This window comes from Uloborus diversus, chromosome 9 (assembly GCF_026930045.1).
Source record: "Uloborus diversus isolate 005 chromosome 9, Udiv.v.3.1, whole genome shotgun sequence".
Lineage (NCBI taxonomy): Eukaryota > Metazoa > Arthropoda > Arachnida > Araneae > Uloboridae > Uloborus > Uloborus diversus.
This window is the reverse complement of record NC_072739.1, coordinates 48484083-48547317: the sequence shown is the minus strand read 5'-3', so window position 1 is coordinate 48547317 and position 63235 is coordinate 48484083. Positions and strand designations below refer to the sequence as shown.

The following is a 63235-nucleotide window of genomic DNA, read 5'->3' as shown; positions in this document are numbered from 1 at the left end:
ACCAAATCCATTTTTTATCTGCAGTCTTACCAGGTGACTACTTTAGTGCATTGACGAATTATTTAAAACTTTTATGAAACTTTTAATTTCCTTTTTTCTTTTTTGTGTGTGTATTTTTAAGGGTTAATGATGCTAATTAGGATTTTGGGGATTAATGTCCCTATTATAATGGCGACAATGTAGAATATTGGTTTCTTTTTTTTTCTTTTATTTTGTTTTTTATCCTATGAGACCTGTACTGATGAAGATTTATGGAAATAATCATAACTGATATCATCAGAGGGAAATGTTATTTGCAAACGCTGATAGAGACTATTCTAATAGAGACTTTTGGGAATTTTTCTCTTTACGAAATGAGAAGTTTTTTGTGCTATTATCCTCATTTAAATGGGAACTTAAAAAAAAAAAACTGTTGTGCTTACTCTGATTTTAATGGTATTTTCACTCTGAACTTTTTCGTATTGTAATCAGGACTGTTTACGTTATTTAGAAACAGTTGATTTCCTTCTGGTGGGGATTTTAAAGGTTTGATGTTCTGACTCTAAAGGGACATTATTACAATCAGTTTTTGTAGTGATTGTTGACCCTATTTTAGGACGATTTCTACGGTAAGAAGTTATACATTATGCAATAATTTAGACTGCCAGTGTAGCGCTGGATATTATTTATTTGACGGAAATCGGGATTATAAGGGAACTGTTTCACTTTATTTAAGAATAGTTGACCTCACTCGAATTGGATTTTTTGAGAATTACCCAAACTAACTTCTTTACAACTCCTGAACGTTTTCGTGATTTATTTTTTGTGATTTTTGGGTGTCTTCTCAGTTTTGCCGACATTTCATTTACTCCCCTTCCCCCTAATTTTCAGTTTTAATCATACCTTTTGATACATTTAAGGGGGCAGGCAATTTGAAATGTCGGCGAAACTAGAGACAAACAATTTTTTGGTAACTATTTGACCTCTGCCTGTAATAACCATCAATTGGAAAAAACTGCATCAACGTGAGCGAAGCCGCGGTTAAAAGCTAGTTATTTATAAAACGAGTGCGAGGTAATATCTTAAAGTTAAGACAAGGGCACCCCGATGGGAAGCTGCAGTGAGTCATCGATGTATGTTTGCGGAAATCATATTTATATTACTCTGAAAATTTGAGATGCATTTGAATAAAAGTTTTGTTCAACAATGGTCTGTAAATTTCTAATTGAAGGCTCACCTAAATTTTGGCATGAAATTAGTTAAAAACAATTATATTTCATGTTCTAATTACCTTGGAACATTGAAACAAATTTTGTCTGATACAGAAAAATTAATGGTTTTTGTAGATATTTTTAAATAATTTTTGCGAGCATTTTTTGATGTATTTTTAAATTTTTTTCCTTTTTCACGTTGTTGGATTTATGCCAAAATATTGATTAAAATTAGAGGAAACTAACAATTAAAGGAGTTAATTAATTAATTTGATTATAGAATATTGCATTGTCATCGGGTCTGAGGTCACGTGCCAAATTTCAAAAGAATCCGATCGCAGGAAGTGGGCGAAATTTGAGCTGCAAGATTCCGTTACAAGATACATACATACATACATATATACAGGTGAAGCTAATAAAAGCGTGTTAATAAAAAGAAATTCCTTCGCCGTCTCGATTTTTTTAATATTTATTATCTCGTGTGTAAGTTAACTAGCTTTCCTCGGCGTTATTGCTTGAGCGAATGACTGAGCTTTTTTCGTCACTCTAGTAAGATTGAATAGATCGTTAGAACTTGTTTGGCTTTTAATTTGTCGAAAAACTTCACATTGAAAAAAAAAGTGCTTATTTATCATCTATACGGATGTTCAAATGTCGAATCATGGATATGTATACGGCTCTTGATTACAATTTTGAACGTTTATGAAACGATTTTATTCTTGCATGATTGCAATATAATTTAATACTTATGGTTATTCCTGTAAATGATTTACACGTACATCCGCTCTTCATTTTCGGTACGATCGTGCTGCAGTAAATGTCAATAACATATTAAAATTACTGAGCAATTTAAGTGGATGTACGAAAATTAGTGCACGAACAGACAAATTAAAGTGATGAACACTTCTAAACTATTTTAGAAAGTTGAAATGTGATCAAATGCCTAAAATTACAAGTTTTAATCATTTTCAGAGCTATTCAATGTGGAAAATGTGCCAAGACTTAGTTTTTTATAACTCAAAACAATAAATAATAATTTACACAATTGTATCCAAAAATGCACACAACATGGAAGGGGGGGGGGCAGGTCAGTAACAGGAAACAGAAAGGGTGCCAATGTTCTGCCAAACAGTTCCATTTTTCACCGTGGTGCACGCTATAGGGACTCTAGTGCATGCTAATTTGAGGGTGCCAGTTTTTCTCCCGTGTTAAGGGTGCACCGTATAGGGTGCCGCTGGTGATTGAACAAGCTTCTCACCCTTGAAAGGTGCCAAATGCAACCTGTAGTTTTAACAGTGCAGTTTTTGCTATGCGAAATACGATGCTTTAAATATATATTTATGTTTTTTTTACAATGTGAACATTTCTTCGAACATAGGACTCATAGGAGTGAGCCTTATACTCTGAATTTGTGCCAAAAACAAGTGCAACCGTTGTAAAACAAGACCCAAGAAAACAAAGATTGGTTTCATTGTTTTTTTTATATATTTATGGAATACCTCTCATGAGTCTCCCAACTCACTCCAAATGTTTATGCTTTTGAACTTTGCACCTCTCTTGTCCCTCAAAAGAGTGTTAATAGCTAATATAATGCTCCCTTTCAATCCAAATAAAAATAATGGCTATAAAACTGCCGAAAACTGGAAAAAAAAAGAAAAAAAACATAACAAAAACGAGCTGATGTGTGATAAAGTAGGAAATTAAAGAATTCCGTCTTTTTTGACAGAGCCTCATAAAAGGAACTTATTTCTCATAAATATGAAGTCTGGCAATAGACAGTATTCACGAGGAAAAGCTCCACCTATATTACGTAGAAAATTTTCTCTGTAGTTCAGTTTTATTCTCTCCATTTTAGGGGTAAGTGTAATATATCCTAAATATGGTTTAAATGGTCGATTTGAATAATTGTCAAAATTTTTTTAATAAGTTATGTTTTAAAAAGTTTCATAAGTTTTGAATTGCCTATTCTTTTGAATCGAATTAAGTAGAAAGTATAACTAATTCTTTTTTTTTCAATTTTAGGAACTTCACTGCAATAGTGCAGTTGACGCCATATCTGCTACTTTTATTTTATCGATAAATTGCGTAGATTCACAGTTTTATATGACGTCTTCATTTTGTTTGATCGGTGAGTATATATTTTTTAAAATTTGATTTGATATTAACACATTAAGTTTCAAGTTTTTTATGATTTGAAAAAGGAAAATGGCCGACTTGGCCTTGCTTTTCTTGATAGGGATAAATTTTGTGATGCCTCGCGGTGACACGTGGGCAACTTAATAAATTAAATTTCTGCAATTCACATTGAAAACAGAGTTCTGTATTTTGTCAATAGCATGATAATTGCTTTTGGTTATTTAAGAACAGTATTTTATTTATATTTACAATATATTAAGAGCGTCGATCTTAGCATATGCTAGAAATTCGCTTATCAGTAGTTGATAACTGATTTCTCTTCTCTTAAGCGCATATATCAAGTATTGATTGATAAACTTATTGGTTTATTTCTGTATTTGAAATATCGTTTCTGTTGATGTAATAGTAATTTTTTATTGCATCATTATTTGATTGTGTATACTAATGCTGTAATTAGTGTTATGATTGAATTTTGAAAACTTTTCATTTTACGTATTGCACGATTGTATTAAATTATTTTGCTCTAACTTTTAAGACTTCGTAACATTTCGTTTTTTAAAATTTCGGAGAAGTTGCTGTTGTGTGAATGTTAATTTTTTTAGGATGAAGTCTGGGAAAATTATTGATTACCTGCCTTTGTTTTAATAAAACTAAATGTTTCCTTGAGCCATCTTTTTGATTTTCAGATGTTACGTAATGTAATTTTTACTAAAACTGGAGTGTTTTCATTTCTATAACAAGTTCTGTCTGTATAAGACTTTTGATCTCATATTTATATTTGTTGATTTCTCTGGGAGGCAAAAGCAAACTAAAGTGACATGCACAAAGTTTGTCTAGTATAAAATTAGCATAAACCTTACAAGCATGGAAGTATGCGGATCGGCGATATTCTTCTATTTAAAAACAAAAATTTTGTAGATTTTTCTTTCATATTTTGTTAGAAATTTTTTTGCCTCCCCCCAAAAACCTGTTCCTCCAAACCAAAATTAAAATTCCTTAATTGAATTCTGATTTACTTTGAAAGATGGAAATGTATCTAATTTACTGTTTCTAAATCTACATAGTATAAAATGAAGTGTCCAAAAAGCGTCTGTGCGTTTGAACTCACAAAACTCGAACTACCCGGCCGATTTTGCTGAAATTTTCACTGAATGTTCCTTTTAGTTCTGAGAAGGTTTGCAGACCAGTTCGAAAACAATTCGATGAATACTTCTTTTTTTATTCCAATTTAGGCTCAATTTTCACAGAAATTCCCGAACATGGGGGTGAAAAATAAATTGCGAATAGTAATATTATGTATCGTTGGAAAGGGAAGAATTTTCCGCGTTCTACGCAATTTGTTCCAATGCTGTAAACTGCGGCGGGAGTTTTTTACATTTTTAGCTCTAATTTTTTTAGGCTTAGCTGAAATTTAGGCACTACTTTCTTCATTAAATCCATCAATAAAAAGTGAAGGAATTATCCCACAGTTTTCTTTTTAACAGCATCGGAAAGAGCTGCTTTTTTTACTCCAGATCTAACTCGACCTATGGTCGAAAGTTTTACCCTCTATCTCCATTAAAAAAAAGTTACAAGAGAATTAAATGAAGTTTAAAAATCTGTTCTCTATTCAAGTTTTTAACCATTTTGTTTTGTGTTTCCACGGTAACGCTTTTTGAATCCGTTGTTTATTTCTCATTTCCAATTCTTCAACCTATTTTATTTTGTTTCCATGGTTACTCCTTTTAAATCCATCTTTCTCATTTTATTTTAATTTCTTAAAAGTATTTTAGTGTTGGTCGTCATTGTTTGGCAAGAAAATTTTGCATGATGTTTTTTTTTCTTTCATTTAATCCTGGTTATTGAAGATACTTCACTTGACGCAATGGTTTTTTTCAAGGTAGACCGGGCAAAGCCGGGCAACGCAGCTAGTTTAAATGATAAATCTTTGAATTTCTGTTCAACGAAAGTGTCACATATGACTTGGAAATTACAAAACACCTTTTTTCCTGATCAGGGGTGCTTTGATCCCAAAAGTTTGGGTTGTTCCCAAAAACTTAGGGCTAACAATACATTCTAAAACTGAATAATTATTTAAAAAAAAAAACTTTCAAAATTTTTCATTATTAATAATTTTTGTATGCATATTCTCAGAGTATTTATCGAGGGGGGGGGGAGTCAAGCTTCCTTGTAGTTTCTAAAATTTTCATACGTTCTTCAGATAAATTTACTTGACTCTACTATTACCCCTGGCGCCAGGGGTGCACTCAGGATTGTTTCCTGGGAGGGGCTAGAAATTTCGTGAGAAATTACTATCAGTGAACAGGGGTCTGGCCTGAGGATATTTGGGTCCGTTAACGGACCCTTCACAAAAATCCGATCAACCAAAACGGACCTTTCACAAAATCCAGATCAAACAAAACGGACCCTTCACAAAATTCTGATAAACAAGATCGGATCTGTCAAATTGTTTATTGAAAGAGCAAATCTGAAAGCAAAATAACGCATATTTCTGTGTATAAGCATATTTCTGTGTATAAACCGATAATTTTTGGAACCTTTTTTTAAGTCAAATTAGAGGGATCAGCTTATACAAAATCTGCTAATTTTGAGAAAAAAAAAAAAAAAAAAAAATCGGCACTCTTGGGATGCTCCTGCAAGCAATAAATAATTGCTACTGCCAAATAAATATAATGGTTTTATCATAGCTAATTAGCAGCGGTGTTTTTGTAAACTTTTCTGAAAAGGCATTGGTAAGCACTTTTCTCCACTCATGATTTAATAAACAATAATAATATATATCTGCTTTAATAAACAATAATATATATCTGCAAAATGAACTTAGAACTGCAAATATGATCGCTTCAGATAGTGTTACCAACTTCAAAATTATCACCACTTAGCATCTGGCGTTCAACCTTTATAATGACTTGATTAGAAAATATTCTCATCATTTTGCCAGCTTGTCAATATTTGTGTTCCGAGGGTGTGGTGCTGTGGGATGTTTAATTGTTATTTTGGGAGAAAATTATATGAGTTTTGATTTTTCGATGCTAACAAGGATGATTAACTTTAAATAAACTCTTTTAATTACCGTTTTTTTTTCTTTAGATGTCTACATTTTGAAAAATGCAATCTTTTAACATCCGGTATGAGAATCATATTTTGTTCTTTTTTCAAGCTAACTGCTTTATTAGGATTCAAATAAATGAAAAGTCTCTTTATTTCTGTTAGAACTCTCATTTCAAGTTTTTAAAGCAAAATTCCATTTTCTGTTAGGAGTCAAAAATAAAAATGCTAAATAGATGGTTTATTGTATTTTATTTTTTGGGTCAACTGTGTCCACAGATATAAATGATATGTTTATCATAGGACTCTAAAATGCAATTCTAAAATAATTTTATCAAAAATATTTCTTTTACGAGCCATTTTTATACTTTTGATGCCTTCACTTTGAGAATTGCGATCTCTTTGCATCCGCTATGGGAATCAGATTTTTCGAATTTTTAATGATTATTACGCTTTGTTCAGAGGTAAACAATTGAAATATCTTTTTATTTTTGTTAAAATCACGGAATTTATAAGTTTTAAACGAAATTCTGTGCTTTTTAAGAGTGTCTTGGGTCAAAAAGTTGAATGCTGAACCCTATTCTGAATTTTATTTTATTTATTTATATTTTTGTTAGTTTTTTTAAGTACTGTACAGAAATATATCTAGTATAATTTAACATAATGTAGAATGGTAGATAAATATTGATACTTGAAAGAGCGATTCCCCCCCCCCTCTCCCCCCCGCCAAATATCGAAAAAAAAATCCAGAATGATTTTCTCGACGTAGAAGAGGAAAACACTCGACTTTAAGTTAAATTGATGCAGTTTCTGCCATCTCTAAATTCTTAAATTTTGTTTTAACAAAAAAGAATTTTTTTTTTTGCGAAATTTTTTGATTTTTCACAAAATTAATTCATTTTGCACAAAATTATTTGATTTTTCACAAAAAAACGGACCCTGTGAAAAATCCTGGAGAGACCCCTGGTGAAGTGAACCAATAAAGTTTCAAACGGCCCTCCCCCGAAAAAAAAATAAGTCTTTAATATATTGCAAAAAATGCAATTTTTAGGAATTTTTATTGACATCAGAATAGACGGAGGTGAGTGTTTCGGGATTACTGTCCCAAAAATGATTCTCAAGCCTTGAAAATGAAATTTTAGGGATGTTAATGGAAGACAGGAGGGGAATTTTAAGCCTTTCCCTCTAGAGAAATTTCTTAATTCTTTTCAAAATCTTAAGCCGATTTTTCATTAACTTTGATTCCTTAAAACGATTGGGATCTCCCCCTGAAAATTTCTGAAGTTGAGGTTTGAACATACAATTTTCGACTATCTTTAGCAATGCTAAGTGAATGGAGAGGCTCAGAACCCTCCCTGGAAATATTTTAGAAATAAGTTAGGAAAAAATCAATTGTAGGCTGTCGTTATTGATCTAAGCAAAGAGAAAGTTCAGATTACCTTTGAAAAATATTCCAAATTGAAGTCTTTAGAAACGTGCGGTTTTCAACCCTTTTTCATGACGTTAGGAACTCGGCAGTTCCGATAAGGTAATAAGTCCCCAAAACTCATTTTAGGCAATTTTTGGGCCAGTTAGACGAAGAGAGGCTAAGTGGCCCTATACTTCAAAAATTTTTCGATTTTAAAGAAATTGAAAAAAATTGAAGTTATCTTTGATGAAATTAGGATGGGGGTTGAGTGCTTGCTCTTGGTAAATTTCGAAAATTCAAGGCCAAAAAAAAACCCCGCCAATTTTAGGATTTTTTTGCTCAAGGGGGTTCATCTTCATGCTTCTGGGAGGGGCTTAAGCCACTTAGCTCCCCCCGTGGATGCGCCACTGTCTGGCGCGGATACAGTGTAGGGTCATGACCCCCTTCTCCCCAAACTATCAGTACAATCATACATCCATATTGGTTTCAAGCAATTTGTGAATGAAATAAAAACCATTACAATAATATTTTTTATTCATTAAAATTTTTAAAGTAAAAATTCAAATTATTACTTTTTATTGCATAGGAAATTAAGTAGTAACAATTTTGCCTATTTTGGTGCATTATTCCAGGCTGATTTGTCACTTTTTATTTACACCCGTGCAGTCAAAAAAGAAAAAAGAATTAGCACCTTAAACCGTAGGTTTATTTGCAGGAAAGGAAGGGAGGAGTTCATTCTTCAGCATTATCCCCCTAAAATGGTAATCTGTATTCTCCAATGATTTTGTCAGGTCTGTGGAGTTGACTAATTTTGGGGAAAATTAGTCTGTCCGAAGTCTGAGGTTTCAAATTCCTAGAGTTTTTGTAATCAGCAGGGCTCCCAAATGGTCCGCTTTTCCCGCCAAAGTCCGTTTTTTAGGGTAAAGTCCGCTTTAGACCGCTTTTTAACATTTTGGTCCGTTTAGTCCGCTTTTGTATTGTTTTTACTAAAAAATCAGATTTTAAAAATTTTCATTACATTAAAAGATACTGTGTGCGGACTTATGTTAAGCTCGAACACGTTGCCAGCGGCGCCGTTTTTCTATTGAACTTGACTTTCTGGTATTATTTTGCTTCAGATTTACGTCATTACTCCTCCTCCCACCGCTGTTACATGGAAATCTAGCAAATGGAGAAGTTTGGGGGAAGAGTTATGACGTGAAATCAAAACATTTTGCTACCGATATTTTTCACGGGTTCGTACGCACTTGAAAAAAATCAAGAATGTTTCATCAGTGCAATTTTCTGAACTTGTGTTCGATATGTAGCATCGCGAAAAATTACTTCCTGTGTTTGCGAGTTCAATCTTTTTGCATCTTGTTAATATTTTGATGTTTTTGACAATCAGAAGTTTCTTTAACATTCATTAACTTAGATTAGCTTATTTTATGTTTAATTACAATAGATAATAAACTTTTTTTCGGAACCATGATAACATCAAACTTTCTTACACTTCGCCGAAAATTGCTTGCTGGGTTTTGAGATTTCAATCTCTTTGCATCTTGTAAATATTTTAATATTTTTGGCAATCAGAAGTTATTTTGACACACTCCACCTTAGATTAGCTTATTTTTTGTTTAATTTTAATAGATAAGAGACTACTTTTTTTTTCGAAACCATGGCAACATTGAACAACTTACTCGCACCTCGCGATCTTTTTGCATCTTGTTAATGTTATGATATTTTTGGCAATCGGAAGTTATTTTGACATAACACCTCCTTAGATTAGCTTATTTTTTGGTTAATTTTAATAGACAATTTTTATATTTTTGGTACCATAGCAACATTGAACTTTCTTGTCGTGTTTGAGATTTCAATCTTTTTGCATCTTGTAAATAATTTGATTTTTTTGTCAATCAGAAGTTATTTTGACACTCCACCATAGATTAGCTTATTTTTTGCTTAATTTTAATAGATAAGAGACTACTTTTTTTTCAAAACCATGGCAACATTGAACTTACTCGCACTTAGCGGAAAATTGCTTGTCGTGTTTGAGATTTCAATCTTTTTGCATCTTGTTAATATTTTGATATTTTTGGCAATCGGAAGTTATTTTGGCATACGCCACCATAGATTAGCTTATTTTTTGTTTAATTTTAATAGGTAATAAACTTTTTTTTTCGAAACCATGGCAACATTGAACTTACTCGCACTTCGCGATCTTTTTGAATCTTGTTAATGTTATGATATTTTTGGCAATCGGAAGTTATTTTGACATACGCCATCATAGAATAGCTTATTTTTTGTTTAATTTTAATAGATAATAAACTTTCTTATTTTTGGAATCATAGCAGCATTGCACTTACTCGAACTTCGCGAGGAATTGCTTCTTGTCTTTTGAGATTTCAATCTTTTTGCATCTTGTACATATTTTTATATTTTGCGCGATCGAATGTTATTTTCACATATGCTATCCTAGACTAGCATATTTTATGTTCAGTTTTAGTCATGTTTAGTTTTAGAGAATTCGTTTTTTTTTTTTTTTTTTTTTTTTTTTTGAAACTATGCCAACGGTGAACATACTTCGCGAAAATTTGATTCTCTTGCGCAAGATTTCAATCCTTTTGCATCTTGTAATTATTTTGACATGTGCTACCTCAAATTTTTTTATTTAATTTAATTTTATTTTTAAAAACTAAAAAACTTCGTATCCTTATTTTTTTAAGTACTCATAATGAGTATTTTCAATTTGAAAATATAGCTCTATGAATCTAAACTTACACATTTATTTATTACATTAAGTTATCCAGTAAAAGCAGTATATCAAAATTAATTCTCTTTAAACTGGTTATGGGAAAAATTTTGTAAACTACTTTGTACTAAGGTGTTTACTGTAATAACTGTATCTAAAAGGTCTTTTATTAGGTATGCACTGATTGATCGGTCACTTGGGTGATTAGTTTTTACCTGTTAAGTAGTAGAAAATTTATTTTACAATTAAAGTTACTCTGTAAGATGGTCAGTCACATGTTTGCTTGTCATTCCCCCCCCCCCATCCAAATGTTTGTGAATAATATAATTCAATGGATAAGAAGTTCAGATGTACAGAAGGTGATAAGGATTTATCATTAAAAATCATTATTTTGGTTAATTAACGAATTATCTTCATGTATTCATTGCCAGGCAGCTAATTTGCCTTTTGGTGCTACCCTGGGTTTAACTGTGAATGGTGCTCCCAAGGTCCTCTTTTTAATCCTAACTGGTCCTCTTTGGTCCCCTTTTCGATTCAAAATGGTCCTCTTTTACCCTTTTCTATGGCTAAAATGTGTTGGGAGCCCTGAATCAGTAAAAAAAAAGAAAAAAAAATTATTTTCCAGGACCAGAGGGCAGAAAAGGAGCTGCTGTTGGAGTTAAGGGATGATAAAACGCCAGAACTAGCACAAAATGATCAGAAACAGCCTGCGCTAATGATGCTTTCACCTTTTTTCAGTGTGCAGACTTAATTAGAGAAAGAAAATTCTGTATATTCCCCAGGAGATATTTAAACAGACATCAATAAGAATGATAGGAAGACTGTGCACGTTTGCCACAAATCCATGATTAGGTTTGGCAAGTTTTTATGATCGGTAGAAAAACCAATGTGTTTGCCAGTTATTGCGAAGTGGGAAACATAGAATATCGACTCACAACTTATGGACTCTGTTTTTCATAATTTTTTTTCTTCAGCAAGTTGATAAGAACATTACATGAAATTTTAATTTTAGTTTATTTGTTTTCTAGTTTAAAATAAATGTAATATTTAAATTGCCTTTTAGTGAAATATTTCGAGATGCTTTATTTTTGAACAGAGGAACAATATTTGCAATTGCATTCAAGACGGGAAAATATTTTCTTGTAACGGGCCTGACCAGAGGATATTTGGGTCTGTTAACGGACCCTTCACAAAAATCCGACCAACCAAACAGCTGAAAATAAGTTTGGTTTTAAATAATTTATTTTATCACAGCTAATTAGCAGCAGTGTTGTTGTAAACTTTTCTGAAAAGGTGTTGGTTCATGATTTAAAACACAATAATATATATCAAGGAAATGAACTTCAGAACTGCAAACAGATAAGGGTGGGGAAAAAATATGATCGCTTCAGCTAAGGTTACAAACTTCAAAATTAATGCCATTTAGCTTCTGGTGTTAAACCTTTTTGATTAGAAAATATTCTTATCATTTTGCCAGCTTGTCAATATTTGCGTTTGTATGGTGTGGTATGATGTTTAACTTATTTTGGGAGAAAATTATTTGGGTTTGATTTTTGATGCTGACAAGGATGATGAACTTTTAATGAAACTCTTTTACTTGCCCTTTTTTTCTTTAGATGTCTATAATTTTGAAAAATGCAATCTTTTAACATCCAATATGATAATCATATTTTGTTCTTTTTTCAAGCTAACTTCGCTTTATTAGGATGCAAATAAATGAAAAGTCTCTATTTTTTTTTGTTAGAACTCTCCTTTCAAGTTTTTAAAGCAAAATTTCCTTTTATGAGTTAAAAATTAAAATGCTGAATCTATGGTTTATTATTTTTTGCTTCAACTGTGCCACAGATATTGTTATCTTTATCATAGGACTCTAAAATGCAATTTTAAAATTTTATCAAAAATATTTCTTTTATAAGCAGTTTTTATACTATTGATGCCTTCACTTTGAGGATTGCAATCTCTTTGCATCCGCTATGGGAATCCAATTTTTAAAATTTTTGATGTTTAGTACGCTTTTTTACGAGGTAAACAAATTTTTTTAATATTTTTGTTAAAATCACAGAATTTATAAGTTTTAAATGAAATTCTGTACTTTTTAAGAAAGTCTTGGGTTATAAAGTTAAATGCTGGACCCTTGTCTGAGTTTTATTTTATATTTTTTGTTACAATTATTTTAAATGCTGTACAGAAATATTTCTAGTATAATTTAACATAATGCAGAATGGTAGATAAATATTGCTGCTTGAGAGAGCAATGCCGCCCCCCTGCCAAATACTAGAAAAACACCCCGGAATAATATTCTCAACATACAAGAGGAAAACACTCAACTTAAAGTTTATATTATGCAGTTTGTGCCCTCTAAATTCTAAAGTTTCATTTTAACAAAAAAAATTTTTTTTTTTGCGAAATTATTTGATTTTTCACTAAATTAATTCATTTTTCACAAAAAGCGGACCTTGTGAAAAATCCTGGACAGACCCCTTTGTAATGTAAAGGTGGTTTTCTTGTAGAACTAAAGATATATTAGTAGCTTTAAATGTCCTTGATTACTTTCCTCCGATATTAATCCTCCGGTACAGGAGAAAAGTTGAATGAAAGAGAAACTTCTTTATTCAACTATTTTTATCAAAATTAAATATTTTAAATCCTAATGGAATCGGGAAAAATAAAAAATGTAAACAATTTTAATTATAAAATTTATAAATACTAAAAATTTGCTTCAATATTAAAAGTAGCATTTAATATGTTGTGGCAGAGTTTTAAAATCACTTGTAGGGTGCTGAGGAAAAAACCAGTCTGTTAAAAAATGTAAATTTTAAGAAAAAAAAGTTTGAATGTTTTTCATTCCATTATGGCTCGAGAAATGAGCAAAAAGAAGATAAGATTAAGTTTAACTTATATTTTTACTAATAAAATATTTAAACATTAACCTTGATAAAAGAAATATAATATTTTATTTTTTAATCTTTAATAAACTAATCGTATGTACTGCACAAAACCTTACGTGGACAACCAAAAAAAAATTTTTTTTAAATATTTAACAAAAGGAGTCCAAGAATTTTTAACAGCAGTTCAATGGCGACGACATCATACATTAAGCTTTCATTGAACTCTACATTCTGATTGTGTTGAAAATAATCATTTGGGCTTTGGTTCTGGTCACCTTACGATTGATCTGTATTTTGATGATTTAGTAAACTATGACCCATATTATACCAATGCTATCATTTCTGTATTTGTGTTTCTGTAAAAGATGAATCTTAATGTAATGAGAACTGGAATTCTAAGTTGAAAGAAAGTATATTGTTTCTATTAATAGCACATTAAAATTGAATTTTGTTTCAGAACATTTAGGACGTGGAAATCCAGCTCACTATCAGGAAGAGTCACTTGTGTCATCTAGTCCGACGATAATAGGCTTACAAAGGTTTATGCATTGCCGAAAGCAGTGGGACATCAATTGGCAAGCAGTAAGGTAAGGGAAATGATTCGACTTTCATCAGTTACAACAGTTGGTTTCTGATTACTTGGAAGAGTTGAATCGGATACTACATTTGAGGATACAATTTTGCTTCTTCTGAAAATAAGTTTGCTTTCATATGCATTGAATGATGGAAAACTAAATCTTAACTTTTTAAGTAATATAACGCATTATATTTGGAATGTCTATGGCATGCTTAACAATTAAGTTAATGTTTATTAATAACCAACTGATATGATCAAATATTAAATCATAGAATTATGCAATAAGAGAATATTTAATAAAATTTTAAGTTAATGAACTAATCTAGAATACATTTTGGGATTTTAATTATTCAGAGAAAATATATTTAAAATGTAGATCTAGGGTGGGTGTGCTGCTGCTGATTTCCTCATATTTTGATTAGCACAAAAAAAAAAAAAAAAATTATATGTAGTTTTAATTTTTGGATTGACAAGTATTTATATTACAATCCTACTTTACATTGTTAAAATCCTAGGTTATTATTGATTATGATATGAGATAATCAATCAGGGGTCTGGCCAGAAGATATTTGGGTCCGTTAACGGACCCTTCACAAAAATCCGATCAACCAAAACGGACCTTTCACAAAATTCCGATCAAACAAAACGGACCTTTCACAAAATCCCGATCAAACAAAACGGACCCTTCACAAAATTCTGATAAACAAGATCGGATCTGTCACAAATTGTTTATTGAAAGAGCAAATCTGAAAGCAAAATATCGCATATTTCTGTGTATAAACCGATAATTTTTGGAACCTTTTTTTAAAGTCAAATTAGAGGGATCAGCTTATACAAAATCGGCTAATTTTGAAAAAAAAAAAAAAAACGGCACTCTTGGGATGCTCCTGCAAGCGATAAATAATTGCTACTGCCAAATAAATATAATGGTTGTTTGTTTTATCACAGCTAATTAGCAGCGGTGTTGTTGTTAACTTTTCTAAAAAGGCATTGGTAAGCACTTTTCTCCCCTCATGATTTAATAAACAATAATAATATATATCTGCGAAATGAACTTAGAACTGCAAAGGGATAGTAAGGGTGAGGAAAAAATAGGATCGCTTCAGATAGGGTTACCAACTTCAAAATTATCACCACTTAGCTTCTGGCGTTGAACCTGTATAATGACTTGATTTCAAAATATTCTCATCATTTTGCCAGCTTGTCAATATTTGCGTTTTAGGATTAGGATGCGGTGCGATGTTTAATTGCTATTTTGGGAGAAAATTATATGGGTTTTGATTTTTTGATGCTAACAAGGATGATTAACTTTAAATAAACTCTTTTAATTACCTTTTTTTTCTTTAGATGTCTACATTTTGAAAAATGAAATCTTTTAACATCCGATATGAGAATCATATTTTGTTCTTTTTTCAAGCTAACTTAGCTTTATTAGGATTCAAATAAATGAAAAGTCTCTTAATTTTTGTTAGAACTCTCATTTCAAGTTTCTAAAGCAAAATTCCATTTTCTGTTATGAGTCAAAAATTAAAATGCTGAATAGATGGTTTATTTTATTTTATTTTTTGGGTCAACTGTGTCCACAGATATTAATGATATGTTTATCATAGGACTCTAAAATGCAATTTGAAAATAATTTTATCAAAAATATTTCTTTTACAAGCCCTTTTTATACTTTTGATGCCTTCACTTTAAGAATTGCGATCTCTTTGCATCCGCTATGGGAATCCGATTTTTCAAATTTTTGATTATTACGCTTTGTTAAGAGGTAAACAATTGAAATATCTTTTTATTTTTGTTAAAATAAAAAGTTTTAAACGAAATTCTGTGCTTTTTAAGAGTGTCTTGGGTCAAAATGTTGAATGCTGAACCCTATTCTGAATTTTATTACAACTACAATTTTTATTTTATTTACAATTATTTTAAGTACTGTACAGAAATATACCTAGTATAATTTAACATAATGTAGAATGGTAGATAAATATTGATACTTGAAAGAGCGATGCCCCCCCCCCCCCCCCCCCCGCCAAATATCAGAAAAAAAATCCAGAATGATTTTCTCGACGTAGAAGAGGAAAACACTCAGCTTTAGGTTTAATTGATGCAGTTTGTGCCATCTCTAAATTCTAAAAATTCGTTTTAACAAAAAGAAAAAAAAAAAAAATTTTTAACGATTTTTTTTTTTTTTTTTTTTTTTGCGAAGTTTTTTTATTTTTCACAAAATTAATTCATTTTTCACAAAATTATTCGATTTTCCACAAAAAACGGACCCTGTAAAAAATCCTGGACAGACCCCTGTCAATATTAACCTATGATAACGATGATGCTTGATTGATATGAGAGGTTGGATATTATTGGAGTTACTGAGACATGGGCTACCAAAAGTGATGATGATTTATTATCTATTGCTGGGTATAATTTGTTTAGACAAGATAGAGTAGGTAAAAGAGGTGGTGGGGTTTTATGTCAGAGACACTTTAATTTGCAATGAATTGGTAATCAATGATACACCTAATGAGATTGATATGATTTGGCTGGAGTTGATGAGCAATAAGGGAAATAAACTACGTTTAGGGAACATTTATACGCCACCCAACTTAAGCCAGGGTCAAGATGAACAGATGATTAGTATTATTAGTGACATTTCAAGCAAGGGGTCAGTCATTATAATGGGAGATTTTAATTTTCCAGGAATTGATTGGAATAATTTTTAACATAGTAATAGCAGAGAAGAATTTTTGAAAGTAATTGGTGACTGTTTTTTAGATCAAATTGTAACTCAGGGTACTCGACAGGACGTGATTTTGGGTCTAAGTTTTCTGTGATATGGAAGGTTAGGTTTGGGATTAAATTTGATACGCACAAAGTGAAGAATTTTAGGTTTGTGCCCAATTTCAGAAATACTGACTTTGTGGCACTTCGGCAGAGTTTGAAAGCAGTTTTTTCTTCTGGATTGGACAATAGCGATGTGAATCTTCAGTGGGCAGAGTTTAAGGAAAAGCTAGTGAAAACGGTTGGGGATCAGGTTCCTTTTAGGAGAAAGGGTGTCAACACTAAAATTTGGCCAATGTGGTTCTCCAGGGAAACTAAAGACGCTCTAAATTACAAGCAAGCTGCTTTTCATAGGTTTAGAGAAACTGGTCACAGTGCAGATAGGCTCCAATATTGTAAGGCAAGGCGTAAATTTAAGTATTTGGTACGGATTCAGAAAAGAGAGTTGGAGCAAAGACTGGCAGATAACATAAACAGGAATCCCAAGAGGTTTTTTGCATACGCTAATTCTGGGAAAGTTCGAAATAGTCATATCGGGCCACTGGTTGATGAGCACGGAATTTTAATTCAGGACGATAGTGATATTGCTAATGTTCTTAACTTTTTTCGAGTGTTTTTAACGATAACTGTATCTCAACAGTTGACACCAACAAGACACAAGCTATAGTACAGCTTGAAGACTTTGTATTTTCCAGGGATGACGTTTTACTTCATTTGAAAAAAATTTAGAGACTAAGGCTCCGGGACCTGATAATATTTATCCAAAAATTTTAGTTGAATGTGCGGAGGAATTAGCAGATGTAATCGTAAATATTTTTAATGCTTCTTATAACTCGGGGACCGTGCCAGAGGACTGGAAGCTGGCTAACATTACACCGCTCTTCAAGAAAGGGTCTAAAGGGAGTGCGGGAAATTATAGACCTGTGAGTCTAACTTCGGTGGTTTGCAAAAATTTTGAAACATTGATAAAAATTAAGATAGTAAATTTTCTAGAGACTAATAATCTATTGACTAGTTTTCAGTACGGTTTGAGGAAAGGCAAATCTTGTGCAACTAATTTATTACATTTCTATGACGAAGTTACCATGGCTTTGGACAATAAGAAGCCTGTAGATGTTGTTTACATTGATTTTCAAAAAGCTTTCGATAAGGTACCGCATGTTGCTCTACTTAGCAAATTAGCTGATATAGGAATAGGAGGGAAAACTTTCATTTGGGTAAAAAACTGGCTGACCGGAAGGAAACAAAGGGTAGTTGTAAGGGGAAATTACACTAATTGGAGTGAGGTTTTAAGTGGGGTTCCTCAAGGATCAGTGTTAGGGCCTGTTTTGTTCATTGTTTTTATGAACGATATTCACAAAAATATTTCTGGGAACATATATTGTTTTGCTGATGATGTCAAAGTTAATGGGGGACTGTAGATAATGAAGAACAAGCAAAACAGCTGCAAGAGGATCTAGATCATATTACAGAGTGGGCTGATAAATGAGGTATGGCTGTTAATGTTGGGGAAATGTCAAGTGCTACATTTAGGGCATAGAAATAAGTGTACAAGTTATTATTTGCAAGGTACAGTCATTAGTCAGGCAGACAAAGTTACTGATCTGGGGGTCTTAATAAGTCAGGATTTAAAGTTTAGCCAACAGTGCAGCATTGCGAGTAACAAGGCCAATAAGATGCTTGGGTTTATCAATAGATCTATTTCAAACAAATCTAAAGAAGTTCTTCTGCCCTTATATAGAAGTTTGGTAAGACCTCATTTGGAGTATGCTGTTCAGTTTTGGTCTCCTTATCTTAAAGACATTAATGTATTGGAAAGGGTTCAAAGGTGAGCTACAAGGCTAATAAATGGACTTTCTCACTTAGACTATGATACCAGGCTTAGAAGGCTCAAAATGTACAGTCTTGAGCAAAGAAGAAACCGAGAGGACATGATTCAGTTGTTTAAATTTATTAAAATGAAAGATGTTACGGGGCTGAAGTTTAGCACTGAAAACAGGACAAGGGGTCATTGTTTTAAGCTATTTAAATCCCAGGCTAACATAGATATTAGGAAAAATTATTATAGCAGGGTAGTGGAACCTTGGAACAGTTTACCGGAAGAGGTGGTAATGAGCAAGGGAGTACAGTAATTTCCGGAAGAAACGCCGCGGCGCATACGTGTTTAAAAGTAAAATTTTATTCAGCTGCGGCGCTTGTAGCGATGCGGCCTTTACGAGCGAAAACAAATTTTTCGAGCCGCGAGTCCGAACAAGCAAGCACGGGAGGGGAAAAAAAAAAAAGATTTCCTCCGTGCGAAGGGAAAAGGTTTCCTCCACTCTCCACTTTTAATGTTCTCCTCCAACTCATTCCGTGAAATAGACCTGTCCACACCCCACCTGTTCAACGAAATGGATTCATCCACACCTGTTTCGGCGGTGGCGTGCTAGGAGAAAGCGCGCGACGTCATTTGCATTCGTTCTTTCTCGTTACTTGTTGCGCTAAATCTTCGATCTTTCTTTGCTCTCGTTCGTTCGATTTTTTTTCTTAACGATGGCTCCTAAGCGAAATCGCAGCTACACTGCCGGCTTCAAATTGACAGTGATAAATAGAGCTACAGAAATTGGTAATCGGGCGGCTGGAAGAGAATTCGAAGTCGACGAAAGATGTGTTCGTCGCTGGCGTTCCGAAAAGGACAATTTGGAAAACATGCGTAAGACGAAGCATGCTAGACGAAGTGGCACGGTGAAATGGCCCCAGCTTGAGACCCAACTTGCAGCGTGGATAAAGGAACAGCGGGAAAAAGGCGTGCCAGTGTCCACCATTAAAATTCGGCTGCAAGCCAAGAAAATGGCTCAGTTGATGAGCTTTGACGACTTCAAAGGCGGGCCATGCTGGTGTTATCGCTTCATGGCCCGTCACAAAATCTCGGTTCGTTGCAAAACGACTATAAGCCAACAGTTGCCTAAGGACTGGGAAGAAAAAAAAACTGCCTTCCTGGACTTTGTTAAGGAAGCAATCGCGGCTGGGAAGTTCAACCATTCCCAAATCATCAACATGGATGAAACACCGCTCACCTTTGACTGCCCGGCAAACCGAACCGTGGACCAGACCGGCGTGAAAAGTGTATCCATCACCACGACCGGCCATGAGAAAACATCGTTCACCTGCGTGTTGGCTTGCGCCGCGGACGGAACGAAGCTAAATCCTCTGCTGATCTTCAAAAGAAAAACGCTTCCGAAAGGGAATTTCCCGAGTGACGTAATCATCTCCGCGAACGAGAAAGGATGGATGAACGAGGCGGTGATGATGGAGTGGCTAGAGACTGTTTGGCGGCGCCGGAAAGGAGCCTTTTTCCAGCCCAAAGGACTTCTTGTGATGGACAGTATGCGTTCCCACCTGCTAGATAGTGTGAAACTAAAGTGCAAAGCTCTATCGGCCACATTGGCCGTAATTCCTGGCGGCATGACAAAAGTTTTACAGCCGTTGGACTTATCCGTAAACAAGGCGTTCAAGGCGGAAATGAGACGACAGTGGGAGGAATGGATGACTGAGGGTCTGCATTCCTTCACCAAAGGAGGGAAAATACGCCGAGCCACGTACGAAGAAGTCGCTAAATGGGTGTCAACTGCGTGGAACTGTGTAACAAAAAAAACAATAGTGTCAGGATTCAAACAATCCGGCATTTGTTCCTATGAAAACGACTTCGTTGAGAACGACGAGGTTGATGATCTTGATGAGCCAGAACCTCGCATCACTTGCGTTGATGAGGACATGTTAAAATTGTTTACTTCAGACACTGAAGAATCTGATTTTGATGGATTTTAAGTTGGAATTTTTGCCGTAATATATTTTGTTCACGTATCAAAATTTGTTAAAATGTTATTTTCATCAAAATGTATATATTTGCTTGTATTGTGTTTTCTGTTTTTCTAAATATAATTTAATTCTTTCAATCCCTGCATTTTATTTACTTGATCATTTATGCTGTTTTTTTGCTTGTATAAAGGTAAGTCCATTGAAAATTCAATTTTTAGTATGCGGCGTTTACGATGATGCGGCGCTTCTGAGCATTTCTTTTTTTTTCGAAGCGATTTTTGCGGGGTGCGGCGCTTCCGGCGATGCGGCGTTTCTTCCGGAAATTACTGTAGATAGTTTTAAGAAGGCCAATGATCACTGGGGATTGTAAATTGACTAGGACCAGTCTAGCTGGGCCCAGAGCCTGTTGCTGGTTGTCACTTTTGTATTTGTATTATCTTGGAAAGTGAATACAAGATAAGTTAAAATATGTTGACAGATCAGTACATCTTAAAAAAGCTTAAATCTTTTAGCAATTATTAAATTAAATATAATTTTAAACTAATTACTTGAAGATACCCAATGGGTCGCATATCTGCCCTTGTATATATAAATCACTATTATGAGTTTCAAAGCAAGAAATATTTGAAGAATGTTTAATGCAGTATATTTATATAGCATCTTTTAAAACTTGAGTTTATATTAATAGTTTATAATTTTATTATAATGTAATGTAGCTTTCAATAGAATATTTTGTTAGTAAAAATTTTATGAATTGAATGAATTCTGGTTCTAAGGGTTCAATATCAATGCAAAAAATTAAAAAAAAATTAAATATACATTTTCTTTATGATTTATGACGAGGTACAATTTTTAATTCAAATGACTAACTTATATAATATCTGTAAAAGAAGGTTCATAACATAAATTTTTCCAGGCTGAATCACCGATCAGGCCAAAGCAACCTTATTTGGCCAGGCCAAAGCTTTGTTTCTTCTCTAATTGTAATGCATAATGATTTTATTGAATAAGCATATTGTTGCAATGTTAATTTCCAACAATTTATTAACACTAATGTGTATGTTAAGAATTTAATAGACACTATGTTATGGCTAGAGATGTAAAATTTCAAGGAATTTCGATGCCATCAGAAGAATCTTTTTTTTTTTTTGAGAAATTGGGGGAAAAATAGAAATTGATTTTTTATGAATTAAAATTAAGTTCAGTAGCTAGATTTTCTTACGAAACAAAAAGTGCTTGAAATTTAAATTTATGCTATCTGTATTTTTCCTTCTTAGTGTAAAAATCTTCCTATTGAAAAGTCTTTCTATTTCTTACAGCCAGTAAATTTGAAAACACAAAGTATTCAAATTTGTAATATCATCATTCAGTAGTAGATTTTCACTAGGGAATGATTTTTATAAATGGTTAAACCATTATTGTTTTTTATTTGTTTTTCTTCTGTAAAAAAAATATTTGCATTCACATTACATGTTTGGACCTGCATCAGGCACGGTGGACCTATTATATTTTTAAAAAAAATCTCCCCAGACCTCCATTTTGAGCACAATCTTTATACGATCATATTAAAATGAAAATATATTTAAATTTCAACATTTTCACTGCTTCATGTTATTGATATAGTTATGTATTTGTATAATTTAGTTTACAAATTTAGTTTCTTTGTTTCTAAATAATAGTTCTTCTTATCCTCCTAGGGTGCTTTGTAACCATCAAAAATTACGGCCCTTCAGATCGTGACTTTTCGTCTCCTCAGCCTCATCTCCCGTCAATCTTGTTTCCAACAGCAGGCAGGGAACGTGGCAGGCCAGTTTCTTGCAATTCCTTCTTCACCCATATCTACAGCAGCTCTTTGATCCCTCCACTTAATTTTTCTCTTAATCATGAGTAATATCAATGTCAACCGTAGTCTTTCAGACCAATTTTACCGCTATAAGATGCCAAAGCTTCTTGCCAAGGTAAGTTTATAACACTTTTTGAAATATTTATAGTGTTTTGCTACAGTGAGCTGAAATGCAGATCTTCTTGAAATTGGTTTTGTTTTCAGGGAATTAAAATTCCAAATATTCTGGTGTATGATGTGAGCTAGGATTATTACTGATTTTTGTTTAGCCAGGAGTGTAGAAATCAATGAACTACTTGATACAGGATCGGAAAATGAGTTTTCTTGTTCAAAGTACTCAGAGTTTGAAAATTCTGAAGCAATAGTACTTTCAGCGCTGTCAGAATGTAGTAGTTGAAATCAAGTTCAGATTCAAATATTTATTTTCTACATATTTAGTGTAGTTCTGCCGTTAATTTCTCCCTGCAGAGAAAAAAATATCCCTCTGCGATCCTACAAACTAGACACGTTCTGAGTAGCACTTTGGCTGAGTACTTGGTTTTTCACTACTCAACCGAGTACCGAGTTCCAATTATGTTTTAAGAAGAACCACCGACACATATATGATGAATTTTGTACTGGTTGGAATAGTAGTATAGACCTTCACGTCCAAATAAGTTTTTAAAACAAAATTCCATCTGAAATTTACACATTATTTAAAAGATTTTGTTTGTGTCAATAATTTTACAAATAAGTTATGTTTTAAATTAAAAATAAACGAATATATAAAAGGTAGGATTAATATCAAGTTGGAATTAAAACAAATTGTATCAATCTATACTTCTAGTCTGCCAAACTTAAATTTTTGAAAGCAAATGAAACAACATTAAAAGCACAAATGTGTAGGAGCACTGAAGTCACGTATTTCTGCATTATAAGGAACATTTTTTTCAGTGCATAAAATGTGAGCTAATGGATAAAAAATCCGACTTTTGTCAGATGTCTTTAAATCCATAAGCTCACATTTTGTGCATTGAAAAAAGCATTCCATGTTATGCCAAAATACTTGTCTGCAGTGTTCCTTCACATTTGTTCTTTTAACACTTTTTTTTTAAGAAAAGGTATTTTTATGCTTCTTATAAATAATTTTGTTTGTGGCAAAAATCCATTTAATAATATAAAGGTTTCATTAACTTCAGGTCATTAAAATATAAGATTTACTCCATTGAAGCATAACAAACTTCATTATTCTCAAACTTGAATTTGACTAGTAAATTTGAATTGTAAATGATCATAGTATAATGCTTGCACTTTTTATTAATTGAAAAATATGCCTTGAACAATATTCAATTTTTTACAACTACTCGGTATTGGCAGAGTACCTGATCAAAACTTGGCAGTGTATAGAGTAGTTACCGAGTTCTTGGTACGTTTCTACTACAGATTTTTCTGTGCAAATTTAAAGTAATACATTGCCTCATTGAATTAAAAAAAAATCATCTATTAAAACAGCTTTTTTTATGTATATGAATGAAAGCTGACAGTATTTAGTGATATCTTCCGTTTGAAATCAAAATACTAAATACAGGGCTGCTAACTACCACGCATTTAACTACGCATCTCAAAGCAAAAACTGCACATTGGTAGAAAAATTGGAAGGAGAATCTGAAATAGCTTCCAAAGTTAGATTTCCATCGTTTTTTGCATCTTGTAAATATTTTAATATTTTGAATAGTTGGGAAGTTAAACGCTTTCAAAGATAATCTTATTTTATGTTTTATTCCAATACTTAATGGTATTTTTTTTTTTTGGTAAAGATAGCAACACATGACACTTATGACACAGAAAGTTGCTTCTCATGTTCAAGATTTTAATCTTTTGTCATCATGTAAATATTTTAATATTGTGGACAATTCAGTTATTTTAATGCATACGACCAAGTTTATTCTCTATTTTAATAATTAATGAAGCAATTTACTTTTGGAAATTAACAGATTTACTTAAAATCACTACATCTGAGTGTTCGTTATATCGGATTTTCATCCACCTCCCCTCCCCCAGAAATCGCAAAAATACTTCTATGAACCTATTAATGACATAACCTTGCTATTAGCAATTAGGGTAATAAAGTGAAATATTATTAACTATATTGTACTGAATAATAAGTAACTAAGAAGCACTACTACAAACATCGAAGTAGAAACCAAAGTTACCCAACTAATGCTTGTATTGTCGAAGTTTGACAATTATTTCTTTATTAGCCGATAGTGTTAATTTTTGTTGTTCAAAGATCAGTTTAAAAGTTTGAATGCATCACTTTTCTTGATAAAACTACAGTAAAATCCCTCTAATGCGAACACTATTTTTTTGTCCGCAATAGAGAGGTGTCCACAGGACAGGGGTATAATAATGTTATTTCTGTTGGAACTGGGAATTAAAAATGTCCGCATAAGAGGGGTGTCCGCCTTTGAGGGGTGTCCATTAGGAGGGGTTTTACTGTATCTTGTGTTTTAAAATTTTATTTCTTAAAATATACTTAAACATTTTCTCCCCAAATGTCCAAAAAAAAAACTCCCTTAAAATGAAGTTAAATGTTCACCTTGACTTTGCTCCTAAATTTAGAAGAAAAAAAAAATCATTACTACTTTGTTAAATTATCCTATTAATTTTATTTTGTAAATAACTTATAAAATTAACTTACATGATAACAAAAATACCTTTGTGTTAAAAATTAAAATAATCAATTAACCAATGTTTTAAAGCACAAAATTGTAAATTTACAATTTTTGTGCTTCAAAACGTTGGTTAATTTATTATTTTAACTTAACATGGTCAAATTGGCACTTATACCAACAATCACCCTTATAGATTGAAAAATCTGTATGGAAAAGAAATTTTTACCTTGTAAAGGTTCTTTATAAAAAGAAAGGTGGGAAGAAGATGGCCGATTCCCATTTTTTCAGTCTTCACTTTTTGTTTGTACTTCTTTCTTAGCATGTCGATTTTTTCAGGTCTATTGGAGCACATCTTAATAGTAACAAAAATGCATTGAAATTTTCACTGCATAATGAGTTATGTAACATTAATATTCTCTATAAGAGTGAAGAAACCTTTTGTCTTTTCATATTCATGTATCTTAATGTTTTTTTTTGCTTTTAATTTGTGTTTGCTGTTAATTACTAAGTACCTGAATATTTTAAATTTGCGTAAGCCTTTTTTTTTTCCGCTTTGTACAGGTTGAAGGAAAGGGCAATGGCATCAAAACTGTAGTGGTAAATATGGTTGAAATAGCTAAAGCTTTGAACAGACCTCCAACTTGTAAGAAACATTTTGCTTTACAGTTTTATACCAGTTAAAAATGAAAAGTGTCAGTAGAATTGTGTTTTGTAGCATTGTTTTTTCAAGTTATTATTCTTGCTTTAATATTGGTGTTATATATTTTTGTGTTGAAAAAATAATCTTGAATTTAATTTTTTTTTTCTGGCGTTCATTTAACAAATAGTATCTGTTCAGAATGCATCCTATTGCATGTATCAGGAAAAAAACACAACTTAGTTCATTTAAGGCATTTAACAAATATTTTCAATAAATTTGTTGTCTTAACAGAGGAGGTGCATTCTCATAAACCGCTCAAAAGTTCATACGATCACACCTATTTAATTTTCAGTCCAATTGAATGGTTTTTCCCAATAGCTTTTTGTTTTGCGACCTTGAGCACCCCACTTGCTATCAGTATCTTTAAGCAAGTGCATCTGGTTCAAATTTCATTGCATTCTTTTAGAAGCGGTCTGTGAGACCGCATCTCCTCTTCAGTGTTACAATTTTCGGCTGTAGTAGACAGGCTTTAAACGTTAGAGCCCCGAGGTTCATTTATCTTATCCACTTATGCGGAAGCGATCCAAATTCTAGATGAGGTTGAGATTTGTTTGAAATGTTCACAAAGGTTATGCAATGATGTTCCAGGGGCGGTGAAGACCGAATTATTCCTTGAAATAAGACGTAAAATACTAATAGTTTAAGGGCTGTCAAAAATTTCCCGTAACATATAATCAATTTTCTGGTCCTAAAATGTTCTGTATATATTTAACTAAAATGAAATCCTTAATAAATAAGATTCATTTTTATTAAGAGTAGATAGTTATTTACTACAGTATAGATGATTTTCTCAAAGAATCTAAGACTAGCAACATTTCTTCGGAAAAGGTCTATTTTGATTAAAAATTCGAAAATATTTTTTCCCCTTGCTAATAAAATTTCAAAGAACATCTGTGGGAAATTAGAGGAATATATAATAATTACACATTTTTTTAAAAAATTGCAAATAGAGAGGTCTCTGGGACTTCACGTTCCCTGTTACATCGTACTTTTTCATCTCCCCTGTTACGGGTTAAATTGAAAAATATTAAGAGCATCCTTAAATCTCTTTATTACTAATAGTATTGTGCTCTAATTTTATTACTAGTAGTATTTTTGCAAATAATTATTTTATTGCAATGAATATAATATTTAGCATTGTTTTTTTAGTTCAATCTATTTTTTTAACCCACCTCCCCATAATAAAGTTTGGGAGGGGGTTGAGCACCCTCTTTGTTGAAATAGGAAGCTGAAATTCTTCCAGTAGATTACTATCACAGTCTAAAAATATTAAGGGGTGTTCTGTTATCTAAGAGGACCCTTTTTTTACATGTATTTTTGAACCATCTTAATGTACACCCTGTCTCCTGTGCATTAGAGATGAGACGGGCTCAGCCCGAGCCCGAAGTGAGCTCTAGAACCGAAAATAGGTTTCGGGCTCAAGCACAGATATTCAATCTCCATACAAATTCAAAGCAAATAAACATTTTCCTACTGTGAGAAAATGAAAAGAACATTTAAATCAGTTCAATCAATGTCAAATTTACCCCTCCCCCTCCCAAAAAAAAATTAACTTATTTATCCTGTTTCTTTGTGATTATTGCAATATGTCATACAGTAATGCATTTGAAGTGGAGTATTTTAAGAAAATTTACAAATTTCGGTTAATGAAAAACATTTGACGTAACCTTTTCCATTGACAGATCATGTCAGATTGTAGAAGGCTCAGTTTTTGATACAAGAAAGTTTCCTACGGGCTCGGTTACAAATTTTCAGGCTCGGGCGGGCCCGGACTCTTAAAAATGAGCCCAAACTCATCTCTACTGTGCATATTAACCTCTCATAATTAGTTGAAGGCACTGTGTGAGTTGTCATGGGAAATGGTGGCACAGACAGTATCAATAGCAGTATTTGGTCCATTTGCAGTACCGTATGTACTCGCGTATAGGTCGATTTCGCGTATAAATCGACCCCCCCTTTTTCAGAGAAAAAATCTAAAACCCACGTATAAGTCGACCCCCATACTTTCCAAAAACATCGCGAATTATTTTCAAAGAAATTTCAAAATAATGAACACGTTTATTTACAAATAAAATACGAATTAAATAGGAAAACATTTCTGAAAGCCTTCAAACTCGGATTCCGAGTCGGACGCAAAAAAAAAAGTTCATTAAAGTCCCGCTTCCGTCATCACTGCGTCATCGTATACATCGGCGGCTGCAGAATCATCAAATGATATCAGAGGATGCGTTCGACGAACCTCACCGGTCAACCGGTAAGTAACCAGTTACTAACCGCAGTGTTCTATGATCAACCGGTTACCGCAGCAGTTACCATTCTAAGCAGTTGATTGGTTGATTTGAGCACGTGATCATTAGCTGTCACGTGATTAACTAACCGGTCGCTCCCGGTCGTGCTCGTCGAACGCACTCTCAGTCTGAATGGCGTGACTGTTGACGATAAATATTTTCATACGTTTCACGATATTTGTTAATTGCTGATTTGATCCTTAATAAAGAAGAATAAAATTATCTTTATTTATGTGTATTATTTAGGCTTTTTTAGTTATTATTTTTTAATAAATTTACTTTTTCACACTATCAACTTACCAGCAACTACCTGTAACCGCACATCGGCATTTCTCGTAGCTTCCCAGCTCTCGTTGATCGGAAAAAAATTTTCTGAAAATTTGACCCGCGTATAAGTCTACTCCCCTTCCTTTGATCTCATTTTTTGGACAAAATTTCTCGACTTATACGCGAGTATATACGATAGTTGCAATCATAGATCTTAAAATAGAATAGATGTGCCTTCTCCCCACTTCTCTCCTCAGAGCGCGCTTCAACATCCCCCGTTGGACATCACGTGATCAAGGGACACCTCTCACAAGAAATTGTTTCTCCTATCGAAGAGAATCACTTTGCGCCGCGATCATTTGCACAATTAAAGGAAATTAAAGCATTTAACCCATGGGTTAAATGCTTTAAGCATGGGTTAAACTCCCCTTTAAGCATGGGTTAAATTAAAGCATTTAACCCATTATTAAAGAAAAGGGGAACACTCTGTCCCTCACGTAACACATATTTTTCACTAAAAGTAATAATTAAAAGAGGTAACAATTTTGTTTTCATTAAGAAATCGCAAATGTATTTGTTGTACTTTTGCAAAAAATGTCCTTTGTTACTTTTTAAGTTATTACATTTTAATGAAATGTGGGACAAAATGACAGCTTTTTCATGGAATGGTCCATTAGATATTTTCCCAATCATAACTTTTGAAGCAGGCGCACAAGCTATTTTAACTTTTTTTCAAGTGCTTTAAATACTGAGTAGAAATAGACGTCTTCAAAAATCTTAAGCAAAAATTGACCTTATAAAATTCCTTTTATTTCAATCAAATTTTTCAAATACAGATAAATGGTTCAATGCGTGCCTTTTCCTACAACTTTTGAAGCCAATGCAACGATTTAACATAAAACCCTATCTAAAAGCATAAACCAATTAGAAATACAAATGTAAATAGTATCGAATGTCAATTAACTCAATTAAATAATATTCTAAGATTCGCATGCGTTTCGCACCAACACACTATTAGCCAAACAAATAACTTTGGTTTGATCCTGATTTTTAAGCAAATTCAGTGTTTTTTTCTTTTTTTAAAGTACTCAGTAAATAAATTCATTTGCAATTATAAACTACATGACTTCCGCCCCCTCCCCAATTTTTCTTTTCTTTTTTTTTTCGTCAACACAATTTTGACAATTTAAACTCGAGGGTGAAGAAAACTAGTGATTATTGTCCTTCAACAATATTAATTTTGTCACTTTCCTACTTGTTGGTCTTTGTGAATTATTTTCATTGTTTGAATTGACTGCGCGATACATTCCAACGCTTCAATATTTAGTAACGACTAATTTTATAAACTTGTTAACGAGAAAATCTGCTGCTTCTGTTTCCAACATATGCTTATTTACACTTAGAAAAACGGAATTAGAAATTTTTCTCATAACTCTTGTGGCTTCATGAGTAACATTATATTTTTGTGTTTTACTCCCAAAACTTTTTCACATTCTCGCTCAGTTGTTCTTCACAAATGTACATATTTCAATGGTTGCAATAAGTTATCATACTTGAATGTGTCTCAAAATTCTTAAATTTTATTATGCCTATTTTTTAGTTTATTGTAGTTAAGACTGCGTTGCAGTTGTCGCAGTTCACAACAGAGTGCATTTGCCGGACAAAAAATCCAGCGTAGTCAGAAACATCACTAACTGCGTCATGTTAACCGAGATGATTTCTGAATTTTCCAAATCGTTGTCAAAGGAATCGGGGGAAAAAAAGGCTTTCTTTCAAATCATTTTTGCTACGCTTCAAACTTAATCTTAGCATTTGAAGGTTGTTAAAATCAGCGCAATTTAAAGAACTGAACTCCTTAAATTTCCGTATGAATGAATAATCTTTTTTTCGCACTTCGAAATTGTCCGACGATTATTGTTGAATCCCCCCTCACAACCTGATCGCACTGAAAAAAGTTTCTAGGTGATCCTGAGTAAGCTTATAAGTCATTATGCAGTTTAGAACTGGAATTCGGGCACCTACATACTTTTCATATGTTCCCAGCACACTTTTCATAGAAATTAGGAAACTTAAAAATCCAGTTTTTCGAGGACATACTATAATTAATTTTCCATCACTTGTTTTTAGTGATTTAATGTAATGTTCCGCATCTACAATAAATTGCTTAAAATATTCTTAATTTCGACTCTGCAGGGAACTTTTTTTGCCTTTAGCAGAAAGAAAGATTTCTGTTACTCAGAAAGTCCACTATGTCTTTATTTTTTAATAAAATTGGCACCAGCATCGCATTCATGAAACCCTCTTTCGCTAAAAAATTTCAGATTCACACATATAGAGATTTCTCCTATAAGTATAATGAAAATCTTCAGATAATCCTAGACTTTTAACGACGCTTCGCATTGTTAAATCACTGCTGCCCGAGAAGAGGGAGACACAATGTCCCTTGATCACGTGATTCTCGGCAGAATCATGATGACCCCACTTCCTCCGGGCGAAATACGCTGCGTTGTAGGAGAAAGGCCTATCTATCCCTTTTAAAGATCTATGGTTGCAATGCTGTAGTGTGAAGGAGTAGATTCCAAATGGTGTTCTGTGATTACTACTCAGTGTGCACTTTGCACTCTGTTTTGATGGGAATGCTATTGTTTGGATAGTAAATTTTAAAGCCGCTACTATCGTACATTGTATTAAAAACAAAAAACCGCTTTTAAATTGTTCATTTAGACTTATTGCTACTGTGTAATTATATGATAGAATGCAAGAAGGGTCTTCTTAACATGAATTCTTTTTCTAGCTTAAAAGTATCATTTTGGCCATGTTGGAATTGAATGCAAAATACTTGCTGAGCAGGATTCAAAATCACAATTACAAACACTTGCCTGCATTACCACGCTCGCCCTGCTGCGGAACCACTGCAAATGACATAAATGCCACTATTGACCAATATTGGCTCCCCCACCACAACTTGCGTAGCAGCTTTTCAAAATACAGGAAATTGATTATAACCCATCCATTATTTGAATAAGTTGCTCTTTTTATGTACAGTTCTAATTGTCTAAGATTATTCCAATATGCAATGATATTCTAATCATTTACATTAATTCTGAATTGCACTTGCAATGAGTTGGAGGGGAAAAGTTAATGTGATCCAAATTTGTTCGTGGGCCTTAAATAGAAGGGTTAACTATGTTTCTCCCCCTCCATTTGTATGCACACATTGGTATGTTACTGTGAAAACAATAACGAAAAGTCTTAAATGAAATAATTTGGGTGTTGACTTTCTGTGTACCCTTGGGACTCAGAAATTTGATTTTTTTTTTCAATTGTTGTAAATTTTAATCTGATTATATTTGAAAGCCTTAATTTTATTTTCCCTCCTAGATCCTACAAAATACTTTGGATGTGAACTTGGAGCACAGACTCAGTTTGACTTAAAAAATGAGCGTTATATCGTAAACGGCTCTCATGAAGCTGCTAAGCTTCAAGATCTTTTAGATGGTTTCATTAAGCGTTTTGTTTTGTGTCCTTCTTGTGACAATCCTGAAACCGTTCTGGTAATTATAAATTTTCATGATTTATCTTTCATGGCTGTAACTAATTGCTTAGATTGAAAAATTGTAATTTATTTTTAGACTGTTCTTGCAAAGAAAGGTGTAATTAACACCAAGTGCATTGCTTGTGGCTATAGTGGACAACTGGATTCAACTCATAAGTTAACAACTTTCATCCTCAAGAATCCACCTGGAATGGTAAGTAGGATATAATTTTATCATAAAATATAAATGAACTAGTACTGAAATTCTACAACTAAATGCAAAGTCCTTGATTAAAAAAATATTTACTTTGTATTATGTAGTATGTGTTGATTTGTTGCTTCTGACTAGTGATGTGCTAAAAATGTAGATCTGCGGATCCCGATCATTAGTGTCTAGATTCACGGATACGGATACACACCTTTTAATTTTTTTAACACTCTTTTATTAGCTTCACCTGTATGTATCTTGTAACGGAATCTTGCAGCTCAAATTTCGCCCACTTCTTGCAATCGGATTCTTTTGAAATATGGCACATGACCTCAGACCCGATGACAATGCAATATTCTATAATCAAATTAAATCTTTTAATTGTTAGTTTCTTCCAATTTTAATCAATATTTTAGCATAAATCCAACAATGTGAAAAAGGAAAAATTTAAAAAAATAAATTAAAAAATGTTCGCAAGAATTATTTAAAAATATCTACAAAAACCTTTAATTTTTCTGTAACAAAATTTGTTCCTATGTTCCAAGGTAATTAGAACATGAAATATAATTGTTTTTAACTAATTTCATGCCAAAATTTAGGTGAGCCTTCAATTGGAAATTCATTGCTGATTCACACCATTGTTGAACAAAACTTTTATTCAAATGCATCTCAAGTTTTCAAAGTAATGTAGATATGATTTCCGCACACATACATCGATATTTTTTCGTAAAACAAGTTAAACTAAAAAGAAGAAAATAAAATAATAGTTTAAACAACTAAAAAAACACTTTTGTAGCAAGATGAACTAAAAAGTGAAAATCTTTGGATGATAGTAGTTGACCAATCACTTAATTTTAATGTAATACAAAAAAGTCTGGGGGGCTTATCATTTCTTGAATTTCTTCCATTTGTTGTCCATGCAAAAATGTAAATAGACAACACCCCACATTTTTTGTATTACATTAAAATTAAGTGATTGGTCAACTACTATCATCCAAAGATTATTTTTTACTTTTTAGTTCATTTTGCTACGAAAGCGTGTTTTTTAGTTTTTTAAACTATTTTATTTTACTTCTTTTTTTACCCCATTTCTTCAAAAAGTATGGCGACATCATAATCAAGAAATCATTTATTCTTAAAAATTGATTTATCCTTAAAAAAAAGTCTCCGCTAATGATATGGGGACAGTTGGGAGAAATTGGAGAGCTTAGCATTTATGATTAAAAGGGGAAATTATTTTTAGCTTGTCCAGTGGATGTAGGAGTAAGTCTGAAACTGCCATTGTGGAATTTAATAGAGTATTATGCATACATATATTCAGAATTCTAAATATGTGTCGAAATTTAGGAATGTAAAAATCTGTTGATCCGGCAAAAACGTAACCGATAGGGATACAGATCTTTCCTCCAATATGCGGTACATCACTACTTCTGACATCCGGTATGCGAGACACAACAATTGTACCTTTGTGAGCCCAGTCTTTCCCAAGCACTCAAATTGATGTAGAAAGGCAAGCATCTGATTCATAGCTTGAAAACTGACCTTTTAAAAAATTAAGTTGGTGGATCATTTAATTTTCTGAATTGAATAAGTTTTTAAAAATATTCTAATCATGAGTGGTATCAGACTGGTTCTGGTATCAGTGGTTATTTCATTCTATAAGACTAGATGGATTTGTTGTATAAACATGTTTATGGCATATTTGTTTTCTGAAAATTATTCTCAAGAATATTTCAGAATTATTTTCCGTCCAAGCATAGCAGATAGCGCTCAAAATTGGTGGCTGTTAGTTTTAAATTACGTCCTAGAATTTCTAATTGATAAAACGAGTTTTCTTCATTCTTTCTTCATAATCTTACAAAAGAGGGAATTTTGGAAAATGGGGATGGAAGGGAAATTCACAATATATAAATCTAAATATTCTGCAATTTAAGAAAGTAGGAATTCCTATTATCCTATAAGAAGCAGAAAATAGCTTTGTGTCGGAGTGTTGCAGCCTGGAACGATGTAATCAAAAATGAAGCTCATGGTTCAAAATAAAGATGTTTTTACTTTTTTAAAATTCCCACTCTGAACCCCCGCAGTTTTTGATAGTTTAAAAGATCATATTGATATTTCAATTCTATAGTAGACCCCCGTTTTGTGCTGATTTGATTATATGTGTTCTAAGGTTTGGCATTTTTATTTTGCGCTGCTGAGTCTAGATTTTACACGGATGCTACATCGTAAACAGGCAATTTTTTCCCTCTTTCAAGATTTCAGTTTTTTTTTTCATCTGAGGAAACTAACCCCTATTTTATATTTTAACACTTAAGTCTTTATTTACGTGGTTTTGATTTGTGCAGTATTTCCTTGGAACGTAATCCCCACATAAAAGGAGAGTTGACTGCATCAGTTCTGAACTGGCGGTTCGCCTACCCTTGGGGGGGTTCGTGAGAAGTATAAAGGGGATTACGGAAAATAATTCTGCAATGGCAGAATTTAAAAATTTTTGAGATTAAATCTCAAGTTTAAGCGTTGTCTCTTGCACATTCGATAGGGTCTGGTGGGGGAAAGTGGTCAATGGGGGAAAGTGGTCATAATTCAAATAAATGGCTATAGCTTGGAAATTAATGTTCGAATAAATATGAAAATTTTATTTTAGGGTAGTGCATTTATAAACTATATTTTGAATACAAAATTTTACAACTGGCAAAATTTTATTTGGTAAAAAAAATATTTTGTGTAAATATGAAAATTCTTAAAATCTAAACACCTTTTTTAACTTTCTTGGGAAATTTTGTTTGTTAGAATTATGAACAGATTGACTGCACAGGAAGCTTCCTACATGTCTCAAGAACTCTTACTCATTAGCAGTTAGCTGAACCTATTTTGAATAATTTGTTAGAACAATTTAAGTAAGATGGGGTAAAGTGGTCATAATATTAGGCTTAACGAATATTGTTCTTCTAAAGTCACTAAATCTTTAAGTATAAGGCAGATATAAATTAAATATTAATTTCACTTAATATGTATTGTTTTTACAATAAACAGGGTTAAATATACGAGTATATGCGTATGTATACGCATATACACGTGTAGGCACGTATGTATACGTACTCACATAAATGCACCAATAAACACGTATTTGGGTATCTGCAAGTATTTTTTATCTATACAGATATACATTCGACTATACACGTATATTCCCGCTTATATGCTCGTATATATACGAACAATTATATACTCAGGGAGACACGTATATACGCGTTCGTACTCGAGTAGACACTTGCATACAAGTATATGATATACATGTATACAGGGTGAGTCTAAACTCTTGGTCAAATTACTAAAAGGTGTTAGATGGGAGGACAAGAAGCAAGAATCATAAGAAACATCCAGAACCAAACTCAAGGCTGACGCGCTACATGCACGCAAAGCCAGAAACTGATGGATGCAAAACATGTCACAAATTTATTACACGAAGACAATTTTATACAACATTTTAGGTTTTAAGAAAATTTTTAAGTTATTGATGAAATTTGCGGCCGGCAGCTGTAATACATGCATCGCAATCACTCTGTTGCAATTACGAGACTTTTGAAAAACGTTCAACAGTCGCTGCACCTTCGTTGCGATGCGTGTATTAGAACTACTACAGGCCGTAACTTTTAACAACTGCTCTAAATATGTCTTAAAAACTAAAATGTCGGGTAAAATCATCTTCGTGTAGCAAATTTACGACCTGTTTTGCTAACGTCAGTTTCTGACCTTTTGTGCATGTAGCGCGTCAGCGACGATAAGTTCCTTATGATTCTTTGCTTCTTATCCTCCCCTTTCACACCACTTAGATTTTGCAAACAATCTTGGATTCATTCTGTAAGCATACATTTATATTAGCGGATATACTCGTGGATATACGTGGATACATGTACTGGTGTATACACGTAAATGCACGTATATACGTCTAACAGGTATATACTCGTGTTTACACGTAAACATACGAATATACTCGTGCTTTCATATATATTTACGTGAGTAGACACGTACAAACATGCACTGGATATATCCACGAATTAACTCGTGTTTACTCGTATAAGTATGTATGTACACTTATATATGCGTATATCCGTCGACTGTACACGTATATACTCAGGTATGCACGCATATACTCGAGATACAAGCGCAAAACACGCATATGATGTTCTTTTCTACACTTTACTCGCATATACACATGACACGTATATACTCATGTAGACACGTCAGTGGTTGGAAAAACTACATTTTTTTTGTAGCGAACTACAACTACAACTACTTTATGAAAAATGTAGTTAACTACAACTACAACTACTTTTTTCAAAATGTAGCAACTACAAACTACTTTTGAAATGTAGTCGCTACTTCGCTACTTTTTAAAAAATAAATAAATAAAAACACACACATACACACCGTTTGAGGATTGAACAAAAAGAATTCAAAAAGTGGTTTAGACTAATATATTGGCTCATTTGAACATGGAATTTTACTAAGAATTATTTATTTTTTCCTTCCTTTAATTGGCCAATTTGTCATTCGAAGCATTTTTTACGATTTTTAGTAATACAGTAAAACCTGTGTAAGTTGGCCACTCGCGGTGCACTACTTTAGTGGTCAACTTAAACAGATGATCAACTTAGAGAGGTTGATTTATACGATAAGGGCTAATTCCGTGCCTGAAAAAAGCGGTCAACTTGGACAGGTGGTCAACTTCACAGGTTTTATTGTATTCGCTTCAGGAAAGGATTAAAAGTTGAAAGTCAATAAATGGAACGGCGTCAATAGATGGAACGTATGGCACCAAAATAATATGTTTGAGGTTAGCTCGAATTTTTCAGAGTCTTACAAATTTGATTGGTACAAGTTATATTTGCGTAAAACTTGCACCCGTCAGATTCGCTTGAAACATCTTTTCTTTCCTTCCTTTTTTTTTTGAAAATTTATTTAAAAGTAGTTTCTAGAAGTCGCTACAAACTACTTTTTTTTGTATCGAACTACTCGCTACTCTACTTTTTAAGAAAGAAGTGCGCTACACTACAAACTACTAAAAAATGTAGCTACTACAGTAGCGTCGCTACTTGTAGCGCGCTACTTCCAACCACGGAGACACGTATACACTCCTATAGGCAATCACGTATACATGCGTGAGTGTATACGTGTATACACTCGTGTATACACGTATATACTTGAGTAGGCATGTGCATGCATCTGATGTATACATGTATCTATTCATATATGAACATGTTTACTCATGTCTACACGACACGTATAGTAGACTCGTGTATACCCGTATATACTCGTACATATACTTGTAACTATAAAAATAACCGAAATATACAAAAATTAGGGTTATTTGTAACGGTTTTGCAGTTTTTTTAAACTATGACCACTTTACCCCATGCTATGACCACTTTCCCCCATCCCATGGGGTAAAGTGGTCATAAATACAAGGGGAAATGAAAGTGTTATAAAACTACTTAAATTCAATTTTTTTTTTCTGAAATGCAATGTACCGTGTTCTTTAATAATGCAATGTAAAATAACAACAAAAAAAGTTGAAGTGTTTAAAGAATTTATTGTTTTTATTATCCACCTAAGTTCAAAACCTACGATTTTATGACCACTTTACCCCACCAGACCCTACTCTTTGAACGCAAATGTTAGCATACTTACTGACAAATTTTGTAAATTTTAGTGTCATTACAAGGAGCCAGTTCTTACGTTTTCATTGAGCATATGTTAGAATTGAAGCCATTTTGAAGAGGTTCAAATTTTGAACGCAATGAAAGCATACAAATGTTTTGGTTTTCTCTACCTTTTTATCAGAAAACTCCATTAAATTTGATGGAAATATTTCACAGAGCATATGGGAAAGTCTGAAATATTTACAGTTAATTACCGAAAATGCTTAGAATTGCGATTTCGCTACTGTTTATTGTGGAAATTTTCACATAACCTAAATTAAAATGTTCTTCAAACTGACGAAAAAGAGAAGAAATAGTTCGCAACTCAATATTTCCTGGGTGAAAACTTGCAACAGTGTGAGGGTACGTAGAAAAAAATTAATAAAATTAGCCTTGGAACTTGAATTTTCTCTTAACGTAAAAAAGGAATTCATGAAATTTGTGTAGAAAAATTCTCTTGTAATAAGTAAACATATTTTTTTAGTAAAAATTACCTTTTATGCTGTCATCAGACTTACTTATAGGCGTTTTTATTGTTTCTCAAAAATAAAGACAAATAAGAATTTTGCATTTTATTCTGCACGTTCGGTATAAAGGCAAGAAAATTCCTCGGCATTCAAATGATTAATGTAGCAAAGAAACTATCAAACAAGTAGAGTCGTACAGGGTGGCGACAGATCAGGGAAATCAGGGAGATCAGGGAAAAGTCAGGGAACTTTATTAATCAGGGAAAAGTCAGGGAAATATCAGGAAATTTTGAAAAAATAACAAAATCAGGGAAAATTAATTTTTGGAGGAAAAAAATTTTTTTTTGCTTTACAAAATTAAGTAATCTTAATTCCCTACGCATTTTCCACCAATTATCTGTTCAAAAAAAAGTAAAATTAATGAGGTGCGATTATACACTGCCGCATATTTATGCATCTTTTTTCCTCAACGTTAAAGTATTGAATGTTACTTATTAACCACAGGATGAACTCCTAAGATTGTTTTTGTGTCTTTTAGGTTGTTTATTTTACCTAGCTTGAAATTTCCTTTTACGCTTTCGATGCTACGTAAAATAAACAACTATACAGGCAAAGAGGAAGCCTTCAATTATGCCTTAGCTCCTTTGCCTTTATTCCATTGTCTTGAAGTAATTAGCGTACTCTAATCACGATTTCACGAAGAAAGCTTTGTTTTTTGAATTAATACTATAAAAGCTTGAAAGTTATTACTTCTTTGCGTTTTTAATTTTATTGCTGAAATTGAACTTTCAATTAAAAAAACTTCGTTTTTTGCCGTTATACTATTTGTTGTCACCGCAGATTATAAAGGTTTTCTTTCCTTCAGACTTTAGTGATTCTTTAATTTTATAACCAAGTTGTATTCTTCTTTTATATATTTTAAAATTAACTAATTGCTTTTTTTTTCTTTTCTTTCCCTTGCATTTCAAAGTTGTTTGTTACAAAAGCAATCTAAGATTTTTTTCTCGTTACATACTGAAATCATTTGAAATAGAGTTAACTTGTGTACTTAAGTAAATATCTTTATTTTTTTATTGTTAAAATACTGTATTCATTCATTAAAACCTATGTTCTTGATTAGAGAAAAGCTCCCTATGAACGGTTGTCAAATGGATTCATCTGTTTTGCATAAATATGTCAATTAGTTATATAAGAATAATTACATCTATTCTTTCACTATTACTTGTTATTCTTGTAACCATTATAGTACTGTTTGAAAACTTAGTTCAAAATAATTTCAATTACTTTTTAGTTCTATCATAAATACACATGTTTTTAAAAGTAATTTTAATAGTTTCTTAAAATTCTTATGCTAAGTGGTTTCTGGAAGTAAAGTATTTTTTTTTTTAAATTTTCTATAATCTTTCCATGTATAAAAATTTAATATGCTGTATTGTAGGTTGTTCCCCCTCCCCCCCCCCCAAAAAAAAATTGTCTTTTTTTTAACCATTTTATTAAAAAAAGTAGCATCTTTTTAAAATATATCTTTAGTTCAACAACTTTACATAACTTAAAACGTTTAAAATACTGCATTTTATACAAACATGCAATGAATTTCAAGTAGAGTAAAGAAAGAAAACCATTATCATTGGTAACGTAAATCAGGGAAATTTGGTGAACTTAATCAGGGAAATCAGGGAAAAGTCAGGGAACTTTTTTTCACAGTTCCTGTCGCCACCCTGTCGTAGTCCTTTTCAACAGGATGTTAATTTAGAGACCTTTTAAATTTTGCTGGTAGAAAAAAGATCATTTAGTTAATCTGAGACTGTTTAATGAAAGGTATGTTTAAAGATCATTCTTTAGTTGACTTATCATTTAGTGTTACCATTAAATGTACTATTGTATCGTAAAAGGAAGTTTTGAATTTTATAAACTTTTTGGACAAAAGTGTAGGATTTTTAACTTATAGGGTTAGATAAAGAAGCAAATTAAATGCTTAATTCAATGCAAAACTGAAACCGTTATATATTTAAGCCCAACTTTGACCTTTTGTTCCACAACCATCCCATTAAGTTTTTCTTAAAGTTGACTGAAGCCCAATGAAAAATAATCACTGGGTTTGTTTTTAAATGAATTAGTTTTGCATTCATCTTCAAGCTATCACTTTAGTTTGTCGAAATGTTTGTCCTTTTTTCTTTTTGCAGTTATGTTTTTGTTATGAACTAAAGAGCAGCATCACACTAAAAATGCTCCCTAATATTATTGCGAGTGAAATTTTTTTTACATGTTACTTATTTATTACACAAGGGGTTTGCTAACTTCCTTCGAATTTTGAAAGGGGTTCGCAAGAGAAAGAAGGTTGGGAACCGCTGGTCTATTGCACTATGAAAGTTGATTAAAAACTTATTTTTTCATTTTTAGGATCCAACTAAAACTGGTTCATCTACTAAGAAGAGTAAACGGAAAACAAAGGATGATAAAACTCCTAAAAAACATCAAAATGGTGATGATAGTGGATCTCATAGCCCTAATCATGATTCAGATCTTGAGAATGGGTCTCCTGAAAAGGTAAGTTTCCATTATTGGCATTCAAAAGAGGTATATTATTTATATCTGTGTCTTATAGCCTAAAATGTATAGTGGTGGCTGTAACCTTTGAACATTAATCGGAAGGCAAGACAAGACATAACTAAAGTAAGGTAAGACAACGTTAAAAAAAGCACAAATTTGCCAATTACAGCAGACACATGTTTCGGCGTTACAATGAACTGATTTTTCAATGCAAAAAGTAATGAGCTTATGGACGAAAAGAAATCGGACAAGACTTTTGTCGGATTTCTTTTCATCCATAAGTTCATTACTTTTTGCATTGAAAATGGCATTCCCTGTAACGCCGAAACACGTGTCTGCTGTAATTGGCAAATTTGTGTTTTTTTTTTTAACGTTTTTCTTACTTTACTGTTCAGCACAAACCACAAAGGTATTTATCTTAAGACGTAACTAATTTGTAGGAAGAAAAAGCAAATCAAAAAATGGTAATTGCTTGAGTTAGTATTTCTCTTTGCAATTTATACCTGAGCTGCCAAGTGTTTAACTGTATTTGTTGTGTTTTCTAAGTCTTGTTTTATGGCTATGACTTCAGACCAAAATGTTCAGATTTTTTTTTCAAACTAAAATATTTAGATTGTCATATAGCTTTCAGCCTTCAATGGTTTTGCTTGCCATGGGTTCTTGCCTCCCCATATGATTGTTTGAAGACATGAGCTAAAGATTGATCATTTGAAATATTACAGTTCTTATAGCTGCCACTATCATAAAAGAGTTTCAATGACTTCAAATAGCAACAACTAAATTGATCAGCAAATTAAACCACAAATGGTGTTAGAAGGAAGTTGTGTGACCAAAATGCTTATGCATTTGCAAAGAATAGCATTACAAACTTGCCAACTATCCAGTTTCCATGCTGATCAATTTGTGCAAGGAAAAATTGGTACAGTTCAGGGGGTGTTTGCAATTCGACTTTTCCGAAAATTTTGTGTTGCCGTTTTCAAAAATTTTGTCTGGCTACATTCTGAAACTGAAAAATTATATTATTGAAAATTTTTTTATTGTTCAATTTTTAATGATTGAATATGAGTATGCATGTTTAAATAGTTTTTATGGGAGGGGGGGTTTCAAGCTTCCAAAACTTTCACGGTTTTCAGAAAATTTTGCGTGGGTCCACTTGCACCTTTGTTACAGTCAAACTCGCTTATAACGAGTGCCAAGGGAGTGCGTTATTTGCTTGTTAAAACCAAGTGCTCGTAAAAAAGCAAGTTAGTGCAGGGGTCGAAGTGGTCCTATATATCCTATATTTTCAAAAAAAAGTATGAAAATCGTCCTATATTTTTGGAAAATGTCCTATATTTCCTATATTCCTGTTTTTTATCCAATTTATTTCTTTAAAACAACAAACTATCTGACTTCGGATTTTTCGTCGAAAGTACGTGTGCAAACGAATTTGCAAATTAAAAAACACAACTCACTAAATCCTGCAACAGGCATCTACTCTCATTGGCCACAGCAATATGACGTCACTGTAGTGGGTGGAGTTTCGAGAACGAATTCTGAAGTTGGTTTTAGAATTTTGCGTTTGGCAACAGCAGTTTGTTTTGTTTTCCAGCGTGGTTTTTTTTGGTTTTGCTTTCGTGGTTTTTTTTTTTTTTGGGTTTTGTTTTCGCGGGTATATTTTTGTGTTCAGTGCATTTTCTGATCGGAATGTCATAATAGTCTTTTTGCAACTTTTCTTTTTGTGGAATTTTATAGAACAAAATATCTGTTTGTGCTACAAAGCATTGGTTATTTCCTGTTAGTTCTCAACACAAAGAGGGTTTTTATTTATTTATATAAGCTATGTTTGTGACACTTCTATCCCCGCAAAAATTGTGAGTTGCTGTGTTAATTACCAATAAATTTCACTTTGTTCTTTTTTTTTTTTGTCTACAAAGTACACTTTTTTCAAAAATTATTCTTTCAACTACAGGAAAGTCATTTCAGGTGTAAGTTATAATTTTGTTTGATGGTTTTTTTTTTTAAAAAATCATTGATAAGAATAAATAAATAATATGTATGTATTATTTCTTTTTTCATAGCGAAACTATTCATATAATGTGTCCTATATTTGTCCTATATTTTTTGTGGAAAATGTCCTATATGTGACAAGTCGATCACTTCTACCCCTGTTAGTGCTAAAAATCATCTAATGCATTCATATTTGCTTTGTTTTTTCCCTTTAAATCATTTTTGAACAGTAGCAAAGATGTTGGTTATTTTGCTTCACTGTCTTATTTCTTATATTACTAGTTCGAGAAATATTTGTGGTCCTAGCAAAGATGTTGGTTATTTTGCTTCACTGTCTTATCTCTTATATTACTAGTTCGAGAAATATTTGTGGTCCAAAAAGCATTGTCATTCACAGCCCTGACTTGGAAAGTAGAGCATCATTTTAAAAAATAAAATCCTGTGCTAGTGCCCTTGATTTAGTTCAGAAAATGATCTTTTCAATTGCAGATGCTCGAAAAATTTGGATTAATATAACAAAGGACGAGAAATAATACCGGTGCTCAGGAAATAGGAGTAACATACAGAATTAAGCTGGCATCACTGATTGTAATTTGCTTGCTTATATGCTTCATCTAAATTGCTTGTGATTGAAATTGTTGTGTGCTTCAAGAAAGTGCCAGAATTTTACTTGCCAATATTAACATAGATTTTGTTGCTATGTCACTGCTTTATAAAATTGGCCCTATTTCCCAAAACTCATTTTTCCAGTCAAATGTTTACCATTACCCCAGTTACTACATGGTGGACTAGTTTAGAAAAATATACAACAGATGAAAGTTTCACAAACATTGCTTGTTCCTTGATGCATTGCCTACTAGCTCTTCTGTAGCAAGAATATTCTAGAATTTCTTGCTTGTGCACATTAAATTGAGAAACTTCAAATTTTAGAAAACACCTTTCTAAGAGGCAACTGCAGGGTTAAACCAATGTCACATTTAAGTTTTAACTGTGAAGATATTGTAATTAAAGTGCGCTTTGGGGTTAACAACTAATTATGTTTTTTCATGCATTTTCTATTGTATGTCAGTAATTAATTTTTGTCATTTTGTGAGTTTTTGCCAGTTTCTGCCGCAAATGTGGCAGAAAGTGGTTTTTGCCATGCCGGTTTTAACCGGTTTCTACCAGTGGCTTTAACCGCCTTGGCAGAAACTTGCCAACCCTGCTTCAAATATGTTATGTTTGTCGTTATTGTCGCAAATGCATTCTCTACTTCACTCTGCATTCAAATGCTTCTCTACTCCTCAAATGAAAATAAACATCATAACTTGTTTTTAAGACTTATATCATTTAATTTATTAAAGGAATTTTTCCAAGAAAGTATAAACTGAGTTGGAAGTCAAAAGAAAATTTTGAGTCTCAAAATATTGCTCGCTTTTAACGGGGTTAGCCCGTTGAAAGAGTTTTGTTCCTATAGACTAATTGTACCAACCAAACCATTCTGAGTGAGAGTTTGACTGTATTGCAATTTTAAAGTTTCAAAAATTCTATCATTGCAAGCAAAGATGAGGGGTGATGTGAAAATGTCATGTTTTTTCGTGTACAATGCTTGAAGTACTTGCAGAAAAATTTTGGTCAAAGATTTTACATTGCAGAGCATCGTAAAGTATTCTGCTTTGGGGCATACATCTTTATTTTATTCCTTATAGGATGATGATGATGATTGGTGTGATGATACGGATGCTGAAGCTGTAGCTAGACGCATGGAGAGTCTTTCATCCGGAGCCAAAGGATTAATGCTCAACGATGACTTGGAAAAATCCCCTCAAGAAAGACTTGATTTATTCTATGAATTTGTTAAGGTGAGTGCAGAATAAATTTCATATTGTTGTATGTGTGCTGTGCATATGAAATAAGCTTAAATGATTTTAATTGCCTACAACTTTATTTCTTGAAATTATAGAAACACAAAGAAACTGGAACCATTGAAAACCTGCAAAAAGAATTGGTTGGTGAGGCTGAGAGACTTGACATTAAAGACAAGGCTGTACTGGTCTTATGTGAATTGTTACTTGGGGAGCACATACTTCAAGAAGTTAAGACTCATAGGCTCCTGTTTCTAAGAGTAAGTTTTAAAATTGTAAGCTAATTAATTGCTTAAAGAAAACATCTAATACAGCCAGCCTGCTCCTTTGGAAGGGATGTAATTTATTTTTTCATTGGGTCATAAATTATTTGTCACATTGCTCTTGGGACAGCCATCACAAATGGCACAACTTCTTACTGTAGGGGTGAAAAATCTGCACTGAATTGCAACAAATCTCAATGTTTGTTAAAAAACCTAGAGTTTTTGCTTCCAAACTCAGCTAAAAATGAGGTTGCTGTTGAAAATTAGCTAGTTTTTATCTTATTAAATTCATTTTGAAAATAAAAGGGCTAATTTAATAATACAGGTGTAGAAAAAGTCCTGAAGGTTAGTTTATTTTGAAAAATAATATATTTAAGAAGTGTAACTGTCGGCATGACCAAACCTACTTATGTCTCCCTAATTATTATCTTTCAATGTTAGTAGCTTTTTAATGTTTTAGCTCTGTATTTTGATTTATGTTAAAGGGCCATTACATGCGGGACAAAAACTCGAACTAACATTAACATTTTGTCATCTCTTAATATTTTACTTTAACAGGGATAAGCAACTTTTTTAATCTTCACAGTTGATGCAAATGAATACTCCTGCTGTAGTTGTATTTTTTATGAAGCAATTTTGTTATTTTGTAACTTATTTGCATGTGTGGGACATTCTAAGTCCACCTCTTGTAACTAGCTTTTGAATTAGTTAATATTGTTACTCTATTAATATATTAATATTAAAATAAATTGTAGGTTTCGAGAGCAAATATTCCAATGCGAAGGTAACATCTCATTTGTTCAGAAATATTAGTTGAACCATTGAAAAAAAAATATGTATTATGCCGTTCCACGAAAAAGTAATAGCTTTTTCCCCTCACGTGATGGTTCATGTAAATCATTGATGTCGTGTCTATGGTAATGTGCATTTATATGACTCCGAAGCTGTCTTAAACAGCCTTTGCAACTTCGACATCCTTATCTGTATAGAGTAGGTCTACTGTCGAGATGAGACGGGCTGGGCCCGACAGCCCGAGCTCGGGCCTGAAGCGGGCTCTTGAACCGAAAATAGGTTTCGGGTTCAGGCTCAAGCACAGATATTCAATCTCCATACAAATTCAAAGCAAATAAACATTTTCCTACTGTCTGAAAATGAAAGGAACATTTAAATCAGTTCAATCAATGTCAAATATACCCCCCTCCCCCCCCCAAAAAAAATAATGCTTATTTATAGCATTTTTTTTGCGATTTCTATTGCAATTTGTCATACAGTAATGCATTTGAAGTGGAGCATTTTAAGAAAATTTAGAAACTTCTCTTTGTTAATGAAGAACGTTTGATGTAACATTTTTCATTAACAGAGAGATCATGTCAGACTGTAGAAGGCTTGGTTTTTGACACAAAGTTTCCTTCAGGCTCGGGCGGGCTCGGATTTTGGTCCGAGACAATGTCACTCGGGCTCGGTTACAAATTTTCAGACCCGGGCTCTCAAAAATGAGCCCAAACTCATCTTTAGTCCACTGCATACCTGCCAACCCTTCCGGATTTCCCGGAAGTTTTACGGATTTTTATGTCCATTTCCGTTTTTTCCGGTTATGAGCAAAATCTTCCGGATTTTTCACGTTTTGTAGGAAAAATATTTATCTCGCCAATTTTGGCGCTAAAGATACTTTTGTGGAACGCGGCACCACGTTTTAGGCCAAGTAGCCAAGGAAAGGTTGCCGTAAGAGAATGGCAGGAGAAGAAGCGAGGCAAGATTATGACGTCACTGAGTGATACAGTGCATGACTTCATCGGGATCCAATCAAAGCAAGCGTCGCGGCGGGCAACTGGGGGCACAATTTCGGCGCCAATTATCTTCTCATTCTCTCAATTCGAGCTGTTTTTGCTTCGTTCTTTTTTTGAGATGAGTAACAAATGTTATTTCCAAACAAAAGTAATATTTACTAAACGAAAGTAAGTTCAATTAATATGAAATTCATAACTAATATATTGTTAAATGTAAAGAGGGTAGGTGTCCTGTTTGATTTTATTTTGCGTTAAAATCTCGTGGATAAAAATTAAAAAATCCTCCGGATTTTTTCTCGGAGGTTGGCAGGTATGCCACTGGGTCTTCTAAGCCAATGTTAAAAAGTTTGACCTGCTGGACAGATGAAGATGTAATGAAGTATATATGAGGTTTGACGTATGGGACGAAATTACAGTTTTCTGTGGAATGGCCCTTAATTTGAATGGTTAAGTTATTTAATGAGAAATTTCGAAAACAAATTTGTTTTCTTATTTAAAGTTTTCATTTAACAAAAGGAGTTTAAAGAAATGTTGGCTAATATTTAAGTTTTTGCAGCTGTATTTTAATTTTCAAAACTTTATTTCCAGTTTACTCATGGAAACCACAAGGCCCAGAAATATTTGCTTGGTGGCTTGGAGCAAGTAATAAATTTGCACAAAGATTCTTTGATGAACAAAGTTCCGCACATCCTGAAATTATTTTATGACACTGATATTTTGGAGGAAGAAGTATTAATTGATTGGTCACAAAAGGTAAGAAATTATCATTTTTGAAAGTTTCTCTGAAATATCTAGTTTTGTGATTTTCAAATTTGTCTAAAGGTTTTCTTAGCCTATTGAAGTTGATCTATGTTTGTAAAATATGTCAGATGATAAATTATATCATGCATATATCATTTTTTCCCTTTAGGTATCTAAAAAGTATGTAAACAAAGATGTAGCACAAGAAATTCACGAGAAAGCCAAACCTTTCATCAAATGGCTTCAAGAAGCAGAGGAAGAGGAATCTAGTGGTGATGAAGATGATGATGATGAAGAAGCAGTGGAAGTAAGTGGAAAACACTTCATAATATGTCAAATTTTTCTAAAGCTGTCTTAATCTATGTGCAAAGTTTCACTGAAACTACTTACATGCAAAATAAAACTTTCAGCAGAAGATGAGCTAGACTGAGTTCTGATTGAGTTCATGATCACATAACTGGACATTTTTATCTAGTTTATGTTCAGCCTATTATAAGTACCATGGGTGCAAGACCTTCCATCTCAGGACGGATTTCCGTCCTGACAAAATTTCCGAGACGGAGGTCGGGACGGAAAAATTCGATGACGAAAAGAAATTCGATGACTTTCTTTTAGTTTTTTATGAAAAAAGAAAAAATGAGTGTTTGAAAAATATGCTTTAATATTACTGGACCGTTCCATAACCACGAATTTACATCGACATTCTCTCGGTTTTCTGCCATGGGCTCGTTTTGTTTGCAACGTGCTTTTGGAGGAGTGGCTTTTCGACTCGCGCCGTTTCACTTTTTTTAGGTGTAGCTCTGTTATTTCCAACTCACTGCATTGACCAAGGAGTTGCTGGTTGGAAACACCGATGGGCAACCGTTCCTGCATTTTTGACAAAGACTTGAGGAAACACTAAATTCTGTCATTGAATCTAACACTCGCTAGACTGGGAATATTGGGGGGGGGGGGAGAGAGAGAGAAAGGAAAGAAGAAAAATAACGGAGCACGAGTTTGTGAAAAAACGCTGCTCTTGCAAAGAGGGTAATCTGTTCGCAAATTAAAATGTTGGTTTTAAAACGTTGATATCTTGGATAATCTATCGGGGTGGGGGGTTACTCACGGGTTACAGTATAAAATATCGAAAGACTGAATTGAAAATATTTTTGAAGCTAGGAGTGGTTCGATATTTCTCCTCTGCAAACCCTTAAACATTTAAAAGTCAAAAAGTTTTAGGCTGTCTTTAATGATGTAAAAGCGGGGAGGGGGAGGTTTTAAAAAAAATCGAAGACTGGAGACTTAAAAACACTAATTTAGGCAATCTTTGGTGAATTTATGAGAGATGGTTTTGGTGTTTTAACATGAAAATGTTTTGTAGCTGATGTAATAAAAACTATTTGAGGCTATACGTAAATGACTTAAGTTAAAGGGCATTTGAGATCCTCTTCCGAAAAGTGTTTGTAATTGAAGTCTTAAAACTTTCATGCTGTCTTTGGCAATGTTAAGAGGGAGGGAGGGCGCTCTCTTTAGGCGAAATTCCGAAATTGGAGTCTTAAAAGCGCAACTTAAGACCATCTTGGGGTTCGGGGTTCTCCTTTCCCAAAAAATATTCAAAGCTGAAGTACTCAGCTTTAGGTAATCTTTGGAGGACTTAAGATGAGGGAATTCGAAGGCTTTCTCTCAATACGTTTTAGAATTTAAATTCTTAAATCTTCGGTGATGAAAAGGGGAAACCGTAAATTTAAGTAAAATTTAGTGAACTTAGAGGAAAGAGTTCGGGGGGGGGGGGGGGGGGGGTCTCTCTCCCGGAAGTATTGAAATGCTATTTTAGCTATTTTTGAGTGAGTTAAGAGTTAGGGAATTCAGGGGTCTTTCTCGAAACGTTTTCGAAATTGAAGTCTTAAAACTTTGGGTTGTCATTGGCGATGTGTGGAAGGGAGTTGCTCTCTCAATAGAAAAATTAACCTTAAACAAAAACTTACACTGCATTTAGTAAACACAATGAGAGGAGGGGGGTATTCCGCACCCTCCGCCCGAAATATTTTCGTTTCTGAAATTTTTAGAGCTTTGTTTTGGGCTATCTTTGATTGACTTAAGGGGGAAGGATGTAGGAAGATTCTTTAAAAAAGTTTCCAAAATTAAAGTATTAAAATTTTTAGGCGGTCATAAGTCATGTTTGTAGGTAAGAGGGGTACTATTCCTACAAAACAATTTAGAAACTGAAGCCTTAAAAATTGAAATTTAGGACATTTGTGGTGAATTCAGAGGAAGGGTTCTCTTCCGAAAATTCTCTGATGCTGAAATATTTAAAGCTCCACTTTTAGACTATATTTGAGTGCCTTAAGAGGGATGTGATTCGGGAACCCTGCCTGGGGTTAGGATTCGGTTCCCCTATTTCTTTTTTTAATTAATGAATGTTGGAAAGGGTACCTTGTTTAAAAAATATATCTACTTCACTGAAGCGATTTTTTATTGCTAATTCTATCTTATAAAAGAATTCTTTTTCAATTGAAGACTGTGTGGGGGAATAGTGACAGTTCATTATCATTAGTCGGCTTTACCCTTCCCCCACCTTTCCTTCTTTTCTAGTTTGTTAGCGCTACCTTGGGTAGACTTTCCGATCAGAACTGATTTATGTTGCAAAAGTGAAATTCTTATGTCCTAAGCGATTTTATTGCTACAATAAAAATGTTTACGATCGGCAAAAAACTAATGGTGGGGTGCTGCAAACGCTTTTACCCCTTACATTATCCAACATCGTCTAAAATTGCGTTTTTGAAACTTCAATTTCGAAATGTTACCGAAGGTTGGTTCCTGAACTTCATTCCATCAATAGTGCATTCAAAAAGCGTACAAACGTTAAGAAATTTAAATTACAATTTGTTTTTAAATCTTCAATTTCAGGAAAAGCCCATAGCATCCCCCCCCCCCCCCCTTCTCTAATATTTTTTGAAGGTTGCCCAATATTGTGATTTTGGGACTATCAGTTTGAAATAATTGATGTAAGAGTCCCTGAACCCCTCCTTTCCCTGAACTTTATCAAAATGGCCTACCATAGCGTTTTTTGGACTTCAATTTGAAAAAATTTATGGGGGAGACCCCCAGACCCCCCTCTCCCCCTTTTATTGCCGGATTTTAGACTTTTTGGAATTGTGATGTCAAATCACTTAAATATTACAATTTTAAGTCTTAAAATTTAAATCAAACAGATTCCAAAACTGGCATTGTTAAAATCTACAACATTTATACATACAAATTTTTCCTTAAGCCCGCATGTGGGTGGGGGGGGGGCTGAAAATATTTTCCGTCTTGAACACATCACCAAACTTGCACCCATGATAAGTACCAAACATCACTGTGGACCAAATTGAAGGTTTTAGAACCCTTAGAAAGATTGACACAAACAGCAGTTGTCAAAATAAAAATCTCTTCATTTTGAAAGTAAACTGTTAAGTACTTAAAAGTAGTATTGTTTTATTTGTTTAGAATTTACCCTAACAAAGCAACCTAAAGATCTGTGAAATAGTTTGCAAAAAATATTAAAGCATTTCTTTTGCATTGGAAAAGACGTGCTTTGTTACGCCGAAACACATTTCTGCAGTAATCTGCAATTTGTGCTTTTTGAGGTTATTTCTTGCTTTACATTTCAGCACAAAGGTATTTATTAGTTAACAGTTTGGGGAGGCTAATGTTCCTTAAAGTAGAAAGATATTCAGCTCCTTACGGTATTTTTTCTTTTTCAAGTTGTCTATTTTGTATCAATTTGTTCTGCTTCCTAGGTTGTGTATTCTGATCGTCACATCAGTACATCCATCAGTGTTGAGAAAGAAATGCCAAAACCTGCTAAGAAGGAAACCCCTGCTGGTGAAGAAGACGATGACTTGGATATAGATGCCATATAAATAATGCTATTACATGTTTAGCACATACTTTGATATTTGTGATATTCTTTTTTTTTCTTTTGAACTGTATCATATTGTAACTTCTGCATTCAAAAAAATATGCTTTTCAAGATTCAGTGTTTTGTGTCTTGTAGTTTTCTGGAACTTTAAATGTTTTGATTTTCTCTTGAAGGAAATCATTTTTGGAATTAGAGCATTTAAATGTGCTCAAGTTCTTTGTTTTAGAAAGAAATAGTCATTTTTCATTGTATTTTGTAATGGTGTAAAAAGGAGCTTAAAATTAAATCTGCAATGATATTTGTGTTGTTGTTTATTTTTTCTACTACAGTCACAAGAGCTTTTTATTTAGTTACTAAAAAATTGCCCATCTAGGCATGATGGGGGAAAATTTCTTCTACATTTGAATGAAGCAACTGTCTCTTTAGATAAAAGTCAAAAACCATGTTTAAAAGCACAAATAAAAGATTAGTGCGAACATGTTTCAGAAGCAATAGTCTCCTTCCCCAGTGCAAAGCAAGCAAATGGGATTGAACACTGTCATGGGAGAGTTTAAATACAAAAGGGGAGGGGGGAGCCAATCTGATCTTAGAGAGTGCTGAGGCATGACTTGACGCATCAGAATACGTAAATTTGAACCCATCGATTAAGATTGGAGAGGTATGCTGAACTGCAAAAGACTCATTGCAAAGATCTCCCATGACCATGTTTTATCCCATTTGTTTGCATTGCACTGGGGAAGGAGGCTATTGCATGGGAAACATGTTTGCATTTTAAATTTTTCAGTCTTTTATTTGTGCTTTTTAAACGTTGTTTCCGACTTTTATATATTACTTTTTTGTTTCTTCATTCTCCTAAAATTAACTTTCCAGTAAAACAGTTCAGTTACCAGATTCAGTTCACCTTGTTAAAATAAGGCATTTGCTTTCATGTCAAACAGTGCAAAGCAATAATATCAAATTATAAATAATTACTGAATTTTTAGTGCCTCAACAATGAAATAATGTGGTCGTGCATGCTATGGAGTGATTTTTTTTTTATCCTCGCACTCAAAGGTCTTACCGTATTCAATGCCTACAATCTTCAAAAACTCCTATTAAGTTTTTGTCTTGTTCAGTGAAAAAATCGGATTTTCTATTGCAAAATTCACGTCAAAAATTGCAAAGAATTAAATCGCCCCACTCGAATCCAAACCTCTCCAAGCAGATTTAGACCGTCCAATAGCGCCGTCAATGGCATGGTGCCTTTTTAGTCTATTCACAAGAAGGTACACTGTCGTTCGATGATTGATTTTCAGGATATATTTTTGATACTCCGGTTTACAACATTTGACTATCCTGTTGTCCAAAGTCAAGCTTGCAGGTCGTTTTAGGGGGTCTGATCGAAAGGTTTCTCCCTCCTTGTAATCATCCTGAGGTCAAGATACCTATGCCATACTTCGAAAATCGCAGTTATCATCCAGGCTTTTTTATACATACTTTGTGCCAAGAATGGACAACAAGGCAAGTTATTTTTAACTGGTTAATGCAGACAAGACTCTACTTTTCAACAAGAAGACATAATGCAAAGACTTCCCCTTCCCAAATAAGAGCACGAAGTCTACCGACTCCAAAGGGAAAAAGCAAGTAAAAGAAAATTGCCATATCGTTTCTGCAGAAGAAACATTACAGCCTCTGATTTGGAAATCGGAAAAACCTATATGTTTAAAGAAAAGGTTATTTGCAAACTTGGAGTTCATTTCGTCTAAATCTGCAACTTCCGCACTCGGTGCACAAAGCTACATGATTACAAACTCTAAGCTTGTCGAGCCATTGCTGGCATTTCTCCCCCCCCCCCCCACCCGGGTCGTTTCAATCTCCATTGCTTTTTCTTTCATCAGTTGGGATATTTTTTGCCCTGACTGAAGTAGAGCCACTTGATTTGGGCTTCGTTCACCTCTGGAAATTCTTCCATATTTGAAATTTCCATTCTATTCGAATTTTATTTAGTCCTTCAAAATTTTGTTTGAGTTTTGCCACAACCGGGATCATCTTTAGCTCTTTCAAAGTTTACGAAAAATTCAAGTTTCAGACTATTTTACTTGTGTCCACTATCACCCCTAATTAATATATAATAATACCTGGAAGTGGTATTATCATAGGTTTAGTGGTAAAAAAATAGTAGCGGACTTTTCTGTTTGACGCTAGTAGCACGACTGTGTGATAATTCCTATGGCACATCACGATCACCAACTTTTAATGGTGACTAACAAGACAATTTTCTAATTCTTGGACTAATGCGGTATTTACCAACTCAAATGAAAGGACTTGTCCTCCTTCAAGTTAGAGTTCTTGGTCTTTTAAGAGGGCAATTTCATTTTTCTGGTTACACACTTTTTCTTCTAGATTCTTGATCGTCTTTTTGTTCAGAGCTACGATGTCATCCGTTTGTTCCATGCTGCGTTTACAAATTTCCGTCTCCTCTCCTGCGTTGCAATGCACTAAAAATAAATACATACGGATATCATTGCAAAACAATTGCAAATATAAGTGAACGTTTCTTTCTTTTTTCTGTCAGTGTGGGAAAAATGCATAAACTTTGCCCCCATTGTGTAGGTAGGTGTGTAGTGTGGTAAAATGCGTAAACTGTGTCCCCATTGTGTAGCATTTCACAGTTTTCAATAATAAAAACCATAGCATATTGTTAATAAAAAAAGGTTTTTGCTTTAGTGCAAAAAAAAAAAAAAACATTTTCGTAGCAGACTTCACTATTTGACGCTATTAGTACAGCGGTGTGATCTCTGAAGTAGGTAGACACCCGGATTCAACAATAAAAAGAACAGAATATTCACTTGTAACTACTGGGATTTTCGCAAATAGTGGAATAAACTGCTTACTTTCAACGACTTCTCTTTTAAGTTTTTTTTAATTCTTATGGCACATCATGATCACCAAAATTTAATGGTGACTAATAAGACAATTTTCTAATTCTTGGACTAATGCGGTATTTACCAACTCATTTGAAAGGACTTCATTGTCCTCCTTCAAGTTAGAGTTCTTGGTTTTTAAGACGGCAATTTCATTTTTCTGGTTACACTTTCTCTTCTAGATCCTTGATTGTCTTTTTGTTCAGAGCTACGATATCATCCGTTTGTTCCATGCTGTGTTTACAAATTTCCGTCTCCTCCCCTGCGTTGCAAAGCACTAAAAATAAATACAAAAGGATATCATTACAAAACAATTGCCAATATGTGTGAACGTTTCTTTCTTTTTTCTGTCAGTGTAATACAGATTTTTTTGAAAGAAAACTTATTTTTGCTTTAAAAGTAAACACTACTTTATACTGAAAACATTGAAAGGTGAAATCTCGAATTAAGCAGTAAAAAAAGATTCCAAGTTTTTTAGACATTGCGTCCAGACCGTTGTAGTCTCCGTTTCTCTTACGATCAGTCTGAATCTTCAGAAAACTGTTATCACTTCACTACTCGGTTCGTTGGCAGGAGATTCATGAATCCCAACGTGTTTCTTTTCTTTTTATTTTGGTATTCGTTTGTGGATTGATTCCTCACTTGCCAAGAAGCCTGGTGTCAAGCGGACAATGTTGATAATTATTGGTTATGCGTTTATGGGAAGGATTGTAAATAATTTGCTTTCGCGGCTCGTAATCTTAAATGTGCCTTTATGAGTTGGTTGTAATGATTTTTGGAGCTTGTCATCCCATACGAAAAAATCATTTGACAATGCAGGGCTTTTAAAAATATTTTTATTTGAATCGCTGAGTAGAAGGTGTCGGCTTTCTCAAGAAAAAAAAAAAAAAGTAACCTCGAGGTCCTCCGTGATGGCGGTGGCAAGATCTATCTCTTTTTCGCAGTAGCACTTGAACATATGAATTCACTGACTGGATTGCGCATAGATGTTTCACTCAGCACACATGAAGAGAGAGTAAAATATAAAAAAGCAACTAAGTAAACTATAAAGATAGCTGTGCCTCTGTAGTGGATTTAGTGGCAACCAGGGTGCACCACGAGGAATGTGCTATATGTGTAACGGGGTGGAAGGAATATTCATTTCATATCACCTATCTATTTTCGCAAAGAGATACTCGAACAGCTAGAGATACTGTCCTCATGGGTGTTCGAGCAATTACACGAACCGGATTTAGGGTCAAGGTGCACGAATTTAAGAATTTTAACTGTGAGTTTTAGATAGCTTATTTTAATTCTTGATCATCCTGGCTTCGTTCTTGTTCTGGCGTACGGTGGTGCTCTTCTTTTTCTCTCTTTGAACATTTGTAATTGATATCAATGTTACCTACGTCAAACGAAGTCTGTGCACATCTGATGCACAAAAAAAAAAAAAAAAAAAAAAAAAAAAAAAAAAAAAAAAAAAAAGCATGTAGTAAGGCACTCTCGATTTGAGCACACGCGGATCCTTCTTTCTCCGGATCTCCTCGTTACACAGGGTGAACACAGATCTGCTTTCTGTCCTCTCGAGGTGTCATTCCGCTTCAATTGGTGGGGAATTATTTTTAATACGATTATAAATTTAATTGTATTCGAGTAATGTAGCGATCACATTCATGTTTTTGCTTTGGCTTATTTGGACATGCCTTTAAATGAGGGAATATTTGAGGCAAGCATAGTTCTCACCTGCTGGTGCAAATCTTGGGTATCATAGGCAGGGTTTGGCCTAAAGCCTTCACAAAGCGATTACGAAACTCCGCAGATTAGCTTCTTGTTTGCTCGCAGGGTTTTTACAGATTTTTTGTGTCGTCTTGGTGTTATTTATCATTTGTTTAGTTTTTTTATTTTTTATATTCCGAACAGCGTAGGATTTTAAATATATTCATATTATCATAGAAATGTGTAAAATTTGGATTATGAGTAAAATTAATTTGTTTTAAGCAACCACTAGTATTTTTAAAAATTCGTGTTTGATATCAATATTAAGGGTAAATATGTATGCTGTGGTGTATTCATCCCACACCATTATCTGACATTTTTTGAGAATTGTCGCGACCGCTATTCTTGGTGTTATTGCTTGTTAAGGAAAACGTAAATATTATTTGTATAGAGGTTATAAAGATTATATTAAAATTGGCATATGTTTTATGTCAGCAAATGCAAGGTGCCACGTGATCAGGGGCGGACTGGCCCTAAAATTTTAATGTGGAAAAAAAATTCATGCCGGCCCCATCCAAAAAAGTTTGGCTGTAGTTTTCCAAACCTAAAAAGTTTCTAGTGTGTTTTTTCCAAAAATAAATAAAAGGTTCCTCCAGCACCCCCTCACCTCTCTCTCCCCCGCTGAAATACCAAGATTTTTTTTTTTTTTTTTTTCAGAAATCCTTATTTAACTTTTCATTTCAAGCAAACTAGTGGGCAGATGGATTTAAACCAAGCATACAGCAAACGCCCATATATTTCAAGGGTCTAACTTTCTCAAAAATATTTGAAAGCTTAAATTGTTCTACGCAATAAAAAAAAAACCCACTGTGAAAACTTGTGGCTTCTTTGAAAACCCGCATTTAAGAGTATTTCGTTTATGTAAAAGCGAATAAAAATCTTATTTAAAACAAAACGTAATACATTTGAGGCAATGAGAAGCAAAGGGGTGTAAGCAGACATTTTCAAGTTTTGAGTAAAACGCGTATAAAGATTACATCCTAGGTAGGCTTTCATTGAATTTTTTTCTAAATCATGCTGTACAGCGGCACCTACCAGGGCTGCTAGTACTATCTCTTGCCCCAAGACAGAGGAGGGGTCCACCTACCATTTATACTGGTTATCTCCAAATTTCTAATTTTGCCTCTTGCATCCCTTTGCTTCTCACTACCTCATATGGCTATGAGCGGTACTATTTACCCTTTAGAAAAAACTCTTTTTTTTTTAAAGTCCTTTCTTAAAATTGTATTGTACGTATTCAAACTAATGAATAATTCTCAGCAAATAATTAAAATTTATAGCTTGTTTCAGTTTTAAAATGCTATTTATTTCAATAGTTCTTGGGTAAATCATTTTAAAATTAGCCTAAAAGCATTAAAATTTCATTTTATAAAGCGTTTTATTGTTATCATTATTTTTGAATCATTAGAACATCCAGTATAGAAAAACATATGTAGTCCTTAGCAGAAAATTGAAGCACGCGTAATTCTGATGTAAAACCTTTGTGTAGAAACCCTTGTGTAGTAAACGTACTGTGTAACAAACAGAAACATTTCACATTGCCTCAAAACAACACATGTTTTGAGGCAATAAAATAACCTTTTAATGCGTAAGTTGTAATCTTATTGTTGTAAGTAATACGAGTCAGCAGTAAGAGCAGGGCCGCCGTTTGGGGGGGGGACACCGGACCTATAGTACCGGGGCCCGGAGCTCTGGGGGGGCCCGTAAAGTAATGAAACAGTTTTTCCAATAATAATGTTAATAATTTCTCGAAAAAAATTAAGCTTTTGTTCATGAAGCGCTAAGCTGAAATCAACCTGACCACTGGAATTTTGCAACGCAAACTTTTCTTCTCCCGCTACAAAAACTCGTTAAGTCAATTTTTCCGCGCGATCAGCGTTGCCTAGGAATCTACCTTGGCTAGCTGCACGCTGTTTGTCCACTCGGCACATGTTGATGCGACCAATGGTCGCGACATCGCGACGGGTAGGCGGATAGCGGCCTGGGAAACCACTGCTTCCAAGAACCACAAGACAATGCAAGCCAGCGTTTAGCAATGCGCTGTCGGTTACAATGCAATCCGCAAGGAGAGTCGGTTCGAAATCTCATTTTCTTGCGATTCGTGAAAGACGTAGTATTTCGAATGTGCTTTGATTTTGTTTTCACGGTAATCTACGATCTCGCTTGACGCGTGTTTTAATTTACGTGTTAGAGAAAGTTTTACTGCAGGTCTTGGTCAAAATGTCCTACAAACACAAATCAGGGGCTGAAAAGAAAAGGCTCCGAGCTGAAAAAGAAAAAAAAAGTGCTATTGGCAGGCAAGAGATTACTAATTTTTTTCAATCCTCTGCTTGTTTTTCTGTTCAACCGTTATTTTCTGGAACAACTGAACTGGAATCAAATCAACCAACTACTTCAGCGTTTGAAATAACTGAAGAAAATTCTCTGGGCTCCGAAATTAATGAAAGTAGAGGAGAAAATGTAAATCAGCTGGATTTAACTAATAATGCAAATCTGAACGATCCTGAAGTGCAACCAGAATTTTCTGAAACAACTGAACTGGAATCAAATGAACCAATTACATCAGCGATTGAAATAACTCAAGAAGATTCTCTAGGCTCCAAATTTGATGAAAATAGAAGTGAAAATATAAGTCAACTGGATTCAACTAGCAATGCAAATCTGAGTGATCCTGCAGAATGGCCGGACTTTATAAATGATACTCTTCGCTCAGAAATAATAAAAATTGGAGCTCCAAATTTTAATAAACTGTCTGCAGTTAAGTTTCCACGAGACCTAAACAAGCAACAGTTTCAAAAGAAGCTTCTATACAGCAAAAGCTCAAACCAAAGAGAAGAATTGCAGCGAGACTGGCTTGTATGGAGTTCTATGAATCAAGCACTTTACTGTTTCCCCTGCTTTTTATTTAAAAACTCCATTTCTAGTAAAGGCAATAGCAGTCTTGCGAAGAAAAGTGGTTTTTCACCAGCTCAAGTGCCTTGGAAAAAATGTTATTCTCGATTTCCCTCACATGAAGAAAGTGCAGGACATAAGAATTGCTATGTTTCGTGGAAATCTTTGGAGCAGTCTCTGGCTGGGAAGGGTATTGACAGCAACATCCAAACTCTGATAATGTGCGAGACAGAAAGATGGAAAGCAATTCTTAAAAGAATAATTGATGTTACACTTCATCTCGCTTCTCGAGGTCTCCCCTTCAGAGGAGATAATTCCCACATAGGGCATGTGAGCAACGGAAACTTTTTAGGATGTTTAGAATTGATAAGCCATTATGATGAAATAACTAGAGATCATCTGAACAAAATTAAACTTGAACAGGAACGTGGGGAAAGCAAAAAACATACGCATTATCTGTCATGGCAGAGCCAAAATGAATTTATTTCCTTATGTGGTGATCAGGTTTTGAAATTAATTCTTGCAGAACGTGAAAAGGCAATTTATTATGCTATCATAGCTGATGCAACACCAGATGTAAGTCATCAAGAACAGAATGTATTGATATTAAGGTATCTTTCTTTCTCATCAGATAAGAATTTGTTTGAAATTCAGGAGAGATTTATTGAATTTCTGAATTTCTCAAAAAAAAACGGGATTTGATATTGCTCAGGAATTGTTGAATTGCCTTAAAAAGCATGCGATTCCATTAGAGGATTGCAGGGGACAAGTATTCGACAATGGGTCGAATATGAAGGGCGCTGTGAAAGGAGTCAAGAGCCGAATTCTAAACGAAAACCCACTTGCTCTATTTTCACCTTGTGGGGCCCACTCGTTAAATTTAACTGGAGTAAATGCTGCAAAGATGTGTCCTCAAATAATGACATTCTTTGGTTCTGTGCAAGCATTATTTGTACTCTTTGCAGCCAGTCCTTCCAGATGGTCCATTCTTTTAGAAGAGATACCAATTTCTCTCATGGCATTATCAGAAACGCGCTGGAGTTCTCGCATTGACGCTGTTCGACCCATCTCCTTGCACCGTCCAGGATTATTGAAAGCTCTCGATCGTTTGTGTGATGAACTACAATTAACCGAGAAGGCCTTCAGTGAAGCTCGAGCATTAAGAAAATACTTTAGCTCTTTTGAGAGCATGCTTATGTCAGCTTTCTGGTTAAAAGTGCTGTCATGTATTGACGAACGAAACGTGATTATCCAAACACGTGGAATTTCCCTGGATGTGGAACTGAACCTTCTAAATGATATCCATAAAGATCTCCAAAAGTTAAGGGATGGTTGGCCTGCAATTTTTCAAGAAACAAAATTGGTTTCTGAAGCCATGGACTTGGAGATCGAATTTTCAAATTCAAAAAAACGAACAAAAAAGAGAAAAGTATTTTTTGACGAAGGAGCAGAAGTTGAAGAAGAAGCAATGCATCAAAGTACTGAACTCTTACCCGGTGAATATAAATTTCGAACAGAAGTAATTTTTACAGTTTTGGACTTTATTATAATTGATATAAATACTCGTTTTGAAGAAATGAAAGAAATTTGTTCTCTATTTAAACCAATACTGAAATATATGTCCTTAGATGATGAAGAAGTGCAAAAGCTGTCTGCATGCTTGTCATCAAAGTATGCAATCGACTTAAATAGTCAACTTGGAAATGAGATTATTCACATTAGAAACATTCATTCGTCAGTGTTTAATGAAGTAACTGAACTTTCTCCCCTAGTGCTTTTGAATGAGATTTACAACAGAAAGCTTCAAACAATATTTCCTAACATATGTATTGCCCTTCGCATATTCTGCACTCTCCCCTTGACTGTCGCCCAAGCTGAAAGGGCATTTAGTAAATTAGGAAATCGAATTAAAACATGGACTAGATCAGCAATTGGACAAGACAGACTAAATTCGCTAGCTATTCTTGGCATTGAGCACCAGTTGGCAGCACAAGTGGATTTTAATTCAGTCATACACGAGTTTGCGACAAAAAAAGTACGTAGGGTGAGAATATGTTAGTGAATGTTACTGACAAAAAAAAAAAAAAAACCACTAAATGTCCATTCTGTAATCCAGACAGGTATATCTATATTCGTTAGAAGTTAAAGTTATGGAAACGTATGTAAGTTAATTTAAATATAAATTTAAAATCTCATGTTCGGAGAGATTATATGTATATGTTATTTTCGATTATTAATTTATATTTACTCTAGAAACTCAATACTTTCTCCTGACTGTGGATTATCTAAGTCAAATGTAATATGTATGTGTGGTAATAAATTCAGCATTTATTTCAATGATATAATATCATTACGGTACCATTGTTCGGCTTTAATTTTTACGTCTAGAGCTTTTTATTTCGTAATTCGGATTTTTTTTTTCCCTTCGTTCATCCGGCTTCGCCTTACTGAACATTCATAATTCACAATCATGTAACTTCACTTATCTCAAACATGACAAATTATCCAATTTTTACCGCATGAAGTTACTGTATTTGAAAACATATTTTATAAAAGATGATTAAATTTTAAATTAACATTAAAATTAAAAAAAAAAAACTATCGGCAACTAAACAATTGAACATCACATATGAATGCAATTTTAAACTACTCATTTTGAAGTTAATAAGTGTGTGAGTGAAAGGAAATGAAGCGCGACAGTTAAGAAAAGGAATGGGGGTGCGGGGGTCATGGGGGGGGGGGGGGGCCCGGAATGAAAATTGGTACCGGGCCCCATTGCTGGTAGCGGCGGCCCTGAGTAAGAGTGGGCGGAAGTTAAATCAAAACACAATTTGGAAAACATTTTCAGGAAATTTTTAGTGCAATAAAAATATAAAAAAATAGGCAGAGAAGATCGGATGAGGAAATAATTCCGTCTTATATGCTTTAAATGATATCATTTCTTAAATAATAAATAGGAACTTTGAATAAGTTGTAACCAACGATCAATGTGTAAGTAAATGTTAAGAGAGAAAAAAATAATAAAAACCTTTAATATTTACGTTTAAACAAATTTTTTTTTGCACAGACAACATTTTTTGCGTTAATGAATTGAGTGTCATTTGATTGAACAATTATTTTAATGTTCCAAAAAACTGTTAAATTAAAAAAGAATTAACAGTGTTTTTTTTTTCTTTCCTTTATACTTGATTTTCTTCGTATAAAACAAAAAACTAATTATAATTAAAATGCAACTTCAAGATCTAGATTACATACCTGTGACAAGTTAAAATTGAATTACTTGAATTACATACACAACAATCATAATAAGTAAAACTAATATATTTTCTTTTTCGAATTAATTTTTTTTACTGAAATTATTTAAAAACAAGGCGGGGAACTCTTGGTGATGCATATATTGTGCCGAATATGCAAGTATGCAGGCAATTGTAAACATAAATATTAAATTCTTAAATTTAAAATTCACCACAGAAACTAATATTAAACATAAAAAAATTTATTCTTGATAATTAAATGTAACGATAAAATAGAAGCCAAATTTAGCGTTTTTATTTTAAAAATTCGTTTGCAAAACAATAAAAACTTTTAGGTAGTGAAAAAAAATGAAAAATTTCAGACAAATACTTAAATTTTTTAGATACTATAGAACAATTCTTAAACAACTAAGAATTTTATGGAAACTAAGGCAACTCATACCCGTTGAAGCTTTAAGCCATATACTTTTTTCTTTCTTTGTTTTGGTAATAGACATTGTCCTTCACATATTCCACACGAATGTCCTTTTTTTAATGCACTAGTGTTTTATGAACATTAAAACACAAATACAGCAGCTGGAAAATTTTAGAGCAAAAGTAAAGGTTGCTGGGAAAAACTGAAGTGCAATGTTCGGATTTGTTCTTTAGAAACATTTTCAATGCTCGAATTACAAATAATAAATTTTAAAAATCGCATTAAATCTATTAAACGCTGTAAACTCAAAATCTTTTAAAATATTTTTATTTTTAATTTTCATATCAATCAATTGTGCATTATTTTCCATTTTACATAAGAAGACATCCTAATGTCCCTAAACTTATTAGTTTCAATTTTTATCATAAATAGTATTGTAAAAGGTAATTTATTTTTATATGCCGAAACGAAATATACAACTTCAAAGACGTTTTTTAATTAGTTTTGAAACTTTAAACTTCTTCATCGCAATCCGTAATTTTTACAGAATGAAAAAGTATTGATGAGAAAAAGTTCCTTTCATATAGCCGCACCTTTTATTTATTTATTTTTTTAATGCCTAGTTCTGAGATTGCATGTGGCTTTCAATTCATTTAGTGCGAAATGATTCCTCATCCCTCCCATAGATGAGGGGGTGGGGGGATTAATTGGATATTGTTTAATGTATTTCTGCTTTAAAAATCGTGAAGA

At 33.5% G+C, this 63235-nt stretch overlaps 1 protein-coding gene across 2 annotated transcripts; it reads left to right on the top strand.

The window, feature by feature from the left end:
- Nucleotides 1-3009: 3009 nt before the first annotated feature.
- Nucleotides 3010-51564, top strand: LOC129229395 (eukaryotic translation initiation factor 5-like). Of its 2 annotated transcripts, none has more exons than XM_054863693.1 (13): nt 3010-3047; nt 3213-3318; nt 13859-13988; nt 22246-22506; nt 25607-25688; nt 31682-31854; nt 31933-32049; nt 40610-40756; nt 44437-44589; nt 44691-44852; nt 47231-47395; nt 47553-47690; nt 51145-51564. In XM_054863693.1, the coding sequence occupies exons 4-13, from the start codon at nt 22432-22434 to the stop codon at nt 51265-51267; spliced, it is 1335 nt and encodes a 444-aa protein (XP_054719668.1). In that variant the 5' UTR covers nt 3010-3047; nt 3213-3318; nt 13859-13988; nt 22246-22431; the 3' UTR covers nt 51268-51564. The 2 variants fall into 2 exon arrangements, with proteins under 2 accessions (XP_054719668.1, XP_054719669.1); XM_054863694.1 differs by having other exon boundaries at nt 3025-3047; nt 13868-13988.
- Nucleotides 51565-63235: the final 11671 nt, after the last annotated feature.

Bases quoted from the DNA above. Each gene is read 5' to 3' on its own strand.
- LOC129229395 (XM_054863693.1), top strand. From the start codon at position 22,432: ATGAGTAATATCAATGTCAACCGTAGTCTTTCAGACCAATTTTACCGC. The intron at 25,689-31,681 runs GTAAGAAACATT...TTTCCCTCCTAG, and splicing joins TTTGAACAGACCTCCAACTT to ATCCTACAAAATACTTTGGA. The intron at 44,853-47,230 runs GTAAGTTTTAAA...CTTTATTTCCAG, and splicing joins ATAGGCTCCTGTTTCTAAGA to TTTACTCATGGAAACCACAA.